Source organism: Poecile atricapillus, chromosome 4, assembly GCF_030490865.1.
Source record: "Poecile atricapillus isolate bPoeAtr1 chromosome 4, bPoeAtr1.hap1, whole genome shotgun sequence".
NCBI classification, from domain to species: domain Eukaryota; kingdom Metazoa; phylum Chordata; class Aves; order Passeriformes; family Paridae; genus Poecile; species Poecile atricapillus.
In genome coordinates this window covers 39,414,821-39,486,909 of record NC_081252.1, presented here as the reverse complement: position 1 = coordinate 39,486,909, position 72,089 = coordinate 39,414,821, and the positions used below count along the sequence as shown (strand labels likewise).

At 36.0% G+C, this 72,089-nt stretch overlaps 1 long non-coding RNA gene across 1 annotated transcript; it reads right to left on the bottom strand.

Annotated features, from left to right (window-relative positions):
- Window positions 1-20,488: 20,488 nt before the first annotated feature.
- On the bottom strand, window positions 20,489-52,005 carry LOC131578875 (uncharacterized). Its single transcript, XR_009277575.1, has 3 exons — window positions 51,875-52,005; window positions 40,341-40,431; window positions 20,489-23,894 (listed from the first exon to the last, which is right to left on the bottom strand). It is a non-coding gene; the product is annotated as an uncharacterized LOC131578875 (long non-coding RNA).
- Between the last annotated feature and the right edge of the window lie 20,084 nt (window positions 52,006-72,089).

The window sequence follows — 72,089 nt, the reverse complement described above, 5'->3', positions numbered from 1 at the left end:
AGAGAATAAGGAGATGCTTTTATAAGCTGAAATATCTTTCTGTTAAAGCTATGGAGATGGACAATAAAGTCCTGAAAGAACTCCTTTAATTCATGATAGACCATGTAGGGAGGAATGGAGTGTTCAAAGTGTAGATTTTGAGTAAAAAGTAGAATAATTGTGATACAGTGAAGTGCTGGAAGATTTGAAGCCTTGAGAGGCAATGAGAAAACAGTTTTCTAGTAGAGACAGATGAAGAAGACTTTTTGCCTTTGAATAACTCATTCTTAAAATGACATCCCTAGACCCATGACCCATACACACCTCAGAGTGATGTGAAATGGGAGGAGTGAACTGATGACAGATTTCAGGGCAGCTGACATCAGGGCAATAGGAAACTATAGCAGAAATAGTTTTCTTGTGAGAAACTCCATAAATTAGCAGAAAGAGACTTCTGTTTCTCTACAAAAACTGATGAAAAGACTCTAGCAAGAATTGGGACTGTTTTAAACACCAAAGTTCCAGAGTTTTTGTCTCTGTTGTCATGTGAACAAGGGAATGGTGGGTAGTAGGGGATAAAAAGAGTTTTTCTGGAAGTTTATTCTGGTGTTCTTATTATTATAGTTTGTTAATAAACTTTCTTTATTCCTTTTAAGTTTTAAGCCTGTTTTGCTCTTGTTCTAATCCATATCTCACAGCAAAAAATAAGTAATTTTTTAGTTACTGGTTTAAAACCATGACAGTTTCTCAAGTTGCCTAGGATACATTTGGCCTTCTAGGATGACTTGTTTTTCCTCTTTTAATTGCAACTTTTGTTGCAGTAGGGAGAAGATCCCTGATTATCAGTCTTGGGCTGTAACTTGAAGTGAGAATTATCAGGATTTTTTTCTGTCTTCTCTGAGGATTTTGGAAGTAAATATGCTCTTGTATTGAAGTTCATATTCAAAGCTGGGGGCCAGTTTCCAGTGTTGGCCATTCACGTGTGTCAGATGCTAGTGCTGGCCAAATACTGGAGATAAAATCACTTAAAAGCCGATGAGAATTTCCACATTTAGAATCTTTGCCAGCAATTGTGATCCATATTTTTTCTGTCTAATATCATTAGGACAGGTTTTCCTTTCTTGGCTATGGTTCTTTACTTCAAGGGAAATTTATTAGCATACATTAATCTCTTACATCTCTTCTGCATAGTTTAGCTGCAGCCTTATCTCCTCACTTATATTTATTACCTTCTTTATTTATATAAGGTGAAGTATTGTGTTCATGCTGTCCTCTCCTAGAATACTAATTGCTTCCTATATTTTAGGCACTAATGCTTTTGAGTATGTAATTTAAAATAACTAAGAAAAGTGTTTTGTTGCTTCACTGGCAGAAGGATGCTCTGTGTGGATGCTCTGTGTTGAGCTGAAGGAAAACTGTAAGGTCATTCAAATTCCAAGGTGACTCTTCCTTCTGTGGAGGCAGAAAACAAGCCAAAAGAGGAAAAGATCTGGAAAACCTTCTCCTGGGATCTGTGTACACTTATTAACCTAATGTCAGAGAGTAATAATTTATGATACTCTGCTTGCAAACAGAAGGTGATCTATGAATTTCATGCTATTATCCTTATTATTCTTCATTATTGATGAGAATTGTTTCAACCTCTCCCACGGGCAGGGTTAAATCTTGTATACCTATACCACTAGAAGTTGTAATAACTTTTCTCTTATTCCCACTTCAGATAAGCATTTCTCATTAAACTTTAAATTCTGTTTCATTCTACCAGTGAAATTAACATTTTATATAGCTGACCCTCACTTCTGATACATTTCAAAACTCTGCAGTCAATTAATAACAAATCTAGAAACCATATTTTATGCCACTGTAAAATTTAACTAACCAAATGTAAGTCTGCTGCAAATGAGCATTCCTGTCTTTACTCTGCTTAAAGAAACACTGCACTACTTTCCTTTCTTTCCACCTTCATTGGTGAAAGTTAGTTAATCTGTAAGTGTATCATCCAAGAGAGGCTATTGTAGCTAGGAGATCTTCTTCAATGACTAATTACTCCACCTGGAAACTTGTCTTTAACAGATTCCTACCACACAGAATAAAGGGCCCTTGATTAAGTTCATCCAGACTGGTTACTTGCATAAAGCATACAAACAGTAGAACTGACTTCAAAGGAGACCCTTTCTCAACTTCCCTAAGGAAAAGTGATGGCATACAACTACCACATTATAAAGAAAGATAAAATGGATGCTAGTCTAATGACTTCGTAGTAATATATGCTGATTTGCTGTGAGAATTTTAATTGTATTGTCTCCCTGAAAATTAAGCCTTCTGATCTTGTTTTCATAGTTTTAGTTACTTTCCCAGGGAAGTAACTGTAAACATAAGTGTTTACACATTCCTTCTAAGAAACATCTTTTGATGGATGTTTCACATCACCAGTGTGATTGGGAAGGTGGTAACTTAGTTATCCAATCCCTGGTCATTGTCAAGAATCTATAAATACTGGAGTCAGAAAATAAAGTTACTTCTTTTCCTGTCATACCACTGAGACGTGTCCATGGGAATCATTCCGTGTCCTTTAGCGACATTGTATGAGAAAATAAAATTTGAAATTGTCATGTGTAATAGCAGAAGCTTCTTTTCAAAATGTATCTGCAGCTCTTGTTGCAACTTATTTCACAGGTTTTCCTTTTCTAGTCTTTCCTACAGACCCTTCCCATGTTGGTCATAGCAAGTTGCTCAGCATTCATACCCAGCAAATTTCAGCATTGAAGGCAGTTTTTAATTAATAATCTCAGGTATACCCACTGTACAAAGTGTAACTGGTTCCATGATCTCCTGCATGAGAGGAATGAGAAGAGGAATTCTGTCCCACAAGGAACATCTTGAGGTACGTGAGGAAATAAGGAGCATCCATGAAATTTTCCTCACACTAGAACTTCCTGGTGTTTTCCATGAAGAGGCTCCATCTCCATGGAAAGGAAAACAGTATCTTCTTTTCACTCTTTCTTTATATCAGATGAGTGTCTTTTTTTCCAAGATATCAACTTCACTGGGCAAATTTCCATTCCTCCTTTGGGAGAAGCATGGGATAAAGTAGCTTTGTGGTTACTGGTTCTGCAATGAGAATGGACTCAGAGGTGATGGGATGGATGTGGAACAGATGTGTCCAAAGGCAGCAGCTGCCATGAGACAGCAGCCAGAGATGCCTTTCTTGCCATGTTGATGGTAGGCTGACAATGAATGAATGATACGGACACAAGTTGTCAAGAGGGGTGCAAATAGACAGAGTATTGATTAAATAATGGTGGTACTTATAGCACCCTGCAGTGAGTCGTCATACAGACAAATGACCAGATATGGGGGTTGACAGATGGTGAATGACTCTTATATAATTGGAAAGTACATTTGAAACCTGCTGAGGATGTTCCAGCAGCAATTTTATGATTTCATTCATAAATGAATGAATGAATGTTTTGAGAAACAATGAATGACTGGGGGTTTTCATAAATTTCACATTTGCTTGTGCATATTTCACATAAATATTATAGATGTCACTGTGTATAATTCACAGTTGCTTCTTGCTAAAATAATTTTCATATTTTTTAAAGGGAACTATTAAATCTGTTTTTTGGAAATCTCATCACTATATTTTGTGAGAGCATAAATCTTTGCAATGATCACACTTCTAAACATAGCATGAAAATAAAATTTAAAAAAAACCCTAATATTGCAGTTTTCAAAAGATACTTCAGTTTCCCCCAAACATTCTGCCAACCATTTGAAAAATAAAGCCAGAAAAAAACAGAGCATTTACTAATCAACAAGAGAAATTGTACTATCCAATTTTTTAGGGCAGTTAAACAAATCAATATCAGTTTATCAAGATACTTGGATCTAAATGCCTTTAGATTAAATGTATTATAAATATTAAAATATCCACTTAAATAAGCTCTGAAAATTATACACTAGCTTTTTCCCAAAGAAATTATTTATGTAATTGCAGTATGCAAGTAAAAATGTGTACTACAGAATCAGAGGGCATTTGATGTTAACAAAAGATCAGAAAAGGGTTCATAATATTCAAGGATGATGGAGGAGTTTTTTTTATAAGCATTAATATTTTTCAGTATATGAGTAGAGAAAGAGAACCTAGCAGTCACCCTGTAATGAAGGGATTACACAAGGCTAATGCAATAACCAGGGGCAGAGCAACTTACTAAGAATTGGTTTTACTTGGGTAGTTACCATTCTGTTGTAATGACCCTGTTTTGTTTAATCTTGGATCTTCAGTCTGTGCAGACCTGATCTATCTGCCAAAAGTCTTTCTATTGCTTTACACGAGGTTTGGAACTACTGTTCTTACACCACTTCTCATTCAGCAAGAAAAATGTCCCTGACATTGCTCAGAACAGCACTCCTCCTCTCCCCCATTCATGCATTGAATTTACAGTTGTATTTTTCATTAACAGCTTCTCATGTACTAAACATGTGAGCAGATTTTCTAAGAAGCCTTTGGAAAACATCTTAAATATGTAAATAAAAAAATAACTTTCATACACTTATACTACAGTTGAGTCTATCTGTCCATCTTTATCTAATGAGAAATATATTTTCCAGTCTCCAGGACTTACTTAGTTACTGTGCCTGTCTGTGAATTTCTAGGCATTACTGAATAAATCTTTCAGGCCAGACTTCGCTAAGAATGTGCTAAATATACTATCCAAAAGACCACTTTTAATTGTATATTTTCCCAAAATGATGGGGTTGGGCATAAAGTCAACTAAGGGCCAGGTCCTGGCAACAGAAGTCAGGACCTTCCTCTTTGTGAGAAAAGATGATGGAATAAAATAAATAAATAAACAAACCAGCAGAACTTAAAGAGTATAATACTGTAGGAAACCACATTTAAGATCATCAGTGATTTTTATGATGGTGTTTTGATCAAATTGAGTAGAACGTAGTGATAAACAAGAATAGAAACCCATACAAAAAATGTTTTATATAGAGCAGATTGTGCTTCCAGCAGATATCTGAAGGGGGTATCTGATTTATAATCAGAGTTCTATACCTTGCCAAGTAGTAAAATATGATTCAATTGAATTATATAGTTGGAAACTGAATAAAAAAATTAATGATAATGATATTAGCAGGCAAGAAATCAATGTCCATCTGTGTAGCTATTCATAGAGTATTTACACATTTTTGCACATGCATCTGAGAAGGACAGTATATACAGTTGTGCTAATGAAAGAAAACCATTCACCCTCAGATAAGCAAGTACACTGAAGGTATGTGAAATAGGATTATTGATATTTGAGGTATATGCTTACTTGTCTCAACACATCATGCCAATTTCTTCTTTGCCATGGGATGACAATCACTTTAGAAATTTTAAAAAAACTTAAAGAACAGAAAATATTAGACAGGACAATGTGAGAAATTATTTATAGTTGATAATTCATGAATGTAGAGTAATTGATGAAGATTTTGTAATTTACTTGTCCAAGTTGTAGACAACTGTATAAATGGTACAGAACCAACCTCAGTGTTTCTTTATATCAAATCAGTAAAAAGAAATACAGTGATTTGGTGTGTTGTGGATTAGTTCCTAATACTCTATCAATTGTGCTTAGAAAGAATGACAAATGAAGAAAAGCAATGCAACATGTAATGATATAAAAAATAAATGCACCTCGCTCATGGATGACAAAGGCAGATAAATGCATATTAATGAATTTGGATCAAAAAAAAGAGACAGTGTATAGCTGCTAAATGGAAAATGAATATCGGGGCATTGACCTAAATAGAGATTTGGGAACTATTACAGACAAATTCTTAAATTCTGTAGCCCATTAAGTGACTAAACCAAGAAATATAAATGACATACTGGGATGCAGCTAAAAACGTACAATATAAATGAATATAAATCAAAGTCTAAATTTATTTTAGTTAATGAAGCAACAATCACAATGCAGTATACACTAATTATCACTAACAGACAGGATTTCATATCAATTCCCAGACAGGATAACCTTTAAAGATGGGGGACAAGATTAGGTATCTGTATTTAGATCAAAGGACAAGAGACTTAAGATCCAGTCATGACCACTTGACAGCATCCATTCAAGTAAGTTTAGATGCCTAATCCCATGCCCTGTACAGACAATGCACACAAATAAATTAAATTCCCCGGTATTTCCAGGTAGAGATTAAGGCTTCATGAGGAGAAGTAGTTGAAGGGCAGATTTGGAGTAATTAACATGACTTTGTATGAAACAGTAGCAGATTTCTTGAGGTGACTGTGAGCAAGGAAAGCTGCTCAGGTATTACTGTAGTGCAATCACCATAAAGCTACACCTCAAATTGGTCTTCAACATAACTGCCCATTACATGTTCCATGGCAGTTGTTTTAGATGTGTATTTGTATACATAAGCATGCATAGACACAGCATATGCTACACTATATAAAAATATATCTGTATACTAAGTTCTATCAAGATTTATGAGTTTAGAATAATGGTTTTGAGGAAACTATTACTTTTTACAATGTATATATTCCCCAAATATTCTGAAAAAACTACTTTCATAAGAACATTAGTGAGCATAAACTAATTGCTTGTGTTATGTAACTGGCCTTTGATATATTTCTAATCTAATGTTTTAATATCTTAACCATTTTTAACAAAATATGTAAGTGAGGAAAACAGGATTTTGTTATTAACAACTAAAATGTGAATGTTATTTCTTTCAAGATCAAGAAGTGTTTGGACAATGCTGTCAGGCAAATGGTGTGATTCCTGGGGTGTCCTGCACCAGGAGTTGGAACTCAGTGATCTTGATGTATTCCTTCCAATTCAGCACATTTTGTGATTTTTATGATTTGTTCAACTAAACCAATCTCTTCTCCCAAAATAATTTTTTTCGCAAAGCAGCTCAGTCCTAAATTAGCAAGTCCAGCATGTATCTTACGTTCTCCTCTCCACAGGAATCTCTTTAAGGATAGAGGGACGTATTCATGGTGTTGCCTTTTATGTCTGACTTTTGAACTTTCCATTCTACTTTTCTCAGCCACCTCACCCATTTGTTTCTTTTATCTGAGAAGGCATGTTTTTCAGTTAACCACCTTACTTTCTACCGTGATGCTGGGTATGTGATATGATCTGCTTGGAGATCTGCAGCTTTCCCACTCAAACAATACTTCTGATCACATTACACTTCTGTGTTGTTGATATATTTGACCAAGATTTTGCTTAATCTCCCAAAATAACGCACTTATTTAAGTAGCCAGGGTTCACATCTCTCATTTTCCATAGCCATGACAAAAATGTTAATTTCTTGTGACATGGGAAAAAATACTTTCCTTCAAACCTGTAAGTCCTCATTAATGGATTGGAGGCTTCCAGCAGCTTTCCATTTCAGTGAAATGTAGGATGAAATGTAGGAGTATAGATGGTATTCAGAAGGCTAGCAAGTGAAAGCAGGATAATGTCTAGAGGAAAATTACTATGTGTATAAACAAGACAGGTTTAAAATATTTCTAATTATAATTAAATTTTTGCCAAATTGATAGAAGTCCATTTACCTCTGCTAGAATTTTATTTACATCTGCATATGTAAAAGGTACATGTGCATGTATATGGAGAGATAGATGCATATCCTAAATTACCAGATAGTATTCTGTAACATAGAATCAGCTTCAATTCCCATCCATCTATAGATGTCACAGTATATTAATCACTGAGATTGAAAAGAGCTATCATATCTCTAATGGGACACCTGGCATACTAGACAGGCAGGCGTATTTTCATTCAGCCACTGAGGCCTCAGCAAATTATATCTGAAGCTTTGGATTTTGAAAGTACTTTTGTCTAAATGGAGCCCGTTTTGGTAATGATTATATGTTAAAGCATAATAAAAGAGTGTCTTTATAGTTCCAATAGGGAAGCAAAGTACACTATGTGGAAACATTAGAAGTATTCATCTCTAAATGTCACTCAGCTACAAAGTTCGACAATTGCACAGACTCTAGCCCAAATGGGAACTTGGGGAGCAATATGAAATCCTGATATTGGACAGATTTTGAAAGGCATGTGGGGACAACAAAACCACATAGTAAGTACTGGCTGACTCTCATCACACAGTAATCGTTGAGATCTCTGGAACAGTAAAAGAAAATTAAAATATGATGCATTTGTTCAAACAAATATGAGTTCAGAAAAGCACAAATGGTAGGCTGTTTCTCCAAAACATACATTTTTACAGATCCCCAGTCACATGGAGAAAAAAATAAAGCTTTCAAAGGACATTTGCATTAAATATTTGGATAGTTACATATTTTGTATATTTCAACTGATCAAGCAAAAAGTTTTTTTACACATCCTTAGGTTTATACTTGAATGAATGATCATTTGACTTCTACTGACTTTACTTCTACAACTGAAGTCAAGGATACACAGAGATGCTTTCCTGGATTCTTTATTCAAATCCTGATCCTTATAATAGACCTGTATGTCAACTGATATTTTTCAATTGGATTTAAACCAGGCAACTAATGTAGCAAAGCAAAAGCCTCATCATTATAGCTGCCATTGTTACCAGTTTTTTCTCCCATTTTTCATGCAAATGTGTCTTATTGATGCTTAGTATCAATATTCCATGATCATGCATTATTGAGATTTAATGAGTTCTGCTATTGATTTCAGCAAGGGAAGACCCCTGGTGAGAAAGGAAAATAAAAAAGAGTAGAGTGTTCTGTAGGTGCCAGACCAAATTTCATGCTGAAATCAATAAGTTTATAGGTAGTGTAATGCCAATACAGAATTTAGACTGAATAATCTTGAGCAATTAGATGTACCCAGACTTGTATGACTTCAGTCTTCTATTGATTTTGTCATTGCCTTGCAATGTGTGTTTTAGTAGCAATTATATTTTCTGGCAAACTTTTTTTTCTCTCTCAGCATCTAAATTGTTGCTTCTTGATTAATCAACAGGAAAAATCAATGCTCTATCCATTGCACTTCCAAGCTTTAATTTAATTACCATCTGTGAACTAATCAAACATTGATCTAGCTATGTCAATAGGCAGAAGGCAAATTTTTTTATACCACTATATTTCCTTGTCATTAAAGGCTACGTTTTAGTTCATGCATCACAAATCTAAATATTTAGTGTAGGTCAGAAAAAAAATCTCCTCTCAACTTTAATTTCATTTAATTAAAAAGTCATAAGACCTTTTATGTCTTTTTCCCTATTTTCTGCCATTCATTCTGTACTAGTGAAGGGTTATTTTGCAAACAAAAGTCCAAAGTACTTTTTCCAGGGTGATTTTAATAGACTGAAACAAGAAAGAACAATTCCTTTTTCCTTGTTGGCAGAAATTACTGTCCATCATTTCAATTCTATTGCCACTGACTTCCTCCTCCCTAAACAGCTGTTCTGTCTATTCACGTAAGGAAAGCTCTAGGTTTTTTTTAATGAGTAAATTTAATGAGTAGTTTTTCCTGTCACTGCTTATACAATTTTGCTTACTATATGTCTCTAGCTAAATGTCAAACAATTTTGTCTGAAAAACAGCTACCAGCAGTTTTGAGAAAAGGTGGGGCTAATCTTTTATTTACTGTCTCTGTGGAAGTAATTACCAAATGGTAGCTCAGCTGTTTTTATTGCCCAGCCCTAGGGTTATCATGGTTGAAAGAAGTAAAATAATCATTATGATCAACATTAACACTAGCTATATTACATTAAAAAGTAAAAATTTATATCAAAATGAAAAAGAGAAAAACAAAAACAAAAACCCACAAAACAAACTAAGATTTCCAGGGCCCTTTCATACCTTGAATTAAGACTTTTAAAAAACACAGAAGTGTCTGCCCTAAGGCGAGAGGGACCTGACAGTCTTGCCTGCCATATAAACAATCGCTAAAAATAGCTAGAGCAAGAAGCAAATAGCTAAATCTCCTTTATGTCAGTGAGCTTTGCTTTAGGGAGACCAGATACCCTGAATATCTTTTAACAGGTCTAGGGGTCGCAGTCTAAAAATAATTCCTAAAAACCCAAAGATAATAGTCAAGTAAATTACCTAGAAAAGGCACATAAGGCACATAAGAAGATAAGGCAAGTCTTTGAAGAGCAGGAGTCCTGAATTATCTTGTCCCTTTCTTTCCACCACAGCCTCTGCTCTGAGCACACGTGATCACTGAACAACCTGGTGTTTCACAGGAATTGCTGTCACTGCTGAGCTACAACTTCAGTAATCAATGCCACCTTTACCTAGGTTTTTAAAAGTAATCTTTAAGGAGTGATTAAAACTTTATTCCTGCAAAATTCCAGATGTCTTTTAAATATTAGCCATATTTTTTTTTCTTTTACTCATTTAATATTCTGTGTAAGCTGTCTCATCTTGCTATCTCATCTAATTTGGGTTTAACAAGTGCTTATTTTTCTTGTATTTCAAGAAAAAACCTATTATATTGTGATATAAATCCTCTCAAATTCTGAAACAGTAATAACATCCTCTGGAAAGAGTTCTCTGGCCTTGCTGTGCTTGGACAGAATTTGCTTAAGTGTTGCCAGGTAATTACTTTCCCCAGTTGGTATCAATATTCTTATATTAATAACTAGTTGTGTTATCAAATGACCTCAATATATTTTTCATAAATTGTGTAATTATTCATCTACAAGAGTATTAAGAAATTATTACATGAAGGTTATATAAAGATACAGAGCATTTACAATGTGTCTTAAAAGGCACTTGTCGTCCTAGCCATAAAGAAGAGCCAAAATTTATTACGCTGAGAGGAAATATGAGTCAAATAAAAGCTAACCAATGCTTTTTCTATGCTCTTTTATTGAAAATACTTTTCTATGAATCATAGGTCTTCACATGTAAAAGGAATGGAAGCAAGTTCATTTCGTAGCAACATTTGCAACTATAATGAGAATCTCAATACCATTATGTTCACATGTTCCTCAGTAGAATACCCTTACACTCTTCTACACTAAGGACATTTCAAAATCAATCTCAACCTGAGTTTTCCAGCTAAAAATAATTCCAATATTCCAATTCAATTCTCCTAAATGGTCCAGTTTCTGAGAAAACATTTCTTACTAAATGGCTTCTAAGTTTTTGAGTATTTATGACTTGCAATTACAGAAAACTCACAATAATCAATACTTATTATTCAATGGAATATAAAATAATATTGAGAATTAAAGGGGCATGTAAATGATGAAAATCTACAGTTTGAGGTCTGTAAAAAGTATGGTGTTTTATGATCTTGAATTATACCTTCTGGACATTGCTTTAGCTATGTACTGGGACTCCAGAAAACTACTGGTGTGTTCTAAACCAGTAAAGTGATAACATTGCCAGCTGAAACAAAACTCAACACTAGTATATCTGAGTATAATTTCCAGATAATAGGAATATACAGATCTATCTCTCTTAAACATTAAAAATACTCAGAGAAGATTGAAATTACCTAATTACACAATTAATACTAGTAATTATATTAAAAATCCAGGCTCATACTTCAAGATAGCTCCATGCTATTTTCATACTTCAAAATAGCTCTGTGCTGTGAAATTTAGAATATCTTCAGAAAATTAAAAGAAGGTACTGAAACTCCAGCACCTTTCTGTGCCACTTTCTTCAGTACCTCACCAATCTCATAAAGAAAAATATTTTTCATATGTAAAAGTACAAACTTGCCATATTGCTTCTGTTGTGACTGTGATTATTTATTTCACTGTACTTGTCTGAAAAGCCTGGTCACAGCTCTTCCTTAGCTCCTAAGTACTGGAGGAAAACAATTAGCTGTTACTACAGACATTTTTTTCTAGGCTAAACAAATCCCTGTCTAGAATCAAGCAGCCCAAAACTGAACAAGGTACGTTGGGTGTAGCATAAAGAAACCCAAGCAAAAAGCAATATTCATGGCATTTAACCTCTGTCTACTGCCTTTCTAAAACAGCTCAACTGCTGTTTGCATTCCCCCACCCCAAAGGAGCATGGCTGACTCATTTGTGAGATGCTATTCTACATTTTACACCTTCATCCACAAAAAGCCCCACCTGCATCAGGCTGTGGGATAAAGTGAGCAGAAGAGAGCATTTACATAGGTGGAGTTACTAAGCTCAAATGTTGGTACATGCTTAAATGCCTCTTGGAATGGGACTATGGTTAAATATTGCTGTATGTGTCTTCCTGAGCCAGCATCCCCAGGCATTAATAGTCGAGGCAGGTTCAATTAAATATTAACCTACCTGACCCTTCGTTCAAAAGAATTGAGCATATTTCTACATGTTACACTGGGAAAAAATTCGGAGAGTACTCTGTTATTCTCTGGTTTATCTATGTAACTATGTAACTGAGCATAAGTAACTGTGGGACAGAGCCGAGTGGCCACCAACCAGAGCTCTATCCTGCATTTGCTGCTCAATCCTGATTGCTTACCCAAATGCAATCCCATTAAAACCGCTGTGCAGAAAGACGCCCAGCATGATCATGTCCCTACATGACACTTAATACATTTCAAAGCAATTCCTACAGAATTTGCAGTCATAGGATATAAGTCTCTCTTTTAGATTTTTCAGTTAGGACTCAACTGAAATTTTAATTTGTTTTATAATTCTGTTGAATCAGCAAAAATTACTCAAATCAACATTGTGTTATTCATTTTATGACCTTTTCAGAGCATACAATGTTCCACCTTTATTCTATTTGTTGATAATTGACTAATATGATCAATTACTCCAGTCCTTGAGTCACAGGATAATGCTGTTTTTAGTTCTTGAGCTTTAAATTTTTATATGCAATGCTGACCTTTTTGCTTAGTTGCTCTTTCTTAAAGCACATTTTTTGGGAAAAATTTACAGACTTCTTTTTATGCCAACTACAAATAATGAGAATTTTCCTGTTATAATTTTTGTAATAGTGCAGCACACTCACCTCCCACCAGGCAGCTTATACAAATTACTACAAACATAACGGTAAATGTTATTTTAACACTCGTTTTGGACTCCAACATAGAAGTATATTACATATTTTATTAGCTCATTTACCACCTACTAAGTTATATTATTAGCTAATTCATTGAATGTGATATGTGTTGGGTAGATTTGGTTACCACTTTAAAGTGACTCTTCTCTGAGTCTGGTCTGTGCTTTCCTGAATCCACAGAATTTACTATGCCTGTGTGTTTATAAGTGAAAAATAAACCTGAGAGGTGTAGGAAGGCATGAAATGAAAGGGTGGGATCTGCCTCCATCTCATACACAATACTTTATTATAATAAGTAATTGATTTCTCATTGCCATTGTTCAATAGCTCTGATTCACAGTCCATTAAGGTTAATGAAAGAAAAAGACTCGTGAGTGAAACCTGAACTTCATTTAAGTACTTCTTAACACTCACTGTGGCTCTATAGGATTGGGAATTTGGTAAATGTCAAAGTGGCAGAATCTCAGACAAATCCCTTTGGTCCTAAATTTTGGTGGGACACATAATCCAAAATCCCCAAGTTCTATTGAAAATCCTCATCATAAAAGAGATATTAACTAGGGCTTTTAATAGCCTAGTCCTACTGAGCATTATTAAAGCCTTGTGTTTGTATAAGCTGGCAACAGTTCAGGTTGTCAGCAATAAATGAGTCATGCATGGTACAGTTAATGCATAGAGATTTTAGGGATTGTCACCTTTGAAAGCAGGTTCTGTCTTAATATAAGACCTCATTCTATTAATGTACTACATATGTTATATGTCATGTGAAAGAATTTGGGGTGAGTTTTTTTGCTGTATTTTAGATAAAGATTTTTTCTTATAATTTGACATAGCTTTTCTCATGATATATAGCAAATATGTTTTTAATAGCATTGTAGTCCACAAACACATGAGACACTTCATGGCTCTAATCAGACTGTAGAAACCTCCTGAGGATCTTAATGCTATTAAAAATGTGCAGCAAAAAGCCATAGTGACTGGAGCGAGAATAGAAAATGAGGAGCATTAGTTAGGGTAGGAAAGAACAAAAAACATATCAGAGAGAAATGTTGCAATCGTCATCATCCAGCAGAAGGATTCTGCAGTTTTTCAGCAAAAGGTAAAGACAATCCCATGCCATAAAGGGGAATCAGATTAATGAATGACAGCAGCTCAAAAATAATAGAAAAAAAACCACATAAGTAAAAGAAAAAGAAATAATTTGAAAGCAGAAGGCTGAGGAACCAAACTGTGACAAGTCCCATAGCATCTAGAAAGAAGGTAATTTGTTGTTAAAGTGGAAAGAGAGGTTGAAGATATGGTAAGTAAAAAGCATTGATGACCTAATATAAAAAAAAGGGATCATGCCTCTGAATGCATGAAGTGTCTCTTACAGTAGGCAAAACTAAGGAATGAAGAAATAAAAGAATGGTAATCACACTTCAATCAGAGACAGAAGGGGAGAAATTTGCAAACAGAAAAATAAAAATAGGAAATACAAGAATGGACTGAGGAGCAATAGGAAAAATATTGTGACTGCCCCCCACCCCTCACCACCACCTTGCCCCAACCCTGTGGTAATGAGACATAAAAAAAAAAACTGAGAAAAGCAAAGAATTCCTATCTATGATTCTGTTTCTCATGTCTGAACTTTGTCTCATATGGAGGACTGAAATTAGGCTTAAGAACTCCGGATAAACTCCTGTGTGACACAGCAGCATCCTTTTCTTTTTCAAAGCACAGAGAATTAATTATTTTTTTAGCATTTTCAACTCTCCTATGAATTTAGCAAAGAGTTGGAGGAAAGTAGAGGTCCTGTGGAGATTATTTTTTCTAATAACAATGCTAATCAATACTTAAGGAAAATAAGGAAAACAGAGAAACAATATTTGAGAAGATAACTCAGCCCTAGAGTTCATCCATCTACACTTGAAGGCTGGCCAGTTGTAGTCCATGGAATAAAGTCTGCTTCCAAAACTGTCTTGTAGTATGGTTGACAGCCTCCAGCTTCCCTGAATAATTCATATATCATGACTATCCTGCATATTAAAATCTAAAAAATCAACATGACAGAGGGAGACACTCAGGAGTTTTTTCTGCAAGCTGGACTCTTGTATTTCCAATACTGCCCTAAGAGGCTGAAGGTTTGCCAGATACTTTCCTCAAAATTTCTCATTAGAAAGTTTTTGAGCCTTCAGTATAGGTTGTGGCTACAGAGAAACCCAAATTCTTCATGGTGGATGTTCAACAAACATGCTTGGAACTAACTAAAGAGGGCTGGACTAACTTTTCCTTAATTAGCAGCTTATATTTAATATCAGTTGTAGTAATAGTATGTAATAATAGCCATTATACAGGAGCAACCTGATTGCTCAGCTGATTTTTGTTCATCTAACAACATTCCAGACCTAGCATTGACTTGGGTTTTTTTGACAGAACTGGGTCAGGGATAGGTACTAAGACAGCCAATGGGTATACTTCAAAGCTTTCTTCACGCAAAAGAATTAATTCCTGCATTTGCTTGAATTTACCCATTTGTCTTGTGGAACACAGCAGAGTGTATTAGTGTGACCCGTTATGCTATCAGTGCCAAGAAAGCTTTACTTTTCTGTTTGGCCTCTCTTGGCATGCAATCAAGGCCAATTGCATTTTTGCCTCATAGCTTTTTCTGCAGAGATGAAAGCGAAGCCTTACTGACACACACAGGATGGCAGTGTGATCACTGAAACAGCTTCAGTCTATTGGTACAGGCATGATTAAGCTTCTCTCTTGTCATTTCCCTTAATGCATGCCAATTTGGCCTTGTCAGTCATTTTATTGAGTTTGACAGGAGCTTTCATCCAAAGAACATCTCCAGGAGCAATCAAAAAGCACTATGAGTAGGGCTGGACGGGAAGAACTTTTTCTGTACTGAGCACTCCCTTTGTTCAATTAAAAAAAATTAAGCATTCTCTATTACTGAACTGTAAAATCAGTCTGAAATTTTAGAAGTGATCAGTATGTCCAGAGTAGAGTAAAAATAATAAAAAAATATAATAAAAGCAGCAGTACCAGAGTTAGTCTCTTAGTCTTAAAAAGAAACATAGATTTCCTTTAACTTACAGGTGAAAAAAGAAAATTATTGGATTTTTTTGGCCAACAAGTTGATCAGAAGTGTTCACATTGCTTCTGCAACAGCCAGTCCCTGATCATTCTCTGCAGTGCAGCACTATATGTCTGTGAAGTATTTTTGCTATATTGTTAACTGATCTTCAGTGCATTCTGCTGGATGCCACTTTGACAAAGATATAACTTGATTGCTGTACCATCAGGCAAATCTGTCTTTAGGTCTGTCCCTTCATTCCTCTTCATCAAAGCTTTATGTATAGAGGGGAAAGTAAAAGTAGGAAAAAACACCAAAAAGGCAGTTAAGAATGAGTTCTTTTTGGGTCAGTTTTTCTGATGTTTAATATTGCATAGCCAATCTGCAAAGACTGTCCTTTTTGCTGTTCTTTTTCAAGGGGCTTAAGTTGGAAGACTCTACAGTTTTTATCCATTCATCCAAATGTTTTCCATCCATGAAGGAAACTTTTGGGAGTCCAGGTTATGGAGCATCCGGGAATCCTGGCTTACATCCCTTCTACATGGAAAATGCCTTTAATGCTTTTTTAAAATTAATTTTTAGTTTAATTCCAATAGGATTAACAAAGGTCATGAAAAAAATTAGGACTTTTTAATATTGGGAACATCATGCTGCCATACATTTTCGCTTTCCTTTTTTCTGTATTTAAAAAAAATGAGAAGTTATTGAAAGAATAAATATCATGGCTGAATCTTTCAATTGAAGCTGATCTTTGTCTCCTAATGCTTTCATGGGACATAGGCTGAAGACTTAAAGAGACATTCAGTTGCCTGGACCTGTTGCACTGCACAAGGCAACTGAAGATATATTTCAGGGTTAATGACTTCCTCTGCTTGAAAGAGAAAGAAAAACAACTCATGGATCAGAAAGCGGCCCCTCCAGGGAATAAAACAGGTTGGATAGTAGATACGTTTTCTGTTTCTTTTTACATTTTCCAGGGTGAATCTTAAGCAAGACACCCCTGGGATTCTGAGTGAAATACAGAGGGCAATGAACAGATAGCTGAGATGAAGAATTAGTCATAACTGAGTCTACTGTGGAACAAGAAAAGAAAGGAGTTGAAGAAAAATGAATGTTTTTCTTACAGGATCTGAAACGTTTACTCATAATAGCATAGATTTACTTAGTTTGCTAATCCCTGTGACATTCTTGGTAATAAATAAGGCTGAAAATGCTGATGACATGTCCTTGCTTTTGTGTTTATGGATATGCAGGCATATCATGTTTACTATGCTTGCAAATCAACTAAAATGCTGAAAAGCACAGGAGGGATTCTTCCTGTTTTTAACTTATAGAGGAAGATAATATAACCAGCTCAATTTGGAAAGGAGTCTGAAGTTTTGAATCTTTTGCTCAGTGTCACACATATTGCTCTTGCTAAGAAGATAACTTAGAACATCTGAAACTTTTCATTATCTTTAATTAAGACTATAGTAATACATAGGACAATTTCTTGGCTGTTTTTTTAATTAACTGACAAGCTAGTCCAACATCCCAGAGCATATACTGATGTGCCTTCCAAAACTGAATGGCAGATGCTGTACTTGACTTTATTTCTTGTTCTAAAAAGTAGGCTTTGCCAGTTAAGCTTTCTAATAGGAAAACCTGAACAACATTATTTTGGCTGATACTATCTGTCAGTAATAGATCAACTGTGCTCTTTTCTCCTTCCTGAATTAAGCATTTTTGCAATTCTCCTACACCTTTAACAAGATCCAGCTAGGTGAAAACATATTTAAATAGATTCAAGTATTTGTGAGTCTTCTTTTCTAAAGCTCACGTGGTTGATGTAAAACAAAATATTATTTACACTTCAATGGAAACAGAATACTAAAGAGAAAAAAAGCATTAAAAAACAAGTAATGTACACATTGCTTTACCATTCCCAGTAGTTACCTAAGCAAGAATAGATAACATTTTTCTTGTCAATGTTACAAGGCATCTACAGACTAGATTATTTAAGCACAATACTACTGCTGGAAAGTAAGATAAGAAAGCATCTGCACTGGTTTAACAAAGAGCCAGCTGGGGTCCAAAGGATTACAACTGTACACAAACAGAAAAGCAGAATATAGAATCTTGTAGAATCCTCCCAGCAGAGTTCATAAACATGTGGCTACTTCACACAGCCATGATTAAACCATACTGTCCCTAAGCCATCACGTCTGTGAGGTATCACACAGTTCTGTGCACTACACCTTGAAAATACCTGCACCACTGGCTCACTTCTTTGGAGGCTGTCCTCCCTTTGACATTCACAAGAGTTCCTTTGATGCTCCATGGGGCTGCTTTCTATCTATTTATTTAACTTGTCTCTTGCCAAATCTCCAGCACCCACTGATGGATTTTCTGTAAACTAAATCCATTCTTTCAGGTAACAGGCATTCCATGGATAGCACCCACTACATCACTACAAGGTGGCTCCAGGTCCCCTCACCACCTACTGCTGCAGCTCTCTATCTCAGCTGCAATAGATAACTTCAGGTGACTCACAACATTTTCCATAACTCAGAAACAGAGCTGGGTGCCCATAGATGTAAATGGACCATGGAAGAGCCTTTTCTGAAGCTTTCTGGCATCTGCCAATGTTCCACACACAGCAAAGTCTTCTTTTTTTCGCCTGAGACACCATTATGAATGAAGAAAACTGTAAATCCTGTTTCTGCCTTCACAGGAATATCAAGAGTTGAGTCTACAAATTAAAAGACTCTTCCACTAAAGTAACAGTTTAAATTAGGCTATGTCTGGTAGAGAAGGAAATGTGCATATCTATTTATTCTGTCATCTAGAAACTCTTACAGTACCTGGTAGCTAATTCACTGAAAATACTAAAGGGATTATAACAAAATAGTTACATTAAATTTCCAGGCAAACATGGGGTCTTGAGAGGACGAGAGGAAAGATAGTCTATTTTGTTTTGAACAAATGTGCAAAGCTTTGGTTCTGTAATGGGTACGCAATAAAGCAGATATTGTGTGTAGCATACATTCAAGAGAGATTAATGATCACATTAACCTTTTTAAAAATGATGGAACAGATATATCCCTTTGTGACTGGTGTGACAAAGCAATAAAAGCATAGTAAAACAGAACAGGATTCATGTCTTCTGACCATCAAATAAACAAGTAAAATAATCAAAGATTTACACCATGAACACATACGTATAGTATTTGACATCTCATCTAAGCAATGGAGAAGCACAATTAGAGAGATGATAATAAAATGTTCTTGAAAATTGTTCCAAAACTAATTTCAGCATCAGAAACATTGGTGCCATTACCTTTAATAAAATGCATAGACACATCCAAATCAATTTCATGAAAGGTACTAAATTAAGAAACATTTTTCGCCATGTTAGGAATAGCCTTTTACGCTTGGCACTGTTTACATTAAGTCAAAGTAAGCTATAATGTAAAAGAAACTGACCAGAAAAAAAAAATAATAACTGCCATGTTCATGAATATTTTTACAATTATCATAGAAGTCAATGCTTACCTGTAGTGTTGATTTCATGATCTCTAAAACTGAGAAAGAATTCTTTATCTTTTTAAAGATAAATAAAGGTTATTTATCTTTTTCAGGTAAATAATATTATGGCCAGCTTGATGATAATTTTTTTTTTTTTTTTTTTTTTTATGTAAGGAACCTTGGAAAAACAGAAAATTCATCAAATACCATTCATAAATCAATTTCTTTGAAAAAATCATGCCAGCCCAATATATATAACTCATAAAAAATCAGCTTATGAATATCACTGTCAAACCAAATGCTTAGAAAAGATGAAATCAGAAATGGCACTTCAGCTGTGTGTACACATTGCTACCTGCCATGAATAATGTTTCTGTCAGACAGACTCTAAAACAATCTGGTCAGGAGAGCAGCTGCGTGGTCTGTGCACCTTCACCTGTTTCACCTATGTTCTTACTTGGCCTCATTTCCACTCGACTGGACTTCCAGTCAGGGGAACTCAAACTTGTAAAGAAATCTCTTCATAGCTGAATTCTTGTGGACTGCATAGAATGAACCAACCTTGAAACCAAAGGTCTGAAAGGCCACAAGAATATGAGTTATGTGCTGTGCCTGGGAGATGTTTCAATGAAATTTTGATGACTGAAAGTCAAATGTCTGATTGAGGGTGGTTGTCTTGGATCTTCCATAAAAAATAAAAGACACAAGCACCTAGAAAATGTGATTCCTGCTTCGTGAGTGTTGACTCAGCCTTTTACACCAAGTCCCATTCTAAATGTCAATAAACAGGAATACATGTGAAGGACAGGCGTCGATTTGGGGAATTAAAGAAACATAAATTATTGTTTATTTATAATAGAAGCTGTAGTGGCTTGACCCTGGCTGAAGGCCAAGCACCCAACAAAGCCTCTCTATGACTCCCTTTTGCAAATGAACAGGGGTGAGAAAATTTAACAAAAGGCTCACGAGTTAAGGACCATGAGACATCACTCACCTAATGCTATCACTGGAAAACAGACTCAGCTTGGGGATATAAATGGAATTTATTACTAACAAAATCAGAGCAGGATAATGAGAAGCAACATAAGACCTCAAAAACACCTCTCACTCAGCCCCCTCTCCTTCCCAGCTCTTAAAGGAAAAATGAAAACCAAAACACCAAAACCAATGTTTACATACCAATGTATGTGGATTGGAACAAAACTGATTTTTCTTTGTAATTTTATAACAGTGTTGTTATCTGGAAAGTTAAAACAATGAGTAAAATATTTTTACTACTGTTTCTTGCAGAATTACACACTGAGTAGCAGTCTATGTGTAAAAGACCAGCACTGCATTTCAGTACCTCTCCATTGCAATTAAATCTCACATAAAGGACCTCGCAGGAGGTGATGAAAATAAGAAGAAACAGACTAAGTACTTGTACAGAATTCCATTAACTACTCCCAATAAAAGGGCTATTTTCCACATTGCTTGATCCTGTTTTGTGTTCCACAAAACCTCCTCGAAAATTTCCAAAAGCTTCAACATAATTGTTATGTGTTTTAAAAAATAGTGTAAAGTGTCTTCTTTCTTATGTCCCTTTTGGGCTAAAACCAAACAGTACTGTAAAAAGCAATATGCTATTAAAACATAAAAAACTTTAGAAACTCCATCATAAACTTGCAGTTTCACTTAAGTGTACCCAAGCCAACATTTTATATCATAAGGGACTATCTATGATTCCTTTTTGCTGATGGTGTTGTCACAAAAATGTGCATTAGTATTGATCAGTTATTCTACCATGATCTTGCAGCTAAGTCAGCAGGTAGACCAGAGTGAAATGTATTTTTTCTGAGAACATCACAGATAAAAAGGAAATAATTGCTCATGTGAAATATCATATCACTGTAAATATTTCCTAGCTCTTGGAAATAATTAATAGATATATTTGTATATGTATATTCCTTAAACAGTTAGTAAACAGCAATTTGCAAACTGTCAAAACTATTATGTACATCATATGTTGGGAAAAAATTAAGGATGTACCATATTTTGTGCATTCATTTTATGTTAGCTGATTACTTTCAAATTCTTTAATTACAATTTCTCTAAATTAAATAACTTCACAAATTTTAGATCTTTTCCATCGGACAATATCTGTTCCTGACTCATTTCATCTGGATGTTTAACATGCAATAACTTCTCATTCTCTTAGCAATTATTCAGATGGTTTTAAAGCTAAAACATTTCCTTAGAAGTATGGAAAGTAAGGAAGAAAATAAGAACTTAACATGATAAGAGTAGGGTCAACAAAAATTGTAAGAAATGTGGGAAAGGCTTGCTGGAGGAAGAGATGAAAAACCCGAATGCAGGATTGTTTTGCCTCAAGCAGAATCCTTGGCAGGTATGTCATGCATGCAGGAAATGAGGAATCTCACAAAACCAGCGCTGTCCTGAAAACAACACAGGGTGTTACAGTATAATTTCAGTACACGTGTCACTAGTGGACATGAAATAGAAGTGTGGATTCAAATCACAGCAGCAGAGGTTTCATCCCAAGAAGGCAGAAGCCTTTATTTCAGGGTTTTCAGCCCCTTTTATAAGGTGTTCCTGTACAGGTTTAACATGATTGGTAAAGGGAACACCTCTCTGGTCCCATTGGTGGAACAAAAGAAAACACTCAGGACATCTGTACAACATTGTTTTGAGAACCAAAAACCTATTTACAAAAAACCAGTCCTTGAGAGAAACATGTCTCAGGAAACTTTCCTTTGGGAACAGATCAGCCACTGACAGGCTGAAAACTCTCTCAGGCTCAGAGAATCATGTCCACACACATGGGCTTCAGAAGAGGATGCATGTTTCTTGGAACATCCGGTTGAATATCTTCTGTCACAGATGAGTGATAACCTGATATCATTCTTTGAACAAAGGCACTGAATTGAAAATTTCCATTAAATCTCCACAGGAGCATACTTACCACTAAGACTTTTTAACTGATATTGGTATTTCAAAGCCTTTTAAAAGAGTTTATGACTACCTGAAGCAAACACCTGCTGTCTAATCCCATAGTTTACATTTTAGACAGCACTTAATTATCTGAAACACATCAGGGAAAGAATATAGCTACTGCATAAAATAATAACTAACGATTTCTTCTCACATCATAAAAGGAAAGTCTTACTGTTCCTCTGCCCCAAGCCCTGGGAGTTTGTACATTTCACTTTGCACATGGAGGAGTCACAGGAGGATGGGACTTGTAATATGGAAGAGGAACATTTTGTCTCATAAAGAACACAGAAGAGGCAACAACAATAGACACACTCACATAACCCCCTATACCCCCTATCAAACGTATATTTTTAAGTAGTGGGTTGACCCTGGCTGGACACCAGACACCCACCAAAACCTCTCTATCACTTACCTTCGCAACTGGACAGGGTAGAGAAAAAATAACAGAGGGTTCATGAGTTGAGATAAGAACAGAGAGTTCATTGTCCAAATACCCTCACAGGCAGAACAGACTCAAATGGGGGATATTCATGGAACTTACTATTAACTAAATGAGAGCAGGATAATGAAAAGTAAAATATATCTTAAAAACACCTTCCCCCACCCCCCCGTCTTCCCTCCTTCCCGGGCTCTAGTTCCTTCCCCCAGCAGAGCAAGGAGACAGAGAATGGAGGTTGTGGTCAGTTCATTCCACATAGGTTCCCCTTCTCCAGTGCAGTGTGCCTCCTACAGGAGACAGTTCTTCAAGAATTTCTCCAGTGTGAGTCCATCCCATGGGCAACAGTTCTGCACAAACTGCTCCAGTGTGGGTCACTCTTCCATGGGGTGCAGTCCTTCAGGCACAGCCTGCTCCAGTGTGGGTTCCCACAGGGTCACAAATCCTACCAGGAAACCTGCTCCAGCATGGGCCCCTCTCTCCATGGGTCTGCAGGTCCCTGCCAGCAACCACAGGATCACAGCCTCCTCTCAGTCATCCCCCTGCTCTGGCAAGGGGCTTCTCTATGTGCTGCAGGTGGATATCTGGATCCCTTTCTCCTTCCATGGGCTGCAGAGGCACAGCTGCTTCACCATGGTCTTCACCACAGGCTACAGAGGAATCCTCTGGTCCTGGAGCACCTCCTGCCTCTCCTTCTCTACACTGTTGCTCCTCTCATACATTTTCACTCACTTGTCTTTGGCCACAATTACTGTACAATAACTTTTTTGTTCTTTATCCTTGTTAAATATGTTATCACAGAGGGGTTCTCATCGTTTCTAATTGGCCCAGCCTTGACCAGTGGCACATCAGTCCTGGAACTGGCTGGCATTGGCTCTGTTGGACATGGAAGAAGCTTCTGGCAGCTTCTGACAGGAAGCCTGGGATCAAGAGACAAAACATTTCCAAACAATATTGAGAGTGATAAGATAAAAAGCAACTCTTAAATGAAAGCTCTCCAGTGTGCACAAATATGGCTGTAGGCACACAAAGCTAGACTGTGAGAGGGGACAGGAAAAGTACCTGAAGCAATGCAACTGTATATTAAAAATCTACAAAGCTAAAAATATGAAAAAGGCTAAAAATATTTAGGCAAAATATTTAAAATATCAAAACTGCCTCTGTAACCCCCCTGCTACCAAAACCTGGCCATGCAAGCTCAATACAACTTCCTTCAGCAATTATTATATTTGATAGTTACATGATTAATACTGTACATTATATGGTTACTGATCAATAAGATTACTTGGCTTTCTCAAGTAAGATCACTAAAGTGTAAAAGAAAAAAGTGCTGGAAACATTCACCCTGCTTTAACCCCTCTGGGCACTGTCCAAATTCATACTGTTTAAATGATGTTACATAATGGTTTGGCTTGGAAGTGACCTTCAAGATCATCAAGTTCCAACCCCCCTGCCATGAGCAAGGGCACCTTCCATTACACCAGGCTGTTCAGAACCCCATGCAGCTTGGCCTTGAGCACTTCTAGAGATGGGTTAATCACAGTTTATCTCAACAATCTGTTCCATCCTCACAGTAAAGAATTTCTTTGTATTATCTAATCTAAACTTATTGTCTTTCAGTTTGAAGTCATTCCCCTTTGTCCTGTCATTCCCTTTTGTCTATGTCACTATATGCTCTTCTAAATAGTGTCTCCATCTTTCTCACAGGCTCCTTTCAGGTACTGGAAGGCTGAAATTAGGTCATCCCACAGCCATCTCTTCTCCAGGTTGAACAATCCAAATTCTTTCAGCCTTTTCCCATGGGAGAGGTGCTCCAGCTCTCTGACCATCTTGGTGGCCTCCTGTGGATTTGCTCCAACAGGTCAATGTCCTGTGTTTGGGCCCCAGACCTGGATACAGTTTTCCAGGCGCAGTCTCACCAGAGTGGGGCAGAGTGGCAGAATCCCTTCCCTCACCCTGCCTGCCATGCTACTTTGGATGCAGCCTAGGATACAACTGTGTTTCTGGAATACAAGTGCACGCTGCCAGCTCATGTACCCAAGTCCTTCTCATCACGGCTATTCTTCATCTGTATCAAGCCCTCTCAATTGCCAATGTGAGAATTTCAATGGGTATCACAGATTTTTGTGCACAACTTACAGTTCATGGAGAGATAAAAAGTCCTGGTGAATGAACAGAGCTTTATTGATCCACACTATCACTCTTACTTAAAAATACATAAAACCAGCTGTTTGATCTGTCTTCTGTCTTGAGACAATTTGTGAGCAATCTGTAGTACAAATGAATGGAACTTCATGAGACTAAAAGAACTACAGGAAAAAAATACAGAATGTGAAAAGTGCAAATAATGAACTTGAAGCCAAAGGAAAAGTGTCACTTGAAGAGAGAGATTTTCAGAGTGCAAACTTCATGTATACAAATACCTAAGTTAAAGGAATATTTTGAGACATAGCACAAGATTTGTGATGAATTGTTGAGAATTAATATTTCTGCAAATCTCCAAGAAAGAAGAAAAGTGCTAGAAAAGCCAGTGAGCTTAAAGATCTATGAGGCTATTGGACATTTCTGGCACATCTTCAGGTGTATTCGTATCACAGACAGAATTTGTTCCCTGATGTCTGCACAAATCTTATCTCCCTGCTCTCTCCATGGTTTCTCAATCCTCTAGTCTCATCCATAAGCTGGAACAAAAGGCATAGAGCAGAAGATAATGCTCTTATGAACATTTTAATCTGCCTCTCTTTTTTCCCACTGGGTATCCACAAAAAAACCTGCCCTCTTTTCCTCAGCTCATTGCCATTTTATAGCTTCACTTTCCACTGCCAGGCATTTGGGCATGCTCATGTCTTTGCTCTCCCTGGAGTGTTCAGTAAGCATGTGAACAGTTCGTCAACTATTTTGATAAATATTTAGAAATATGATGAATGGACAGACTATATCACCAAAAAAAGTTTAGAGAAGGAGTTAGGAGTTGTGGGGACAGAATTTGCTAAGAACTTAGAGAAGCTGGGAAGGTGATGGATAGGGTCTTTGAAGCAAGTAGGGAAGGAGGACAAAGAGAGAACTCAACTGTGAAGTAGTTGCTGGGTCAGGTATATTTTTATGAGCCAGTTGTACATAAATAGTCCAAATAATACTGAATAATATGCAGAGTCCTCAGTTTCAACAAAGACCTTAAATAATTATTGAGGGTTTTCTTCACAGAAAGCCAAAAAATACAATATAAGAGAAATGGAGCTGACATTTAACACTGACATATTTAGTTGGTTCTTTATGAATAATTTTTTAAAAAACTGTTACGCGCATGAATGCACCTTTATATTTTTGAATAATGTTTCCTTTAAATAATTACCATATATTTTATGAATTTTCCCATTCATTTCTTCTCTTTTTTTTTTTTTCAGTATTAAGCCAGGTGTTTCTAGATTAGCTGGGTTTTTTTACTAAGTGTACTGCTCCCTCCCTGTCTGTAAAGTGAGATGAGAGCTTGATGTTTATGTGGTTAAACACGATTTGTGCTTCCTGCCTTTGAGGCACAGCCATAGATCAGGCTGTGTTATTTATCTTGCTTACTCTAGCTTTTTGTGATGAATTATTAAAATACGCCTGGAAGCATGGAGCCATTTGGAAGAAGGGTCTTACTGGAGAGTAGAGCAGATAAAAGCACTGAGATAAAACAAGCAACTCTCTCACCAGCAGACACAAGCAATATTGCAGAGAAGAAAGAGACCGTTTTATCGGTCAAATTCTGCTTACAGCCACACTAGTGAAACCCCATCTAGTTCAGTGAATACAGCTGGCTGCTTGAATTCGTCAGCTGCTTAGAAAAGAGTATAGTGACTATCCAAAGGCAAAACTGACACATGAAGCATGGAAATGTAGTTTACATTGTTAGTATACCTGCAGCAAGATGGCAAGATGACTGTAACAAGAAACTAGTCCAGGAAAAAAAAGTCTTTCTGCGTCTGAAGTCTTCATACTTTCTTTTTCATCTCAAGAGAGGTAAAGCAGTACAGGATATGTCTCCCAGCAGAAGCACATGAATGGTCCTGTTATTGTGTTGAGTGAAAATATTCCCAGCTTTTGAAGTAATCAGCAAAGAATTTCTGTGTCAAATACTGTTACCTCTAAGTTTGTAATTCTCCTTTATTTTATTTTACTAACTACAACTAATTTTGAAAAACTTAAAAGTAATACAGGAAACCTTTGCAAACAATATGTCTCAGATTTTTAGACAAATTTCAGGTAAAAATGCTCAATTATTTTTAAGAAAAAGAAATTAAAAAGAAACATGTTTTTTTGCCCTTTTAAACCCAATTCACACAGAAGCCCTAAAGCCTGCAGCAGAACAAGAAACTTTGAAAGACGACTGACAAGAGATAAGTATCTGCCTTTCCATATTTCCTAAACATCTTCCTCTATTATACAGCTATTGAAATGAAGTTTGCATATGCTGAAGTAACATAGGTCAGAATTTAGCAGTAAATTTGCCTTCCCTGACTGTATTCCTGTACTGTTCAGGGCATGCACAGCCAGCACATTCACTACATTCATGGTACCCCAAGAGGAATTTACGTACTGTGTTCTCTTAAGGGAAGGGAGATGCTTTTTCTCCCCCAGATTCTCCAGGTCACTTCTGGACTCCAGCTTCCAGGAGATAACTTGATGCCTATCCATAATTAAAACATGCCTGGAGAGAAGGAACAGAGGCAGGGGCTAGAGCATGAAGAAGCAATGACAACTGCAGATCATCAGACTAGGACAAGCTAGTGTAGAATCAAGAAGTAGAAGACAGCTTGGGGAAAAAAACTACAGGAAGAAAATAGAATGAATAAAGGTAGGGGAAAGAACTGAGGAAATTACTTGGAGTAGTTTATTGGCCTGGTTTTTTTCCCCCTGGTGATAGTTGACCATCACTATATTTTACATGAAAGTGAGCTCTGAATAGGTCTGAGAAGGATGTGGGTATTTTTCCTGATTGAGCAATCAGGTGAGCTGGACAGGAAGATATCACTGTCAAGATGCAAGAAGATTTTCCATGAAGCTGAAATTAAAGTCCATTTACAGTTCAGATCCCCTTGGGATTAGGCAATAGCTCAGCAGGATTTCCAGGATCACACATTTAACTGTGTAAGTGCTGTTCAAATGGCCATTTCAATATCTGCAAACTTCAGCCTAGCCCAACAAACCTTTTCCATTCAACTCCTCCATAGATCTGATAAAATTAAGAAAGCCATGAAATTGTGAGTGGGAGTCATAATATGTCAAGTAGAATTGCAGGAAGAGTAATAACAGGGCAGAATTCTCTCAAGAGAAAATTTTATAAAGCTTTCAAAACCCATCAGTGCCAACAAAAATATAGCTCCTTTTCAATAACAATGTGAATAAGAAAATAATTTTTTGTGGTAGTACCTTAACACTCATGTGAACTGCATCTTGATATGCTGTAACACATGCAGTGTGTAACACTGATTTCCAGCTTAGTGAATCATACATATTTCTCTTCTGTTAAAGGTGGCAGTGAAACTGGACAGCTAATTCTGTACAAACAGTGTTAATGCCTTACTACACAAGCTTACATACTACAGATTTTAGATACAATGAGGTACCACATTAAAATATTTAACCACCTTGTGAACTTTTTAAAAGTTTTTTAAGCATCTCTTTATAACACCAGGTTATGAGGTGTGCAGCTGGAGCCTCTTTGGAATGCAGAAACAAAGGGAAAACTGACAGGTAAATGAAACACATGCAGGTGTTAAACAGAAAGACAATAACACCTTGGTCACAGTGTGGCTTTCAGAATCTACATGGCAACTTAGAGATGCTCTTACTAAACTAATATGCTTTAAGTTACATTCCCTGGAACCCAGTAAGTGCATTGCAAATTTTTACAGTAAATTAGAGGCAAGTCAGTTAGCATAGGCATTTAGTTTAATTAGCTAAATTCTACAATCTGAAAATACTGACAAAAAACCTAGGCATAATTTCTCTGTGAGGTTTACTGCAAAAATATGAATAATGAAAGCTAAGCAATTAGATTCCCAATTTAACATGTAAATCTTCAGGTGTATACAGATATGTAAGTAATGCTGCTTCTATGCAGTTAGGCTTCAAACATATGCTTTGCTAGGATGTGTTTGCTGCCATTATATTCCTCAAAAATGTGCCTTGAATTTCAGTCCAAAACCTGTTAAGATTCTAAAGAGGCTGCAAACAGATCATATCTCAGAACAAGTGTTAGTAGTAGTGCCCAACACCCTGAATTCACTGCAGGTTTTTTTAGCAATAGTATTTTTCAGTCAGCTTATGTAAAATTGTGCAAATGTAGAACTTCATTTGATGATGGAGTTCCAAGGGGTTACCTTTACTAAGCTGGAAAAGCACCAGTAAGATGAAGAAATCAGTCTGTCAGCAGAATATTCAGAACTTATTCAAAAAAGGGGCATCCATAGTTGATTTATTCAAGTTTGATACTGCTCTTTTGCCTGACTGAAATAGAGACAAGAAATTGAGTGAAGCAGAAGAAATGGAGTGTAGATAAAAGGAGCAGGGATAAAAAAAAAAGGATCCATGTGGATTGGATAGAAAATTTAACATAAACTTTGCTGATAGGCGTTCTCCCCAAGGAGGACAACCTGAGATACTAGATATGATACATGTCAGCAGGATCTCATGAGGAAATCAGGCCAGGGCTCCCAGCTGATGAGAGAAACTATTACAATTCTGTCTCGAAAATCTAAGTTAAATTTGGTTTCTTTTCCTTTCACAGTGATGTTTGTACAGACATTTGTATCCTTGCCTATGCTGGGAAATATAAATGGACATTTTCTTGTTGCATCTTTCCTTAGCTCAAACCCTACAGAAAATTTCAAGATGATGACTTTCCCCTTCCAAACATATTGAGAGACTAAAAATAGCAGTCCCAGAGCCCAGTGCCACAGCTTTCTGACATAAAGGTCCAGCATATCGAAGAAGACTAAGATTTTTTTTTAATATCAGGTCTATTGGATTATATCTTTTATCAAAGGAAGCAGGAAAGAAATGGGGCTAGTCACTGTCACAAAACTTTTCCCACATACAGTTAAATGTTTGAACCCTAAAGGTTCAAAGAAAGTTTTGTAACATGACTTGTTTAAAACAAACTTCTTCTGAATATTTTATGTGTTTATATTTACTGTGAGATAACCTGGAGCTCTTGATTTATGTTGTGTTTATCAAGGTAAGGAGAGATTTAAACTTTTCAGGATTTTTCTTTTCTATCCCATTTTGTGACAGGTAGAAGTGCATTCAAACAAGCAACATTTAATTCACTCACTTTCTGCAAAATATTGGTTTGACGGCACATACACGACTGAGTGAATAGTTGTTTATATTTTTCTGTTAAACATTATAGGGCATGAATAGAACAAGGCTGCAGTTAGTCTCTCTTGCCTGCCAAATGTTTTGTTTGAAAGAATAACTTATCTCTATCTATATTCTTCTATATAACTTGGATGAGAAAGAAAATAGAAAATAATTCTTTTGAATTAATAAATGCATAATTTTATACTTTATCGGCCACCCTTTTACACTCTATTATTTGTACAAAAAGATGCAATTTGAAGAGGGTTTGGGGTTTTTTTTTGAGGTTTTTGTCTTCTGCATTGTTAAAGATAAAATCCAAATTATGGATATTTTCATCACCTAATAAGATCCTGACTTTGCTGGAAGCAGAAATCTTTATTCTGAAAATCCATAACCATTGCTTTATTATTATTCCCTCTGGATGTTTTTCCTCTCAGTATACTTGCAGTTAGAGTTATAAAACAAAATAATACCCAAAAAAGTCACCAGACATCTTTTCTCCTTCTTTTCCTTCAAAGGATAGATTGCATCTAAGAAATTATCTTCACATTTCTAAGTTGCATGTGCATGTCTGTATTTTCATATTCTAACTTGTGAAAAATTACAATAACTCTTCTGACTACAGAGAAGATGAGAACATTTTGGGCAAATATTCCCAGACACATTGGGGATATATATTTCACAGAAAGGCCTTTTCAAAAGGAAATAAAAAAGTAATAAGCAGGATGAGCCAAACACTTTAATGAAGGAGTATTGAAGTTGTTACAGCTGTCCTACAAACCAGTAAGCTTTAGTTACTATACAAGTCGTGTGTAATTATATTTCTTGCAGACAACTATATCAGAAAAAATAGGATTTCCTCTGTGAGTAATCAAACTGTTTTACATAAGACCAGTTATGTTGAAAGACCAATATTTTTTATTTTTTTTTAAATGAGGAGTAGTATTTGGTTCTATGGAGTCTTCATTTGACGGCTTCTGCAACCTTACTGGAATGATATGGTTTCTACCAAAGCAGAACAAGGATTGGTTGCATTTCCATTGGTTTTTCCAGGAAACCGATCAACCTTTAAAGAAAATGCAGGCCCCAGTAATTAATTTCCTGACAGGACCACTGGAAACTTCATGCTGGAGTTTTGCTTACTCCTGATGGGATATTTCATTGCTGAGTTTGCTAATGCAGCAATGCAGTTAACAGTAAAGCGTTATTAAAAACTTCATTGATGTCAATAGATACGAGCTCAGAGTAAGGACTTGACCAGAAAGAAGGGTCTCCAGCCTACCTACCTTCTCCAAAACTACCACTTTTTCCTGTATTCAATTCCAACTGCATTAATCCTCTCCAGAGCCCAGATAACGGTTCAGGGCTTTGATGCTCCTAACCAGTTAATTCTACTATTCCTCTAAAGATGCAGTTCGCAAGTCTATTTTTCATTCAGTTTCATATTCAATGGGAAGCAATCAGCTTTAAAAATAGGGGGATTGAACATTCTTTTTCAAAGAAACAGACACACTAAATTATCTTTGCTTTAGACTCCAAGGTATAGGGCAGAGCATGTTATAACTAAGTTTGTGTAGGACAGAGTATGTTATATCTAAGTTTGTACTGTAATCCAGCAGTGTTGCTCAAACTGCTAATTTTTATTGGACAAGAACAGAAACAAGCAATCTGACAGTGGGCTGAGCAAAAACCTCATATTTCTTGAATGACAGGACCAAATATTATGTGGTGTTTGAATATTGTTACTGTTACTTTCTAAATAAATTCCCTACCTACTGATAGCACTCAATACTCATTTCCTTGAGTAAATCAACCTGAATAAGCATCTAAAAATGTTTTGCCAGGAAAATAGGGAAAAAATTTTCAGTGTGCAAATATGTACATGGATTTAAATTTCTCCAAACAAGTAGCTGAGCAGAAGAGTGGAGCCAAGCTTTATACAGTGGCACTTAAAACTTTTTTTCTAAATAAATCCTTGTCCAATGGAGATTTTTGACTGAAGATTTACTGGTGCTGAGCCATGTGCTGAAGTTTACAACCATATAAATGGCCCACATTCATTTTGGTAGGGAACCCTTGTTTTTCACAGGAAACTGTCCAAAGACAAAGAGCAAGAGGCACAGCATATCTGTAACATATGGCTGAGCTTCCAAACAGTTTCATATGCTGGCTGATAGTTTGTAACTCCTGCCTTGCTCAGCTTAAAAAATACATGGTCAGAGAACTGCTGACATGGCACATTAAAAGGAATAGAAGTATAATATGTCACTACCAATATGCCGGGTACTTTTCTGAGGGTGTGATCCAGTACATAGCCCAATATGTATTAAAATATTCAAATGGCCTGTGGAAACTGTAATAAATAATTTTTAAAACAATTCACTAAAGTTATAAATGAAATCTACATCTCAGAGATGAATGATGTGTGGTTCAGATTCCCAACTTTTAATGCAATCCATCTATCAAAGCTTAAGAAATGGTTTCCCTGCTTGATCACAGCAGAAATTCTTTGTTTCTTTTTCATCTCTGCTGGGGATTTTTTCCCATTCCATTAAGAAAGCTTAATTCCAGCTTGGGCCATTTGATTTTTTTTTTTTTTTAGTATCTTTAAACCTCTGTTGTAATGGAATCAACAGAAGTACTATCTAATCATATTGTTCTGCTATTTATGAAGGTTTATAAATCTCTCTGCAAGTAAATTAGTGTCATATCAAACTGCTGAGCCTGAATTTTGCTGGCAGAGACAGATATAGGGCACTTTCCTTTAGCGGGGAACAGCAAATCCTGTTTTAAAAATAATTCCTCTCTCTTCCTTCCTAATCTAGTGTATTCAGGAGTAGGACTCTTATGTGGGTCAGCTACAGCTAAGATGAAGCCCTCTAAGCTGCTGTTTCACAAAGTATATATCAACTATTCATTTTAACATAATGATTACTGCTAATTTAAAAGCTGTAGAATTTAAACTCCTGCTAATATAATTATATTAAATCTTACTGCTTTTCACAAACAGAAAAAAAACCCAAAACTCTTCAATTACTTTCAACAGAAATCAGCTTCAGTGCAAGAACATTCAGTGATACCATAACAATAGCAAATCAAAATCTTTCCTTACACAGTGAAGCCCATAATGGAATGTGCAATCCCAGATACAAAGAAAAATTTGCAGAAGTGCTCACTGAGCCAGTTTCCCTCATTTTTCAGCAGTGCTGGCAAATCGGAGAGGTCCCTGTCAACTACAACTTCACAAATGTGATGCTCTTCTACAGGAAATGTTGCAAGAGGAAGGTGAGAAAGTATAGTCCCATCAACCTGATCTCAGTGCAGGGGAAGCAGATGATCTTGATGCCATCTGTCAGTATGCCCAGGATAACCAGGAGATCAGGCCCAGACAGCAGGGGTTTGTGGAAGGCAGGTCCTGCTTGATCCACCTGATCTTCCTGTGACAAGGTCACCCACTTAGTGGGTGTGGAAAGGTTGTGGATGTTGTCTGCCTGAGCTTTGGTAAAACCTTTGATGCTGTTTCCTACAGCATTCTCCTAGAAGCAGTTGAGTCACCATCAGGTTTAGTGATGCACTTGGCAGTGCTAGGCTAATGGTGGGAATCAATGGTCCTTAAGGTCTTTTCCAACCTTAACAGTCCCGTGACCTAGGATTCTATAAGCTACTCTTAAATGAATATTTAAACTTGCTATTTACATGTAAGTATTTGCTGTCTAAACTCTTCCAAACTAAATCCTAAAACTTTTTTTTAATGTGTTATGCAGATAACTAATTCTAAAATAATATATTCTCAGATGTACAATACACACAGTCACTCCCCAGCTACTTTCACAAAGGCTAAAAATTCACTTGGCTGTTGTACGAAAATAATAAGCTTCAGTGGACTGGTTTTGCAAAGAAGTAGAATGTTTAGGTTGGGTTTTAGTTCTGAGTCTTTATGTTTGCTTTGTTTTTTAAATGTCTGCTAATGTTCTGGTATGTTTTGGGTTGTTTGGCTTTATATCAAGTTATGAAAATTCTACAGTCACTTCTGAAAATACTTTGCCAGCCTTCACATGGTTTGTATTTCTAATGTTTTGCCACTGTGCTGTTGTAATAGCCAGTCCTACTTTACGTGGCTTTATAAATACCTTGAAATGATTGCTTTTTTACAGGATACTTCAGAATTTTTTGAGTTCTCAGGTCCCCTGACATTAAAGTTTCTAAGGAAACTACAGCATTCCCCCAACATATGATAAAGACTGAGTAGTCAGAACAAGAATATTTATGACTTTTTCAAAATAGGAGTTAGAGAAGAAATATTTCCAATTTTTCAGCTGCTTATTCCACATACTAACACTGAGGGACATCTATCATATGGAGAGAATTAAATTGCATTAATCTTAAATAGTTTATATAGCTGATCTCGGGTTTTTTACCTCAGTTAAAGACACTTCTTTAAATAAAGCACCCTGGTAATCATTTCCTCCATTCTGAGTTTAACTAGGATATCACAGGAGAGAGTTAATGAATATAATTCCATTGACTTAAGCAGAAGTAGGGCCAGGCATTGTATATTTAAAATAAAGCAAAAAAATATCTCACAACATTACTAATTATACCCTGGGGAAGACTGCGTCTGAAATCTATAGGCAGTGAATTCTGCTTTATATTCCAGCCATTAAAGTTATGCTGATTAATAAAACAATAAAATAAAAACATTTGAATCCTTCTGCAAAAACTTCAGCATTTCAATTACTTCTTCCCAACGCATGTTTATATGAAAGATGCACAATACTTTTGTTATTGTTCTGTTTGATGTTGGTGTGTTACTCCTCTCCTAGATCCCTGAGGGAGATTTCAAGTTTTGAGATAGCAAACTTCACCACGCTGTGCATGCCACCCACCTCAGCTGGTGGGAAGTAATTTTATATGCTACATTTGCTTTAATGATTATGAATTCTTAATAATATGAAAATCTATTCTATTTGGGAGATAAGGTGATTATATGCAAACCCAATGCATTAAATGTTTATAATTCTATAAAGCAAAACCATTCCTTCAGTGTACAGGTCCTAAAACATTTTTTTTAAAAAACAAAAAAAGAAAAGAAAAATTATAAATAGGTCTTCGTCTTCAGGACAAACAAAACTGAAGGGATTAAGCAGGGCCATTCCCTGACATTAGAGACAGAAAAAAACAGATTCTGTTTTCTTTTTTAAAAAAATTGTTCTAGGACCTGTACACTGAAGGAATGGTTTTGCTTTATAGAATTACAAATACATATTTTCAAAAATATGATCAAAGAATTTTTATCACAAGTTTTCTCTTGAAAACTATTGGATCTGTAATAACTTGAGTACTTTTGAAGCATCACACCCAAGGGCTACCTTTTACAATAACGCCACCAAATCCAAAGAAAAAGATAATACTAAACTATACTAAAGAAACTACAAATTTTCATATAGCTGAGGAAAATAGACACAGTAGAACCAGCCCTCTCATTCAGGTATTCAAAATGGCTCAACTGATAACCAGGAAAGTTAAAAGTTTCTATGTTGCCTGACCATCCAAAGCACCACAGTTTCTGATACTGAAAAATGGATTAAGTGCAGTTGCAGAAGAGCTGATGATCCAAAACTACAAAATATTATAAATGAAGAAGGAAAAACAAGGAGTACAGCTAATATGAGAGATTATTGATAAAGACAACAAAACAGGGCACATAGAAACAGAGGTGCAGTTGACTCAAGGTACATGAAATTATGTGTTTCAAGCATGATTAATATAAGCCAGGAGAGGGCCGGCAATTGAAAGAATAGTACTTAAGTTCAGTAATCACCCTCATGAAGTCTTTTCCTTCAGGACCAGAATAGCAACTATAACACAGTGATACAAAAGTATGGAAAATTAAAGCCTTGGAAATTAAATAATCTCTTCATAGCAACCTGCCCACTAGCTGGGCTCTTCTCAGATTGCGGGGTGAACAACAGAATGCGGAGATGAAGGTGAGCAGTCATTGCCTTTTCCTACCAGACCTGTAAGCCTAAGGAGCAGGACAGTCAGGCCACTCACTAGAGTTCTATTCAGGCTATTGGGGAAGGAGACTGGTGGGAAATAAGCTGACCTTTCATCTTCCGAGAACTGTTTGATTGATTAATTATTCAGTGAATTCCATAATTGTACTAGAATGTTCAGATATTTTAGAAAATGCACACAGAATAGCTGTTTGTGTCTACTTGCTCAACCTGTGTGAGAGTGGAAAAGTGTTACTCTTTGATTCTATATTGTGAGTCCCTGTCTCAAGTTTTTGGATGGGTTGTATGCTATCAGTTACTCAGGTATCAGTGCTGCCAGTCAGTGTCTGGAGTTGTCACAGACCGAAGTGCCTTTTGCTAGAATGTGTCATTTATCTCAGGTAAGATGGTTGTGGAAGCCAGGAGACCGTGCAGTGCAGGCTCACCTGATGTGCTAGGACAGCTATGCTGCTTCTGTCTGCTACACAATCCAGCTTTTCCTCAAAGGTTTTACCCAGAAGAAGGGTCACAGGTGCAAACGAAATAAAAACTGACAATTTCCTTCAGAAAATAAACAACAGCAACAAGAAAATAAAAAAAAAAAACACAAAAAAATCCCCAAACACTGACCAAGAAATTACTGTCTGTTGTTTGCCAGTTTCAAAAGATTTTGTTTCATAGGGTAGTGTATATTCCATTTTCCTCACTTATGGGGACATGCCACAAAAAGCACAGCTGCTAATTTGCAATATATACTGACATCATGGAAAATGGCAAATATTCCCCATCTTTCCAAATTCATGTTTTGTCACTTAACAGTTTTGAAACTGAGATATAACAAACAAATAAGAGATTATGGGAATAAAATTTTATAACCTGGCTTCAATGAGAAAAAAGAAATAAATAAAAGACTGAGCATAAGGGACTAGGCTATTTTACATTTTAGATTGCTGTTTACAATAATGAAGAAGAAACAATGGAGCAACATTTTAATTGATTTCATTTCAGAAGCTTTTAGCTTCACAGAACATTAAAAGCAGTACTTTATCTTGAACTTTACTCACATTGACACAAATCTGAGTTCACATGCTACCTTATTCTTCACTTTCCCTTTTACTCCTCTGTTACAAAAATTGTATTCAATAAGTGTAAACAAATTACTGTATTTTCAGCTTAGTTTTATTATATCTTATCAAACATTTATTATTTATTTGCTTGTGGAAGTTTGATTTCACAATATTTTTTTCAGCTGCAGCTATAGAAATAATTTCTGAAATTTGCCTTTTCTCTGACTTCCTTTGAAAAAGTAAACATTCCTTTTTTATATTTTTCATTTTGTTCCCCTAATTTTCAAACTTTTGTGAACTTGAACTTCTTTTCTTAAAAACAGTCCCAGCACATACAATATGCAATTTATTCAGTAGAAAAGGATGTTCTGCCTTTTTCAATCTGATGAATGAATTGAAAGTAAAGCAATAATCCTATATCAGTTCTGTGTATAACCTCTTAAGTACATACAGTCACACCTTTCCGAAAACAGATACTGTGTGCAAAACTAGGGACACACTAAATCATAATAAATTCTTCTCTTTATGAAAAAATTAGTTACATTAAACTGTTCTACATTAAAGGCCTACATTAAACTGTTCAAGAAATGTAGTTTAAATGTCTTTCCCATGCAGATGAAACAGACTTTAAATCATCTTTGCATAAGGTTATAGGGAGTTCAGCAGTTGCAAGGGGCCGTGGATGTTAGACTGTCACAGTTCTTCAAAGCCATGCTGATCAGAGCCTCTCAAGTAATTTATCCATGCCCTGCTGATTTCAGGAGCAGCCAGCTCAATATGCATCTCTTTTCCATGTTCATATGTCAAGATCTACAAGAGAGTCTCTGAATCAGAGTAATCCACCCTTGTCTGTACTCAGGGCACCTGACAACAATTTAGATAGTATCTTTTATCTTAAACTCATTTTCTTGTCTTGATGCATAGAAAAGGCTATGGTCACTCTCCTACTCACTGATGAAAGGTACTTTTGGGAGCTGGGGATTTTGTCTTCCACAGGTATGTAAATGTTGCTCTGTTATACCAAAAGTTCCTGTTCTCACATAACAAGGTTTTTCAGTAAGGTATAGAATTCTTTTCTCTCCCACTGAAAACTCCTTACTCCTCCTAAAAGTTCTTTCTCTGAAGTTTCTGTTCCTGTACAGCTTACTATTGCAGCCCAAACACAGCAGTAATCTATTAGGTGAAAAAGTGCATGCTAATTTTTCCCTGCAAAATTTTTCTTTAGGCAAATCACAAGGGATTAAAAAAAAAAGAGGGAACAGATACATGGTAGGGAAGATACATGCAAATTCAAATGTTACAGACTTAATTTAAGATTTATAGGTAATTGTAATTAAATTAATAACCCTGCAGTGACAATGACAACATACACCCGTCAATCAGGTTTTACTCAAAAACAACACACATACATTATTGCACAGATGACAAATGGATCAGGTTGGATTGCCACTTCATTTTACTTTACTTAGCTCTGGAGCAAAATACCATTATCTCAGGAACATCTAACAACTTCAGTGGCAACAGTCCAAATGTAAAGTTTGACCTACACTGATCAAGTCTGTGTACCTCAACCTTCAGCATCTGCTCAGAATTCCAGTAATGTCTTTGAGACTCACAGTGCACATGCGACCTGGAAATGTACTGCAGGTTTGTCACTCATACTTTGAATAAAATGGAAAAATACCAAGTTTTTATTAGACTTTTTTAATGTCGAGGTAAAAATTATTTTAATGCTTCCCAATTCTGTCAAAATGTTTCAGGAAGAAACTACTTCTGAGAGTGACAAATGCATTGATGCTGTCATACACACTGGAAAAGAAATTTGTAAAAGTTTCCTGTCCTTCACTAGTTTGTAGGTGAAGACTGTTAATCTTGAAAATTTAAAGTACTGCATTTGATGGAGTGAACAGAATAGATATAGAACTGTCTCCTGAGAGTTTCCTATCTTCGCAGCTTAAAGCACAGTTATGTTCTCGCAGAGCACTCCATTTTGGCTCAAATCGTCTCTTATCTTACAGCATTTCAAAGTTTAACTGACTAACAATACTCTGACAGAGTTTAAGGAAATGAACACGCTCATTGCTTCTTTCAACAGTAAAATGCCAAGCCAAAAATCAGCTGTCAGTGCAATTTCACTAACTTCCAGGCATGCATTTGATATGCTGTAAAATGCCAGAATGGAGCTAAGTTGTCTCACGGCTTTTAAAGGTTTAGCTTTTAATGTTGTTACTAAAATTTTCTTACCTTTTTCCTCATTAGTCACATAATGTGCTAAAGATCTCAAAGCAGGGTTATTTTATGAAAACCTTTATAGAGGAGGCAAGCTACACCAAACTACATCGATATCTTAAAGCAAAAGTTGCCCTAAGGCTCAAGATCTCCCTTGCTGCAGTTTGGAAGATGCTCCTGATTCATACCTTTTGCACTTCCAGGAGGTGGGATAAAGCAATGCAGAGAGACTAGACCTGCCCTGCCAAGATGGCCAGATGTTGTCACAGCTATGGGATATCACGGATTGTTGTATCCGCTGTTAAACCTGGCAGTCAAGCAAAAAGTAAAAGCCAGTTCAATCACTCATCTGGTCCCAATTGCATGATCCAGCAATCCATGCAAGACTGGCACAAAACAAAGGAAAAAGAGCTCATAAATCAGATGGGCAGGTTAATTTGCACTTTGCACTTAGACTGATCACTGTAAGCATTTCCATACACAACAAAACTTGGTTTTAACTCAGTCCACTTCTAATACTCCTCTGCATCTTTATACCTATTTAATCTGAAATATCCCCTTAATAGTACTTTATAGCATGGTTTTAGCATTGCTTGTGATGCTCCAAAATTTTCCTTGACAATGACTGCTGTTGCTCCCCTGGCATAACAAATTATTGTTTTATTTGTGTGCTCAACGTACATTTGTATTATTTAAGTACAAAGCAGTAGCAAATAGCAGAACATACCTGAGAGCAAACATTGGCTAGGAAGGATGGACTTGCAAGCTGCTAGCAGAATCACAAACAAAACTGAAGAGAAGCAAGACCAGCAGAATACCTGTGAAGGACAGACAGAGCTGTTGTCAAACAAGTTGCAGTACTTGCTTGAAAAGATGCAGAAACCAAGTTCATGTAATACTTTGAATTCAGTCACCCGTGTTTCTCACATCACTCTAATGACAATACACCTAAATGCTTATTAACCAGTTATCACAGAAAAAAAAAAAAACATTGGAAAAGGTTGTTCTTAAGAAAAAAGGTGGAGAAAAGTTTAATTTTTATGGGAGACCATGAGTCCCAGTGTACCACAGCCAGTAAATTAATGCATAACCATAAATTCATACAATGCCTTATAAAAAAAATTAAGAAATTACCACATTTGAAATACAATAAACAAGTAATTTTCAGTACTTTAATACATATAATGAAATACTATAGTAAAAGTAATTTATAGATACTTCTCTTCAGGTTTTGACTTGCTCCTTTTCTGATGGATCTGGATCTAAAGCCCATAGTTACTAGACCTGACAGTGTTGTGGCCATAACTGCAAGAGAAGAATCTAGGGATATTTCACCAAAACCTTAAAAGAAAGGCCAAAAAGATTGTAAAAAAATTTAACTGAAAAAAAGATCAGACTCTTACCTAAGGAATTTAACTGATATCTTCATTACAGTAAAATGCCATTGATTCTAACAGTAAGGCACTGTCCTTGATTTCCAGATTAATTACTTCTCTTCCTGTAGCTGGAGTTTTGTATTTGCATGCCCAGACTTTTTTGGAAGTGAGAGTACTGAAAAATGACCTGTGTGACATTTGCAGTAGGAAACTAATTTATTACATCAGGGTCCTGGAGATAAAACCTCATATTCTGAGTTGATGAATAATGTATTTTATTTAATTTAATCATCTTAAGGAAACAAATAACAAAAAACCCAAAAACATTAACTCCAGACATGAGAGACTGAAGGTAGTGGGGTGAAAAATACACAGCGTAGGCTGAAGAGGATTATGAATACAATGAGAGATAAAAGGAAAGTATAAAGTCGAATACGTGTCATTAGGAACATCGTTTACAGAGCTTGAATTTTGACAAAATGTACTGTAGAATATGCACATGGCTTTCTTTATTTTTATTAAATTAATTTTTAGACAGTGATATCACTATAAAAGAACTGTCTTGAGAACATTTAAATATGATTTTGAAAGTTGCAAGACCTCAAGATGATGCTAAAAGTTTGAACTCCAACACAATTTTTCTCCCTGATTATATTATTAGTCTTTTAAAGGAAGAGAAAAGCTTCTTCTCTTGTAAAACAATCAATTATAGTACTCCAGACTATCTTGTTCTGCATCATGGCCCACTGGGATGAACAGGGAATGTTCTAGTCAATCACGTCACTTGAACCCTAGAGGAAATTTCTGTCTTTATGAATCAAAGTATTAGCGAAGCCAGTAAGGACACCAAGAAACAGAGATGTGAGGGGAGAAATGCCATTCTCAGTAGACATAATCTACTCTTGACTCAGAACTTGATTTTGAGCTTGCAGTCCTTTCAATGAATAACATGTATTTGATAATGTCCAATAGATTGAAACTTTCTTTCATGGACATTTTTTCTTGAAGAATCTATATGGATAGATTATGATGAATAGGACAAGATACCATGAATAAGGGCTCCAGTTAGATGTTCTAATTTGATTAATACTTGCATCACTCAATGAAAGACCAAGGAATTTTAAAGCTATTAAAGAAGACAAATGAGTTTCTTAGGAGTCTGAGATTCTAAAACCAAAATTTAAAAGTGTAAAAGTTTCTGCCTATTTTTCTGATGCTAAAATCCCACTGAGCTCTTAAACTTCCAGCTGCCTTCTTTCTTAAAAAATATTTTTATTTAGATCAGCTAGAATATAGATGTGTATTTTTTCAGTCTTCCCTCCCTTATTCATTTTGTAAATTTTTTCACATCCCAATTTGCAATGAATATTTCATATACCTTCCCATTCAGAAGTTATCACATCTTGCTTTCTCTTAACTAGCTTTAAATGTAAATCAACATTGATTAGAGTAGCTAAGACTCCCTGGACAGAAATGCAGACAAGGTTCCACTTCAGACCCCCGTGTGACATTGGAGGGCCAGCTGTGTCCTGGGGTGCATCAGGCACAGCATGGACAGCTGGGCAAGGGAGGGGATTGTCCTGCTCTGCTCTGCACTGGGGCAGCTTCGCCTCGAGTGCTGGGGGCAGTTTTGGGTGCCACAATATAAGACAGTAAACTACTACAGAGTGTCCAAAGGAAAGGAACAAAGATGGTGATGGTGAAGGGCCTCAAGGGGAAGCCATGTGAGGAGTGGCTGAGGTCATTTTGTCTGTTCAGCATGGAGAAGAGGAGACTGAGGAGAAATGTCATTGCATCTACAACTGAGAATCTACAAAAGGCAGAGGGACAGGCATGGATCTCCTCTCTGTGGTGACCAATGACCGGACGAGAGGGAATGGCCTGAAGCTGCATCAGGGGAGGTTTAAGTTGGATATTAGAACAAGATTCTTCACCCAGAGGGTGGCTGGGCACTTGAACAGGCTCCCCAAAGAAGTGGTCACAGCACCAAGGCTGATGGAGCTCAAGGAGTGTTCGGACAATGCACATGTAATTGTGCAAGAGTCGCATGGTGTGACTCTTGGGGATGGTGCTGTGCAGGGCTGGGAGCTGGACATGAGGATCCTTGTGGGTGCCTTGAAACTCAGCTTATTCTGTGATTCTGTGATTAATAGTGTCAGTAAAACCTATAAGCCACATCCTCTTAAGTAAGATTTAATAATGATAAAGATCTGTTGATCTAATATTTGCATTTAACTCAAATAAATACCAAGTTTGGCTAAAAAATAACCAAAATATCCTCTTTTTCCATGTAATTTAGCTTGTAGAACAGGATAAATATTAGAACAGGCTATTTATTAACCTCTCTGATTTTACTAGAAGTCCTCCTCGTTATCATCTTTCCATCATCTGGCTTTCATTCTTTATCCAACCTAATTATAACCAATTATTCATACCTTGTTATTTGAAAAAGAGTTTCTACTTTATTCCCACCATTAATTCTCACACATACTCTCACATCACACACAGCTGTGTATATAAAGATGTGAATAGGATGTGAAGAAGGTTAGAGCTATGAGATGCATCCCATACATTTTTAGGCTCCCTCATAGACAACTCCTATGGAACAGAGATAAGCTCCAGCAGAATTTATAGCCTTCCTTTGAAATCTATAAGAAACAAAAAGCTACTCATTAGAGCTTTCCAAAATAAAAGTACCATCAAAGTACACAGTGATTCAGAAACTAAAGAACAGGAAATGAACAAAACCTCCACAATCAACTACTGCCCCAAAAAGACCACAAAGTTTCTCACTCACTAGAAAACCATGCATCAAATTTTAGAAACAAAACAATTTACTTCAGTAAAGGAGTGGGAGAGACAGAGCACCACAAGCATCCCAGGTTTCTCAAACTCATATTTTAAAGGATTTCCCTCAAGGCATCTTGTTTTTATTAGTAGTATTTCATGGTATTCCCAAGCACATAAGAATTTAAGTTGGCTTCACAACATGTTTCTCAAAGTTTCTTCTTTCTTTCTTGAGCATTTGAAATATGAGTACAGCTAAAATTGTAAATCCCTTTCTCTACCATACTCTGGCAGTGCCTCAGCAAGAAAAATGGAGGAAAGTTGTCTGTGTATCAAGAGAGAAAGGAACTACATACTCCAGCTGGATATGAGGGCAGTGGTAAGGTGTGATGGTGTTGGCAAAGGTGTGCAGGGTGTCAAACGTGACAGCTTTTCAGTCAGAGCTACAGAACAGGAAAGGACACTATTGGAAATATGGTAATTGGATAGGACATCTGTAGTGCAGAAAAATAAATACACAGTAAAAGAAGGAAAGAAAGTTAATTACATAGGAAAATCAAATCTATCAAAGGAAGCAGAAAAAATTGGAAGGAGAAGCATCACAGCATAAAATGAGTCAATAAAAGCAAGGAAGCTGTACATCACAAAAAAATTTCCATCAGTTGAATTTTTCTCCTAAAGAGACCCTTAGATGCTTTGATCCAGACAGATCAGAAATCATACCTTTTGGATCAGATCCTTGTAGTGTGTCATTATTTGCTAGAAATGCAAATTGAGGAATCAAATTATATTATTTACAAATTCATCCTTCTGTTGCTTATCTTAATATTTGTTTTGATAGTACATTTGAAGTATGTCAAAGGAATGAAAACCTGACATTTCTTAGAGCTACCAGCTTTATTCACATGCAAATTAAATACTGAAAAAAAAGCTTCTATCTGAAAAACAAAATACCATGACTGATAAAGTGGTAGTGTTAATTCAGTACCCTCTGGAATTCATCAGGAAAATTAGTCTTTCTTAATGTGAAGTATTCCTTCTGTCACACCTTGGATAGAAAGAAAAAATTAGAGTTACAGACAGAAGAAATTATCCATCCATGACAACAGCGATATGTTAGGTTGATTTTAACATTTGTCAAAAGAATGAAAGTAGGATGGCACCATTCTCCGAAGCTGATGATCTGAAAACTACTACTGGATCTCCCTGGCTGATCACCCAAGACATAAATACACTCTACAAAATAATTTATCAAATATAAGTGGACCTTAAAGAACAGACTGCAATGACTTACACCAGAGACTGTAAAAAGAAATACATGTTCATGTTGCTGTGCTTTATGCATCATTAGAAGGATGAATGTACTACAGGATTTACACTAAACAATACCTTATAACAAGAACAAAACAGAGCAGAATATTCCCCATGTTTCTGTTGTTCACGAAGTAATTTTTGTGGCAAATTGATAATTATGTACTAGTGATTTTTCTCCTTATCTCTATCCACTTTTAAAAAGTTACATGTTGCTTTATTTATATTAGTGCCCAATTATAATTGCATATGTAGTAATGTCAGCTGGTACCTGAGATGATCTATCTACTAAGAAGGAATCTACATTAGAAAAGATTTTAAACCACTTTTGCTAATAGCATGTACCATTATTGGAAAATAATAAGACCCCAAAGACTCCTGGCACACCACTCTATCTGTAGGTTTCTGTATCCTGTAAGCACCTACAAGGTGTTCTTTGGTAAACCATATTTTCACAGGGCTGTTGACAAATAAGAGCTTATTTTTGCTTATGCCCTTGTCCGTGGTAATTAGCTGTGAAAACCTGCCACTTTTAAAAGTTCTGCTGACAAAATATGGAGGAGAGAGGCTCTAAACCTCTTCCTAGTCAGTGTTGTCTTTAGATTAAAATACATATTTTCCTGTTTCAATCAGTCAAAGTGACAAGCAGTGAAAATAAAAGCAGACTTAACATTGCTAAGATGCCATTCTATAGTTGCTCATGCTCAGATAATGTATTCCAGAGAGAATGACTAAGATTAGAGAGAGATTTATATTTCTCTCCTGACTGCCCCCCAGGAGTAGGTATAGTAGACAAAAGATGATGAAATTCAATCAATTACAGGAAACTACATAAGCCAACCTTACTCATACAAAAAAGGGTATTTTCAAGGAATTATAACTTTTCTTTCTAACATATGAACTGAGATGAATAGCTATAATAATACTCTGGACTTTGCTGAGATAGATTGTCTAACTTTTCTCATTTGAATTTTATCTAGCACATAAATATTGATCATTTTAATATGTGACTCGATTACAATGCCTCTTAATAATTGTATTTCTGCATCCTAGATTACGCTGCACAATGTCTTATCTGTTGTATATAGCTATGAAATATTGCACAACCTTTCCTTCAGAATACTTCAGGTTGGACAGGCTTCTCAAAGCTTATCTCTGATTCAAGGTTGTCAAGGGGAATTGAGCTATTTTTTAGTGGATTTCTGAAAATTTCTACCAAATACTTTGTTTCACACCAAGTCTTAAGTTACTGGAAGAAACATCAGTCGAAATATGACAGCAGAGCTGAAATGTAAAATTCTTTCATTAAACTGCTTCTTAAGGACCAGCCTGTAGAGAAGTTGAAAATAAAATTTATGAAGCTTTTGTGAAAAACACAGAATTGGCCCTATTGATCATCCTCAGTGATTTAGAGTTGTTGATTTGGATTCACCTTGGTCAAATTCTGATATTATCTTCTTTTTTTTATGCTACATATTTTAATAAATGTTAGTAGAAACACATGAACAAGCTGCCCAGTAAACACAGCAGTGCCTTCACACAGAAAAAAGATAAGCTTTTTAGTCCAAACAGGTTGAGTTAGCTGAGATGAAATAATATAAAAAGTAAATGAAAAGGGTATAGATGGGATTCTATCTTCTATTAAAAGACTCCAGGAAACTGTTTCTGTCCCAGAATAAAATGAATTACTTGAACTGCAGGCTGAGCTGAACCGTCAAAAAGGCCAGTTCACTTGTCCTTATCTAAAGAAACTTGTTTGCAAGCGTTTGAACCTCTGGTGAACAGCCTGATGCAGTACTAATCAAAAGGTGCGTGGTTTCCTTAGATGTGAAAGATGGAGTTTTTGCTGAAACTGTCTGATATTCATTTCAGCCTCAAACTGCCAGTAATAGATTGCCACTAGCCAGTAAAAAGTTCACTTTAAAGAATTATTTGTCCTTTCCGTCCTTGGTCACGAGTTACTGTGTTATCTACAGTAGGCAATTGTCTCATGTGTTCTTCAGAAGGTCATTCAAAACGCTCTTGCTTGGCAAGAGATGGGGATCTAAAAATATTGTGATCTCCAGGCATTTAGCTTTAGTTAAATTTCCCAGTGTTCAAAATAAGATGAAAGTCAACAAGAAAGGTTAAATTCAAACAATTTGAGGCTTGTAATTTACATGATATAAACAGAGCCCAATTTTGTAATTTTGTCAGGAGTTTGAGCAGTCATTGTTAAAAGAAGTACCAAGGATACAATACCTACAGTCCAATAAATTCCAATATATACACTCCCAGAATATACATGCCTTTTAGATATATATAATTCTGACTTAAATGCATATAGTTTGTACTCTCTAGCTTAATTTTTCAGTAACCAAAAAAGCAAATAGCCTGGGAAGCTGAGTATTCATATTTCATCCCTAAAATGATGTCCTCATTATGTACAAATCCTACTGCTTCTGAGGCATACACAATAACCTTGGAAAATTACATACGTAAAAAAAAAAAACAACAAACCTCTAGGAATATTTATAGAAAAATGCCTCAAGCTCTGCAAGGTTTTATGGAATGTTTGGTGAGGTTTTTGGGTTTGCTGTTTGGGTTTTTTAAGACCATGATTACAATATATGTATGGTACAAAAATGTCAATAGCTTTTACATTCATATTCATTCATGATTTCTTTTAAATATATATTTCAAATTATCCCTTGATAAATCAGTTATTGTGTTTCCCTATTTGCACAGAAATGGCTTACATCCAGCTTCTTTTCAAGTAAACATGATTGTTGAGAGCAACAGCTTCATACACAAGTTTCAAACTTACAATTTTACTACTTGTCATAAGGCCAGCATAAAAAATACCATAAATACCATAGAGGAGGGATTCTTACAAAGACTTGCTTCAGCTAATGAGGACTAAAAGAAAATGAGAAGGAAGGATTTACATTTTCCCAGAGTCATCTGCCGTTTTTTTTGGCTATGAATGCTCTACTGAAAGGAAGGTTTTACATATATATATATAATATTTGGTTTATACTTGGTACAAAAAAAAATGAAGAAAGGAGAGAAAATATTAAAAACAGTATTAGAAGTAATTTTTTTTTCAGGTGTAGCATATGTGCATGTAGCTCAGCTATCAACAACTATTATACACTCACCCTCTAATTTGGCCTTTTGGGTTACAATCAGTCTTTAATCTTCAGGAAATAAGTATCTGAAATTTCTCTGACTGAAGATTTCAGGGTGTTATTGGTCTATAATTTTGCTGGTTAGTTGCAGGGCAAGGTTTATTATCTATCTAATGGGCCCTCATAAAGTAGAAAACCTAGTAACCTCCTAAAGCTCATCAGATAAAAGGATTATAGACTGAAGCACTATCCTTAATGAAGCTCAAGAGCACTGAAGCCTTACTTTCTATGATGAAAATTGTGCTTGGGCAGGGAACAAAGCCCTGCACTACCCAGCCTCTGCTGTTTAGTAATGGACAAGTGGAGAGACCAGGCTGTCCAATGTGATCATGAAACAGCTGCTGTAGAAAAAAAAAAAGATGCTTGCAGATTTTGATCAATTTATAATTCTTCTGGCAACATCAGTTGAAGACACAATCCTATTAAATATCACTTCTTTGAAACTGAATGCTGTCATATTTCTCCCAGAATTGTCATAATTTTGACATAAAAACAGCACCATAGTTTAAAATTTTCAGCATCAAGTCATTTAAGGAATACAGTTTTACCGAGGTTTACAAATAAATATTTAAATTGTGCATAGTATAAGATGTGTCTGGAAATACTCTCTTTCCACAGGCCATTCACTCTAAGAAACAAAGGAAGAGTCAAGATACAGGAAAATTCCCAAATGTAGTCAAATTGAGCTGTCTGTGGCTGGACTTCTGAGTTACATAGCTCCACCTTCCCAAGTGAGGGTACAAAGTTGAAAAACACTATTGCTAGATGAAATACACTCATCCATGACTAAAGCAGGTGAAAAATGAGGAGACAGTGGGTAAAGGGAAATAAAAAAATCCCCTGATAACTAATAGAGCATCATCCTTATCCAGGTCTCCCTGTCTTCAGTCTTCACGTCTGTCCTGCTCAAATTGCTAAGGCAAAGCTGACTTTCAAGTATTGATAAAATAAATCTGTTCCAGCAGCTCCCCAATGTCTTTCATGCATTCTATCCCACTAAAATCACCACAGTGAACCATACAATCACCCTATTCAGACAGCATTGCCATAGCTCACTTAATTTAGGGACATATTGTGAAAATAATAGTCAGGATCACCTGTCTGCATTTCATCCAGCTGCCTGCTGTGTCATTGAGCCAAGTGACTGCAAGTGTATCCCTCAAGTGCCAGTCTTTCCATTATTCTCTAAGTGTCTAAGTGTCTTTCCATGGATTCTCAGTACTTTTCTATTCTCAATTCAAAGTATTAATTCTCCAAGTGATCCATGGCTCAGGGTTTTAGCTACTCACTACAGTGAGAGTGATTTCAGCGAAGCTTTTAGCTTTGTGATCAATGATACAATATGAGCTTTAGTCTGAAATTTTGGATTAGGCACAATAATAAAAAGTAACAACAATAAAGTGGACTTCTCCCTTAAAAGGATATGAAGCCTTATGGGATTTCCTAAGGAAATTAAGCTAACTCATATTTTAGAAGAAATAATTTTGGAAAACATTTGTAACCATAAAAATCAAGGGATTTGTATAAATTTTCAAGTATGTATTAGCACAGGAAGATTGTAAAAAATGCCAAAATTCACAGGAAAATAATTTAAATATAATATTCGTGACAAATATATTTAAAAGGGGAAGAGAACAAAAGAAACTCACACTATTTTGAAGAAAAAATATTAGTACTATTGTGTTGGGTTATTGTAGATAAAACAAAAGTCTTTCATGTATTTTGATGTATTTTTTTTTAAAATATCCTAGTCACACACAAGAAAAACTTTATTTAAAGACGTTCAAGCACTTTCTATAGTTTAGCAAAGTGTCAATGAACAAAATATGTATGAGTAAATTAAATGTTTCATTCTTCAAGTCTAGCTTCACAATTCTTAACAGCAAAGTCTATCAGTTATTTGTTGAAACATTTCATAGGACATTAAGGGAAGGAAAAATATATTACATTTTTTCAAATAAACTCACAAAAAATGAAATTAATTAATTCTCACATATTTTCTTTCTACTCCAGCTATGTATACATGAGATAACTGAAAGAATGAGTAAGAGAACTGCTAGTGCGTGCAATGAATGTTTCCCATTAAAATAATGAGGAAAAGGGTATGGCTCAAACCCTGAACCTTGAAGCATAAGAATTCCTGGAGTCACCTAAATGTTTTTTAGGTGGTCCCTCAAATGGCATTAAACACACAAAAGTTCAGATTTGAAAACAGTAACTATGTAAATTCATGCAGTTTGGGAGGCTTACTTATGTCAAGAATTCCACTCACAAGGAGTCAACTGAAAGAAGTCCTACAATATTTTAGAAGCAAAGGATCCTGCTTGGCAGTTTCTAGATGAGTGATATGTGTCTCACTAGGAACATCAGTGATATGGAGTAGAGTAGAAACAACTGGATAGAGTATAATGATCACATAATTATACAGTGAAAGAATAATAATTTTTCCAGCCCATACTCATGAATGCTTTCTATGCATTCCCCTTGATACAAAGGGCTATCGTCTATGACCTTACGTTCAAAGTGTAGATCTCCAGCATTCCATTATTATGGAATCCATAGCTTCTCCTACAGGTGGAAAACATCTTTCATGAGGAGTTTTCAAAGGGCTCCTAGGCTCCTTTTTTATCAGTTAAACACACCATTCCTTTTAATTTTAATTCTCCAAGATAAGACAGTAACTTTTTTATTATATTTGGTTAAAGCTATTAGTATTCAAACATGGATATTAGAACTAGGTGACTCTTCATTATATTCTCCATACCGCTACCCTTCAAACAAAAATTCAGTGTTTTTCAAGCTTTAATAAACTGCATTTCACACCATTTTCTTGAGACACATGAGGAAGAAATAAAGAATTATGAAGCATGATCATAAGGATGATCATAATCACAAATATAATCAAGTTCATGTTATACATGAACTTTTGTTTGAAAAGAAGACACAGTGAATTGAAGCACTGTTTCAGGGAAACAATTGCTTTCAGTTTTGTGTTTAATTTTTTTTTAAAACCTTTGGATTAGTTTCTTTATTTGATGGAAGATACTCAATGAGTGAAAAATTCCTCAATTCAGCATCCCAGAGGTATTCTTAGAAACTCTGATGACCTTAACTCTGATATGATTTAAATCAGTGCGAGTCACAAACATAACACCTAGACCGAATAAAATCATACTAAGGAATAAGGCAATTAGGCTCCAGAGAATTCACTGAAAGTATGCAAAGAAAGAATCTCTAGTGTAAGTTGTTTTTTTTCAATTTGTCGTAATGAGACAGACCAACCTGCTCCAATATTCGGTGTACCTTAATGTGAGAAATGACTGGCTTTATAGAAGGACCCAAAGAAAACAAGGAGCACGAAGCAGAAATGCTTTCACCAGAAATACAATTTATAGAACAATAAAAAGTAGTTCTGCTGCTGTTGATTGGAATAGTTCAAGGAAACCAAAAAGCATCCTATCAAACTCCAGTCACAAAGAGCTTGTCTACTCAAACTGGAAACAAAATAATCAAATGCACTAGATTTCATTATTTTTAATAACTTTAAACTTTTCTGTCTTAAAAAACCCAAAAAAAAAAAAAAACCAAAAAAAAACCCCACAAAACCTCTTCCTTACCTTTAGTAAGAGAAGAAATTGTGTGTTAAGCAGAGACATTACTTGCTAATTAAAACCATCATTAATTGCTTTCCAAAATCTATTTTTGCTGCTGCAAAACCAGGAACACCTTTTCTCAGTTATTAATAGGCAACGTCAACTGGAAATCAAGGAAAGTCACATGTGTCAGTGGTACAGGCTGTACTAACAAAACACTTAAGCCCCAAAAAAACAAATAAGGGAACAGTATAACTCATCTTGCCATGTAATTCCATAGGCTGTAGGAATAAATTTTTTATTGGCTTCTATGATGAGACCTATTCAAATAATTAACCTATGAGTATTTTCAAAGATGATGCCTCCTATCCCAGTCAAAATATATTTAAAATAATTTATTATCAATCAATAGAGCAACAATCTCCTGCTAGCTTTTTTAGTTGTAACTTCACATACTTTGAAAGTGCGAAAAACGGATTTAAATTTATCATTGCTCATTAAACCTGCAAAAGGCTGTGTTAATTGGATGTTGCCCTAATTCACTTACATGTTTCCTGACAATAAAGACCATATGATTTAAGTTCAACTGATTCTAAAGTCATTATTTACTGACTTCACTGAAGTTCATAGCCTGAAGTTGAATCAAGTGGTAAGAACTATCCCTTAGAAAGGAAAAGGATCAAAGAAACACAATTAATCTAAATTAGGAGGGGAGAAAAAAAGTGTAAACACACACTAATGCCTTTAGTATTTAAAGCCTTAATTCAATATAATCAAAAACAAAAATCATGCAATATTTAGCAAATTTCACTGCTACCAAAAAAAAAAAAAATCACTGTGAAAGCTAAAATTCTTTTTAACACATTGAACACACCATTTTGCAGTAGTGAAGCACGTGCAAACTCAAGCCTTCCTAAAGCATCACAGTTTAATCCCACCACACATAAGGGAACTAAAAGATTGATATTTTGATAACCATACTGAAAATGAGGGAGTAGTTGAAAGACTGACTCTATCATATAGCCTAACAATTAGTGACAAAATGAAGATGCATATATAAATATACATATATGACAAAATTTAAAGTAATTAGTAAATTTCTTCTGAGCCATGGATAATGGGAGATATTACCAATAAAGTATTACCAAACAGTGTAGAATTATTTGGGGGACACAGCAGTGCAATATCAGATTTAAAAAAAGAAAAAAAAAGAAGAAACATTAGGTGTGAAAATGATTGCTTAAAGCAAGCTTAAAACATGAAGAAGAAATAATAATAGGGGGAAACATGTGCCATGCTTCTAGCGATTGTACTGCGATGATCTTAAAAACTGAATCTTCCTCTGCTGCACAAAGCTGTCAAAAATCACACCACAAAAATGACTCATGGTTTAAAGCTATGCTAACTTCTCAGTGGCTTAGCACTGCAGTTGACAAGATCCACTCTCTCTTTCTCTGCCTGTGGCAGGAAGCAAAACCTCAGAATTTGCTTGAATATTTGTAGCAAACCATGGACTTCATGTTGGTCATCTCCTGAGCATCAGTAATGATGAAGACTTTGGATTATGTTATTGAAAAGGAATCATTCAATCACTGTTTTGTTTCGCATTCAAAAATGTATTTAATCTGCAATATTAGCTATACCATGTTTGAAATAAACAGTAAAATGGCCAATAATCGTTTGACTACCTGAATTTCTGTACAAGCTTTCCTTTCCATTCACATCCTCTGTCAAGAAGAATTTTTTTGTTGCTTTATAGAGTAAATCCAACACATGACTAATAAATTTGCAATTGCTCTATTTTGTATCTATTTTAACATGAAAAAAAAGACATCAGAGTAAGCACAAAGTAAGTAAGCACAAATTTGCATGACCCAACTCACTCTGGGTTACATGATGAAAGCAGCTGACTTTTGCTGTCTCCAGATCATAGTTCTTTTTCCTATTTCAGCACAGTCCTTTACAGATTTGTTTTTCATACTTAGAAAAATACTAAATGTGTGGACACATTGTGATTAAAACAGACCAGGAAATAACATCACAATTTAAGGCACCCTAAATGAAAATAATGTGTTCTTAGAAAATAAGTGTCATTTAGAAAGCATTCTTTATGATACTTGCCACAGGCCTCTTTGTACTAAAAGAAATAATTGTGCACACTCCCAATATAAACTAGATGTTTGCACTGTTTTGTTCACACTTGCACATCCAGCCCTTCTCCAGAAAAGTGAGCTGGGGGAGGTGGGAGGCAGGGACTGAGCAGGTGGAGTAGAAAGTTGGCTCAGAGCAGCGATGTCCCACCTATGCTGGACCCTCTCTTCCACTCACACCTTTCCTGTCACAACAGTCAGAACATTTGAGACAAAACATGCTTAGAGCTGGTCCTCTACAGTCTAATTATGTTACTGACCAAATATGTTCATTACAAAATAAACTATTGGTCTGAGGTGTTAGAAGTTCTACAAAGGAAACCGAACTATTTCTAATTCACTTTTTAAACAAAATAATTGGAAATACTAGTGAGATGTTCATTTTAGCAGCCCTGTGTTACAGAGATCATGCAAAACTCTTCCTAGATTAAGACACACTGGAATCTTGACCATAACATCATAGAACATGTGAAAAAGAGTGTGACCAATGAGAGAACAGCTTCCAATGTGAGATGGATATTGAGAGATCATGCTGTACATACTGCACTACAAAACAAGTCAATCAGAGGCAGCTGGGATATGATGAAAATGCATTGTAATTGTCTGTGGGTATGTGAGTGACAGATGGCTGAATTGAGTGGAGGGACAGAAATAGTGTATTCTATTCGGGGGAAAAAGGAATACAATAAAAGTAGAAGTGTAATTTTTTGCAGCTGCAAAGGCTTTTTGACAGCAATTTGCTTCCAATCACTTTCAAGTAACACATGACTAGGACAGTAAACATCATTAAAATAATTGACTAGTCATCAGGAACAATAAATTAATAGAATAATTTATTATTCACACCCATCTATTCCTAAAGTAGACACCTAAAATCTGTAGCTAGAGACAGCACTCTGAATGCTAACGTGTCAGATGTGATACTGAAATCCATTCTTTAGTGTGTGGCTTAGACAAGGATTTTCAGACAAGAGATGGTACTGGAAAGAGCAGTAACTGGAATAACTTCAGTGGTATCTCTCAACCATTTGCCAGTGAGTTTCATCAACACACTGTTGCTAAAATGAACTTCAGAATTCCTAAATTAAATCAGATGTTAACGTGAGGTACTACAAGCATATGAAAGAATGTAGACCCTTAAAGACAACCTGTTTATTAAAAGAAAAATACCTGTAGAAAAAGGCTTAAATCTAATATTTGTCCTTCCAAGGACATTTAATACATGGCTGCTGATCTCTCAGAGATCTCCTTAGTCCATTTTAAACAATTTAATAGAGTAATAATTTTATACAGGAACAAATCTGTATTCACAGAGCAGTGGTTGTGACTGAAGTACCACTGCAGCCCAGCAGCAGTACTTCTCCCTCCTGTCACAGCAGCTTCTGCATACAGATGTGCCCAGGATGATCTTTGGTAGCAGTCCATAAACCTGTCTAGCCCAAGGGACCCTTAAATACAGGCTGTTGCCGTTTTCTAGAGTGAAAAAAGTGAATGCCTGCTTGAGAAGAAAATGCTGCAGGATAGTGGCACAACTCTGAGATTGACCACAGACCCCCTCATAGCCTTTTCTTGCTCCTGCAGAGGCTTCTGCAGCACAGTTGCCCACCTCTGGTACTCAACAAAATCAGCACCTACAGGCCAAGCAAATCCACTCCTGTGCTTTTCCCATGCTGGATTTAAAACTTCATCTGATCAGATAATTGAGATTACCATAAAGAGATCAACTTGTCCCCAGCCCAACGAAGAAAATAAATTTGCATAATAATATCCATATGTATTTAAAAGCAAAATCTGACTAGATACAGTACTGACCAGCTATGCTGTAAACCCTCAATAACAACAGTAAGATCAGCATGGCTTTTGGGGCCACTAAAGAATCATTAGCATGCATCACAACGAACTTCAAGCATGCAGGAGTTCAAAACCTACAGTCTTCATTCACACTTTACACAGATCATTGCAAAAACAAGTCATTCAATTCAAAGGATGGATGGCTTAACAAAGGAAATTTAAATGTTTTTAGGGATCTCTGCCTTTAAATTGTCAAAGGGGTTTTTTTGGTGTGTGTGTTTGTTTTTTGTTTTTTGTTTGGTTTCTTTTGTGGAAGAAGAATAAAACATTGTCAGTGTCACTTTCTCATTATCTTTTTTAAGCTTTAATTTTCTTTAATTAATTACCAAAAGTGGAACTAAAATTTAAAAACATATAAGCAAAACCAAAGAACAAGGAGGGCATTATGCCTACTTTGCAAATCTATCTTGATTTCAAAATGCATACTTTGAGTACCTTGCTCTCCAATGCCTGCCCATATCCTGAATATAAAGTGGAAATTTCATCCCACATTTAAGTTATTAAATATACTTTTTATTAATCTAGGATCAGGTGGACATTGTGGAGCTTTACCACAGCAAGAGTTTTGTTTCCACTGTGAAAAAGTGTCTGCAGTTTTCTTTACAAAGGAACATCAGCCTCCAGACATGAAATTCTCCTTATACATACAACTCAGAATAGGTAATGAATTTATTCAAAAAAATGAAACACTATTCTCATTCTGCCTTATTTATGTGTTTCTTCTGCATGGCTCAATGAGTAATATTCCCAATACTGTGACACAAATACAAGAAATTTTTTTGAATATTTGGAATGGATTTTATTTTAAATTATCAAGCAGTGATAATGAGTTAAACAAAAAGTAAAAACACAGCCTGAAATAATTTTATCCAGTTAGTTTCCAAATATACCATAATGCTGGTCTCTGGTTTTTTTCACCTGAAATAAAAAACAACCCCAAAGTAGAAAAATACTTTTTTGCATCAGTTTGTACTTAGGAAGCATGAATAGAGGTCTGAAATAATTGTAAACTTTTTTTTTTATATTATTAACAAGTGATTGAAGAGCAAAACAGACTTTTCTAGCCATTATGGTGGTCACTGTTTCCATAGTAATAAAATTTTTTATATTACTTCTGTATGTATAAATAAATATGCAGAACAGTTTTTTGGGGGTGCTAAAGTGAGTGAATATTAACTAATAATTCTGAAAAGTATACTATGAATTATTTAGTGACTGTTCAAAGTTTCACTGTTACTTTTAATACAAAGGCTAAATCAAATCACTTTAAGCATATTCCTCTGATTAAAAGACAGTATCACCATGAAATTAGTCTTTGTCATGAAAGTAAATCAGGTCAGTTATTTTTACATTCTCATGCCTTATTACTAATTTGAAGTCTTCAGTGTTTTAGAGATTTTTCTAAAGTACTTTTAGTAAATGTCAGTTAATGGGATTAGAAAGAGAATTTGAGAAAATAATAATTCTACTTAAGAAAAAAAAGAATAAGAATCAAAGACTAACTTATTAAGACTTGAAAGCTTTGCCTGTTTGCAAATTCAAAACACAGAAAACTACAAAGCAAAAACATGTTCTGTTTCTTATCTTGTTAAATTCATCTTAGATCACTAAGCATCCAATACCTAAATCGTAATTAAAATATCAATTGGATTGGAAAAAAAGAGTATGGACTATGGGACAGATATTGCTATAATTATCAGCAAAGTTTACTATTTAAGAAATCTGTGGCTGTGGACACAAAATAAATATAGAATTCAATAAAAGACAAATTTTATCTGAGTAACAAATCCAGGTTAGGGGCTGTCCTGGGGTGACTCTAAGAAAGCTTCGGGAGTTGGGGGAAGTTGAAGCTGCGAGAGGCTGGTGGGACTTTTCCTCCTGACCAATTGCTAACCATTTCTGAGAACTGACAGTAATTCTGACCATTGAAAAGTGAGATCAGCTTGTGAATGCCTACCTTAAGACTCAAGACGGGGAATTTCTCTCTCTTTTTGGTTTGTGGCTTCTGATGAGGGAACGGGGCTCTGTCTCGGCTTCCTCCCCCTCCCCTCCAGGCCGGACAAGGCCGCAGAGGGTGGGAGGAGAAAAGCAGAGCCGGCCGGCCTGGCTTGGTGTGCAGTTTCTGCCCCTGAACTGAAACCTGACACCATGAACATCTGCAGCTTTTCCAAGACTTTAACTCTTTTACTACCTAGATAAGACTTACAGATTACTCCTTTTTTCCCAGAGAGAGGGGAAGTGAGAGAGAGAGGGATAATCAACATGAAGAAGATACCATAAAACCAAAGACAGTGAAGAAAAGAATTAAGTTTTAGATGGGGAAGAGAGAATAAGGAGATGCTTTAATAAGCTGAAATATTTTTCTGTTAAAGCTATGGAGATGGACAATAGTGTTCTGAAAAAAACTTTAATTCATGACAGAGTATATAGGGAGGAATGGAGTGTTCAAAGTGTGGATTTTGAGCAAAAGGTGGAGTAATTGTGATACAGTGAGGTGCTGAAACAGAAGGGGAGAAGTAATAGTTGAAAATTTGGGGCCGTAAAGAGGCAAAGAGAAAACTGTTTCCAGGGAGGCTTACAGAGACAGATGTAGAGGACTTTTGCCTTTGAATAACTCATCCTTAAAATGGCATCCCTAGACTCATGGCCCATACACACCTCAAAGTGATGTGAAATGGGAGGAGTGAACTGATGGCAGATTTTTTTCCAGGCAGCTGGCATCAGAAAAATAGCTATAACAGAAATAGTTTTCTTGTGAGAAACTCCATAAATTAGCAGAAGAAGACCTCTGTTTTTTCTACAAAGACTGATGAAAAGACTCTAGGAGGAATTGGGACTGTTTAAAACACCAAAGTTCCAAAGTTTTTTGTCTCTATGTTGTCATGTGAACAAGGGAATGGTTGGGTGGTGGGGGAGAAAAGGGTTTTCTGGAGGTTTTATTCTGGTTTTCCTATTCTTGTAGTTTGGTTAATAAACTTTCTTTATTCCTTTTAAGTTTTAAACCTGTTTTGCTCTTGTTCTAATCCATATCTCATAGCAAGAAATAAGTAAGTTTTCTAGTGATTTTTTAGTTACTGCTTTAAAACCATGGCAGGGGCCAACATCACAGATTGATATTCCTGAGACATACTATCTTTATTTCACAATCAGTATAGACAAAAGAAAGATACATGACTAATTAAGTGGATGTTCTCAAATCCTCTCCTGTATAGAAAATATAATTTAATTAAAGCATTCCTTTGAGCACAAGATACATTCTTTGCAAGATTGTTGTGCTTTTAGATACTTGTTTGATATTATATCTGGGCATCACAGGCATTTTCCTAATCTTCATAAGCCTCAGAATCCTTGTGAAACACAAGACAATTAGGGCTCAAGTCATTTACCAAACACAGGCATGAAATGCCACCTGAAATGCACCCGGATACCTTAGACAGCCTCCCCTACAAATTCCTGAAGTGAACAGCTCTGCTACAGGTCCTATGTCACATTTACCAGCTGCATCTAGACATCCTGGAAGATCTCAGATGACACCTGTGAGCTGACAAGAAAAAAACATATTACTGCATTCAAGAAGCATGAGTCCTTCCTGCACCGTTAATATATCAGGTGTAAATGCTGCCAACACTCTGCTCAGCACATTTGAGGGGATTCACTGCTCCTCAGAAGACCAAGTCTCAGAGAATAAGCATGTATAATAATGCATAAAATTTCTCGTTAAAATTTTAACTCATATTCATACAATAAATATGAGCTTGTCCTCAGCTGCTGTCATGACTTTTTTACAGACATGACAGACAGGGTGTCCAGTGATATGGAAGAATACACTCAAGGAAGGTGAACTTCACAACAGAGACCGAGGAACAGAGGGTGGTCTCCTCAGTCTCCTCTTTTGTCAAAATCATATGAGCCACCTACTAACTGAACAGGCTACCAGGTGATGTATCTGCAATCTTGGGAAGAAATGAGCATGAGTATCCAGGGCCTCAGAGAAAGTCTTGCTGCTCTTTGTCTTCTGCAGACACCAGTTCAAATAAATACCAAAGTTGTGTCCATTAATTCCAGATTTTCCAATACTTCAGGTACCACATTAAATCAGACTTCATGTAATAATGTCAAAGAGTTATTCATAACTTGTTTTCTTAAAAAAACCAGTATCAAAATATGCAATGGGCTACTTCTGTGACAAAAGTTTTTTGTCTTCATTGGCACTTGATGAAACACACTCAGAGTGTAGCAGCTTACGATTGCACATTAAGACTAACAGATGAAAAGGGCTTTGATCTCCTCATTAAATTCTAGTTCTGAGGTAATACAAGATAGCTGAGAGCAAACAGTGAACTTCATATTATATGTGTTTAACATGTAGACATTCTATGTTTTGAATTAGAGTTCTCTCTTGCTGCAGAAAAGAACCATGATGTCTCAGCAGGAGTTCCAGTTGGTCGTCCCAAGGTTATCGATTGTTTGAATGTCCAAAGTGAACCCTAAGCCTAACTAATTATGAAAACTCATTTTTCATTGAATTTACAAGGCAAGACCACAGACAAAATAAATAGGTATTTGGTACATTCAGTGTATGCATCAAAGCCCTGACACTTCAAATGCCTCGTTGTCATTGTTTGTAATTCATTAGCACCACAAGATCCTACAGTGAGCATTACAGTTGGGTCTGCATCATTTTGTAATAGTGACTTTCAAAGTGCCTCTGCCCTGAGGTTTTGTTAATTTAATTCTAAGTTTTGTTGTCTTCTGTGTGAGCCCACACAAGTCAGTTTCTTGTGTGCAATCAGAGACTGGCAGTGCACATACTTTGGAAGATCTAGCAATGTAACCCTAATATATGAGAATGGGTCTTCCAACCAAACAGAAATGGCTTTTGGAGGAGTTTACCACAGACTGTATTCCACCTGAATGGTGGATTTAGCTGCCTTTAAAACCAGTGGAGACAGAAGCTATTGATGAGAACACAGGACAGCAACTGCACAGGAGAGTAACCCCTAAATAAAGCAGAAAGAAGGTCAAATCAAAAAGGAAACAAAGGCAAGACAAGGTCAAAAATCAGACTATTGGAGATCAGCAAGTGGAGCCAAATGGCCTGACTTTTACATATCTAGGTCACACCACTTCTGAGTCAATGAACAAGATAAACCAATTATAGGTTTTTTCAGAATTTTGAATCATTAATTAAGGGATCCAGAATATAAAGCCATTTTCCTCAAGTAGAAATGTCGCATAAGAAGTGCCTTTCTTCACAATTAGGTCACTAAAATATATTGTGGCTCAAGACCCTGATGTTCTTTAACCTAATAAGTTAGAAGGGGAACACCTTTCAGACAAAAGTATTCAGCTTCAGATTTAAAACAAATTAAAATTTATTCTGCAAACGAAACAGTTTTTCACCGTTGCTACCTGAATCCTCCGGTCTCATGATTTATCACCTACTGCCTTTGTTATTAAAACACAAATGAGCATCATCTCTGCATCAGTAAGTCTAAGATCCATAGTTTTTCAGCCCTTAAAAATGACAGTTTTATCAATCACTATTTTGCTCACTAATATATATCCTTTGTTCACAACTTTTTCAAAACAAATACTGTGGGTCTCAATAGTTATTGCAAAGACTTTTTAGTTTATCTTTCATTGGTTGTTTCTAGTATGATTAGTTTTGTGTGGGTAAGGATTAAACAGCAAACACATTTGTCCAAATATCTTTACAGAACCAATCATCTGTCTCAAAGCATACAGCAGTTTACATTATTTATATGTTAGTGGTCAGGGTCACACTGCCAACACATTCTTAAGTTCTCACTCTCTGGAAGGAAAAAAAATGGAGCATTAAATAATTCAGATATTATTGAAGAGAAATTGGAAGACTTGTTGGGTAAATATCAAAGTAATCTAAGGTTGGTATGTGTAGAAGACATACTGTGCAGTGACATGAGCAGAGTTATTATTTTGGGAACACTTCTGCTTGCACTGCAAAGTCTAGTAGACCACTGACTGTGAAATGAGATGTCTTCCACTTACATTTTTCTTCCTTGCAGCTCTTTGTAATTCTGAACCCTCCTCTTTTGAATAAAATTTCTTAATTATTATTTGGTTTTACTAGCCTCCCACGTGCAATTAAACAAAATTAATACAAATTCAAAGATAGATAAGCATTCAAATGATGTGCAAAAACAATGGACAAGTTTGATGAGAACAAATTGCTCGAGAGCTCTGTACTTAAGAGGCAGTGCTTGCTTACTTGTAAAACAGCATGGTATAGTCCAAAAGACACTATTTCAAGTCTGAAAAAAGACCATGAGGGAAGACAATAAGACTGCAATATAAAATCTTTTGTTCTCATAAAAGATTATACTTGATGTTCTTTAATGACATCTTTATTAACTGCATATTTAAATTTTCTTGGGGGAGGTATGGGGGAAACTAAGAAAAGAAAGCAAGTAATTGTTTTATTATTTTACTCTCAGCATTATGCTAAGCCTGACCTCAAGATGAGACACTCTCCTTTCCTCTTCTATGGCATGTCATTTGGAGTGTTCATGTGTTACTTTGTCTTCACCACAACCTTAATTGCAGCATCTTTGATTTCACCAGTGCAAACAAAGGCACAGTTCAGGATATACTTTCCAGTTGAGTATGATAGAATAGACTGTGAAAGAAACAGCCTTAAAGACAATCTAGTTCCAATCCCCCTGCCATGGACAGGGACACCTGCCAGTAGATCAGATTGTTCAAAGCCCCATCCAACATGATCTTGAGCACTTCTAAGGATGCAGCATCCATAACTGATTATTTCAGTGCCTCACCACCCTCAGAGTAAAGAATTTCTTCCTATTATCTAACTTAAACCTACTCTCTTTCAGTTTACAAGCATTTCCCCTTGTCCTGTCACTACAAGCCCTTGTAAGAAGTCACCTCCAGCTCCCTGATAGGCCCTCTTTAGGTACTGGAAGGCTGCTGTAAGATCTCCCTGCAGCCTGCTCTTCTCCAGGCTGAGCAACCCCAACTCTCCCAGCCTGTCGTCATACAGGAGTTGCTCCAGATCCCTCATTATCTTTGTGGACATCTTCCAGAGCCAGTCAAGCAGCCCCATCTCTTTCATGTGCTTTCTTATGTCCTCATGTTCTGCTTCCCTGAATGATCTGATCCCCAGTTTCAAGACCAAAGGCACTTGGGGGCCAATTTAGCTATTGGCTCAGGCCTATACAAGGCCTAATGTTTAGATTCTCCACTATTCAGCAATATTCACAAGCCAATCATGTCATTTTCTCATTGTACAGAAGAGTTTAGTTACTAGTAATAAGAGTCACAAAACAGAATGATGAATGACTTCCTGCTTAAGTATCCACCAGAATAGATGAAATTCAGAGCCCTTAAAAGAAACCAACCAAAAAACAAACAAACAAACAAGCCCTCAAAATCAAAACACATACATTAATTTGCAGAATAACTCTTTCCTCTCCAGATACATCTCAGGAGTGACACCCAAAAACTCTATATTGTGTCTACATTAAGTAAATAACAGTATTTTTGTAAAAAAATGGAGGAACAGTGAAAAATCCTATCCTTGTCATACTTTTATTCTCTATACACACGCACAGAATTTTTTCTGAAGTTAGTGGGATACCAAGATTCAAACTCCTCTTCTATTTTTCTGGATTGAAACCAAAAATTACTCTAAACTTTGGATTAAAGGGGAACCTGGAATCAAACACTTCTTGGTTCTTCTGTTGAAGGTGTTGCCTATGCAAACATACCACAGGTATTCAACAGCCCTGCACAGCAGGCCCAAGAAATAAAAAAATAAAAAAGGCTGGACTGCCTTCCCTTTTGAGGCAGTCCAGCTTTTCAGCTTTCCAGGCTGTAACTCTACACATTAGCACAAGAGAACCTTCTATGTGTAAAGCAGAATAGCAACCTCTCATATCCCCTGAAAGCTTCCTCAAGACACTAGCAGAAAGGCCAGCTGGTGATGTTAAAGGCTGTGAGTTCAATAAACTGTACACTTCAGGAAATTACTTCACTAAAATGGATGGTTTTCTGCTCCTAATGCTGACCATATCAAAAAGGAAAATGTTAGTAGTCCTGTCTCATCAGTTTTGTAATAAAATTGCTTGCTTTGGTAACCTTTAGCCTTACAAAAAGCTTCAAAAATATCTCTCCTATGTTGTCTTCAATAATAAATCTGACAATAATAAATGGGCCCTGTTTGCTGACCAGAGTCTTTTAAATCACAGTCCTAAATAAAACAAAAGGTTGGGCTAAGGAAATAAGATTCACAGAATGAAGAGAGTCTCATTTTAAAATTAAGTAACCATAGTTAGAATTCCTTTTCTTAATGTAGCAGAAGTCTCTAGCACACAATGGGAGACTAAAATAATCATAAATACTTACACCATTTTTCAGAAAGCCTTAATAACTCCGTTGTTTGCAGTAGTTCTTTGAAAATTATTCAGCATAAAAGAGAATAATAATGAACCTTTTACTCCATATTTATTTCTAACCTTCAGGTATAGATGCTTGGTCCTGTATTCAGGTGACAGGTTTATAAAGCCATGCTAATGCATGGTCTCACACTTCTAAGAACATGACCCTGAACTTTTCCACTATATAAAACAAATATAAAACTTTAAAAAACATTCCACCTCCTCTGCTATAGTCCTCTTTTTCCTGTGAGAAAAGGCAAAGGCTTCACATATTTGAGGATTTTATGTGTGAACACAGATGTTCACAAATCAGGTTTCACTTGTACCACCTGTGAATTTCAGCATCCTTACCATCAGTAGGTAGTGTCAGCCAGCCTAACCCTGAGACCTTTACCCTCTTCTCTTTGTCCTCTCTACTCCCATGCTACTGAGTGACTACTTTCCTCTTCAAAAGCATTAATGCGCACATTACTGAGGAGATTTTTGCTACCTTACATTCTGCCCAGAACTTATTCCCAAATAAGCTCTCTGTCAGCTTTAGAACTAGCAATAATTAGAATTCTCACTATTAATTCTCCAAAACTTTCAATCTATTTTATCAGTATAAAACTTATCATCGTTTCAAAGACAATGAAAATCCATTTAAAAATTCCTTAATAATGCACCACAGCATGCAAAGATCCACATGTTCCCTCTGCATGGTAAAGAGGTTTTGGCATTTCCACAAGACAAACCAAATAAACGCTTTTATAAAATTAATCAGTATTTAACATGATGGAAAAACATGTTGATAAATCTGTACTCTAAAACAGTAGAGTTTTTCAAGAGTAAAATTCATAACTCTAATTTTACACCAAGAAGCAAATCAGTTCAGTTTAAACCTAGAGAAAAATAGAAGAAATGTTAAGGCTGCATTCTTATTTAGTACAGCTATCCTTATGCTCTATAGGAATTTCCAATAGTACTGCACATAGTTAAGTTTGTAACAACCACTCATAAATTATGAAGTATTTCATATCAAAACTATATGCATTAGAAGTCTAATATCCTTTCTCTTCCCTGGTTGCAGGGAAGCATAATGATGCTTTCATTGCATCACCATTTCCTAGATTTATTTTTCTTTTTAATAAGGAACATGTCACTTTCTCTGTAGTAGAGATATTGGAACAAAGAGAAAGAACAGTTCTGCTAACCCTTACACAAACGAGGTAATGTAAGAACCCCTGTGACTATGGAAAGACTATTCTGGGAATAAAACAAGGATCACAATTTTGGTAATTTGCTAAAATTAATAAGATCACAGAAAAGTATCCATTTACAGTCTGATAAAGTAGGGGATGAAATGCAGATTGTTTCTGGAATGCTTCTCAGTGTCTGGCTGAAAAAGAAAGTAATAGCTCAGGAAAGTAGCCCACATTTCAGATACAGGGTGAACATAATTGCTAATGAATCAAACATAAATCTGTGAGAAATTGCTACATAGTTTAGGATTTTATCTGAGAAGTAACTGTTATTTTAACATATGTTTTTTGAAAACTGATTTAAAAAAGAAAAATAAAACCAGCTTGCATGTCCTCTAAAATGAAAAGCTATAAATAGCTTCCTTTTGTTTGTGATTACTATTGCTCTGCTGTTTAAAAAGTGAAATGAAGTCTTTCATCAAGTCACTTGTTTCATATACATCCACATATGCAAAGGATCATTAGGCACCCCCAAAGGATGAGGAGGAAGTCTAGATCATGTTAGAAAGATCAAATATGTCACAAGATTGTGACACATTTGTTATTCCCTTGATATTTTTTGCTGCATAATGACTAATCTGAGAGTTTGCACATTAATGTTTTCATTTCACATCTATGAATGCAACCAACCTGTATCATCAATTGCACATCAATTGTTCTGGATAGATGCCAAGAAGAGGCCACAAAAAGATATGAATTACTTTTAGCTCTGATTTGCACTTAAGCCATCTAACAGCGATGCCTTGCACTTCATAGATTATAACATCTTTAATTTACTCATTCAGTTACAGTAACTCATTTAGTAACATTAAGCACTATGCAGGAGAATTAATGTGTTAATATTTCATGAAAACATGTGGCTAATTAGAAATTTATTGCTTTAGGGTTGGGGTTTTTTTTGTTTCATTTCTGTGTGCAGGCTATGAGCAATGGCTCCTGGGAACCATACTCACTGCCACTTAGCATGGGCAGAGCAATACTGGATACTGTGATGGTTTTGTTGTCTGCATAAGGCAGCTAGACCAAGTGGTGATGTGACTGTCTTCTAATCATATGTACCAATATACATGGATTACAACATTTAAGCATGATAAAGCTAATCATTATATCATGATTAAGCATGAGATGAACTAAATAAAGCTGCCACTCTTACATACAGCTGACTATGTTTGCATTCACTAAACTGCTCCCTGGTGCTTACATGTCATAGGATAAGCCTAGAGAGACCCAAACTGTGGCTACGGAAGTCACCTGCCACACCCATCCTAGCAGAAATTACTGGCTGTGCATGTCAGAGATGCTGGGAAGAAACAGAAACCTTTTCCTTAGCTGTGCAAACACAGCTCAATCACATCGTAAAATACTAAGTGAGCAGAGAAACTTCAGCAAAGACCAGCTAAGTGCTGCAGTGAGGTCCATAAACCAGGAACACCCAAGAGTGTTCTAAGAGTCTGTGTTACCATGCAGCATCACAGACTGCTGAAATCACTTAAGGATTTGCTGCCTCTCTAAAACAAATAGTTGACTTAGTAGTCCTCTGATTTTAATTTGCAATTTGCTTTCACTTGCTTATTCAGGCACTGTGAAAATATGAGCTCTCCATTAAAGCCATCATAAACATTTTTAGCCTGGCCCCATTAATGAGCTCTGCATTCATGTAAAGGATTATTAGGTGGTAGTGGTTTATCAGGAAGAATAAAAAAGTGATTGCTTTAATGGTTCTACAATCCAGCACAAAGAAATGCTGGTGAAGTTTTTCTCCAAAGTTAGACACTTTAAAAACCCAAAACTATAACAAAGGGCATTTCTGTGTTTATGTATGTGTGTGTATTTGTATGCAAGGGTAGTAGTAGGAAATACTCTTGAGCACTGAAATATACATATCTAGCGTGCATAAATTAATGTTATAGAACTTTTGTGTACATGCCAGGAATGGTACAAGCAGGAAAAATGACATTAATATGTTTTATTTGATTAGTATTGGCATAAAAACATCACATTACCATTTGTTTCCTTTATGAAACCCAAGGCTTAAGTGGAAATCTAACATAATATATTTGTACTCAAGGAAAGTAAATGTGTAAGTTAGCACTAAAATAACAGTTACAATAAAAATTATAAGAAAATACCTTTTACTTTGAAATATTATCTGCAGTAAGAATATTTTTAGGGAAAATATGCAAAAAAAAAAAAAAGAAAAACATGCTTTCTGTTTAAAATCATGATTTTAATCTCATCTGTTTATGCAAGATGTCAAAAAGTTATTATACTTGAAAGAGGAATATAATTATTATATTATTATTATTCCATTACTTTTTTCCTCCTCTGTGTAACATTATGACATTTAGGTACGCATTAGATGATTTTAAGCACAACTAATATTTCATCCACAATTTTTATTTAATGCAATACAGAACACAAAATGCAACATTTCCTCCAAATATCTTCTGAAAAACGACTGTAATATCACATTAATATTCACAGCTCTGACATTCAGTATTCAATCGTTTATATCCCTTCTTCCTTTTCAAAAGCAAGACACAGGCTCTTGCTATCTTGCTATAACACCTTGGACCCACAATAACCTCCCTTCACTCACATGCCACCACTTCACATGACCACTGCAGTTTGCTCACTGGCACTTCTCTCCTATACACTGGGCATCCTGTTCACCTGGCTACTCACCTTTCCAAAGGCTGCAAAACCTCACCCAGCAGACTAAGAAAAACCTGGCATACACTACATTTACAGTTCTTCAGATAATTCAGTTTGTCTTGCATGCAGCGTTTTTTGCATGCAAGTTAAGCCTTATCAAGAGAGCTCAAGAAGTTCATTGGAAAATTCTTTCTCTTTTTGACATATGAAAGAATAAATAGAAGTGCTTAATGCTTTTAAAAAAGTGCAGTCTCTACACTAAAACCCAGCAGGATTTTAGCCACCTATTTTATACCTTTATATTGTTGTTAATGAGATTTAGCATAGAGAAAAAAAAGAGAAGCTCATATTTTTAGCCAATTAGCATCTGACAGATAACACAGTAGGAATGCAGTTTGTGGCCCTAAATTGTAGCAAAGAAAGTGCTTTTGACATCAACATCCCTGAAATAAGCCTCAAGGCAAAGTTAATTTTTAAGCATAGTTGAATCAGATGCTAATATATAACACAGTGCATGCCAGACATTGTATTTATTATTTTAGTCAAGCTACTGTCCTGACAAAAAGCCTGATTAGTAAACAAGGTTTGTGGTTTAGACATTCTAATTTTAAAAAGTGTACTTCTTGTGAGACAGCGTATTTTAAATTCCTTTCAGTTCTGCTGGCTAACACATACAGGACCCAGTATCAACAAATTCTTTCTACAGGTTAGGCAATTCATTTTTCATGGAAAAACGGAGAAATTACAAGAAACAGAGTACAGACCTATATTATTCATCTATATAAGGCACACTAAACATAATGACATATCAGATGCTTTTATACACAGAATTATTCTAAAATAGTACCCTCAGCTGAGGTGAAGGCAGGGAGGAGGAGGGAAAGAGGAGGAAAAAACCGCAAAACTTCAAGCATTCCCATTTCAGGAGAACAATTCATTTAGAGGATACTATAAACACTCCAAAATTCATTACACACAGGTTATATATACTAACAAAAAAGCACCGTTTAAAACTATACAAAATATCTGGCTCCAATACAAAGTCTGATTTATAATTAGATCTCAGTGATAGTAAAATTATTTTCTCTGGGATCAGAGGCAGTGTTTTCATTAGAAATGCAATACTTTCTCTTTGCTATTTTAAAAATGGTCCCGTGAAATCTGTATAGAGTTTGCATGGCCAAGCCTTGGTAGCAGAGCGGTTACAGGGCTTCCTTCTGTGAGAAGCTGCCAGAAGCTTCCTCCATGCCCAGGAGAGCCAGTCCCTGGCAGCTCCAAAGACAGACGTGTTACTGACCAAGGCTGGGCAATTAGAAATGGTGGTAAGGCCTCTGTGATAACAGACTCGCCTTCTCCTGGGCTGCTTGTGGATTTTTGCCTCCCCACGCTCCTGCAGGGGCTGCAGGGGCCCAGCTGCTTCACCATGATCTTCACCACAGGCTGCAGAGGAATCTCAGCTCTGGTGCCTGAAGCACCTCCCACCCCTCCTTCTCCACCGACTTTCCTATCTGTAGAGTTTTTCCTCTCACATTTTGTCACCCCACTCCTCTCTAGCTGCAATTATATCTGTGCAATGACTTTTCTTTTCCTTCTTAAATCTGTTATCACAGAGGAGTTACTTCAATTCCTGATTGGCTTGGCCTTGGCCAGCAGTCAGTCTGTCCTGGAGCCGGCTGACATCAGCTCTGCTGGACATGGAGGAGGCTTCTGGCAACTTCTCACAGAAGCGACTCCTGCTACCTAAACCCAGCCATAAACGTATAACAGTACAACATATAAGAGCAAAACTAAAACAAGATAAAGGTTTGGATATGCCATTAAAAGGTTTCCAAGAATTATAGGCTTAAGAAACATCTGCTAGCTCAGCTAACCCATTTTCCATTTTTGTCTGTGTTTCTTGTCATTTTAGGATAAATCAATATACTATCTTCAGCTAGACACTATTCCTGCGAAACAGAAATCTTAAAACACTGAACATCCATAATAAAACTAAAATGCTAAGTCTATATCATACCTGAAAATGCAATTTTCAAGAGATCCCAGATTTTCTCAACATGCAGAAACAATTTTTATCCATTCTTATTCATAACCACATTTTCAAGAGATACACAACCAATCCACAGCTCAGTTCTACTATTATGTTAGAATATCACACAGTGTCATTTCATACCAGGAGTTGAGATCATGTGTTTTCACTTAAACACTTAATTAGAAGCCCCATCACTGTCAGGGAAGGGTGTTGGCTTAAGAGAGAGTTATTTACTGAGTAAGTGAAGTCTAGAAACAAGCACTGTTCATTTGAGTAGGACTCTTTGGAGCACTTTTCATTTTCAATAATATAAAGGAGTGTGCTCAATGGGTAATTCATTCTCACAGCTCTAGATTTATAGCTATCTCGGTTTATTATCCTGTTAATAAGACCACTGCAGCAATGGTCAATGTTTTATTTGAATTGGGCAGCCCTTCTCAGTGAGATATAGATCCCAATCCATACTTCATTCAGCTGGTCTCTCAAAGGAGAAGTTATTCTCAGAAAAAGTTCAAGAATATTTCCTTAGCAGCTTATTGTCAAGGTATAGTAATAAGGCTTGATGAAACAAAACACATTTGAAACAAAACTATGGATATTGTGGTTAAAGATATAATCCCCTATACAGTGTGTCTATCAACATTATATGTCACATTCTGACTTAGAAGCTAACAGTGTTTTGTCACATTTCAATGTACTTTATTTGAAAAAATCATATCATCAAATATAGCTTCTAAAGACTTATGGAAAACACAAACAGTTTGGATAGGACAAGCAAGAGAGGCAAAAGCTTAGTCAGGAGTACACATTGCATCTTACAAACACAGCAAACATAAACTGGCTGCTATATTTGGCAAATTCTGTTAAGTTTATGTGGTTTTAATTGCTAAACAAAATAAAAGCATCTATTTTAGATGAAAGAAATGAATATATGCTGGTAAGGTTCATGCAGACTATAGATAAAATATTTTGCCTCAGCCATTGCAGTGCTAACTGGTGGCTATGGGATCTCCTGCTGGCTATCTATTAAAATAATGAGGAGAATGTTAGAGAATATAAGCGGCCTGACAAAAATCTAAACCACTGAAACAATTAAATAATCCCCCTTTCCTTTAAAGCAGGGACAGTTCTGAAAAACTCTGCTGTTTAGATGTATGACATTCACTCTTGACAGCAACGTTCATATACAACAAATGTGTATGAAATACACATTTAGTTTAGCAGAAGACTGACTGAAGCAAATCTCTGCCTCATCTTTGCTGTCTTCAACACTGGGCACTAAAAAAGCTCAAGAATGGATAATGGAATCCAAGAGAAGCAGTTCTTAACAAACAGAAAAGAAATCTACATTTTGATTTTTTTTAATTTTCCCTTGCCATTTTCCAGTATTTGAATATTTTGTGCTCAAAGTTTTCCCTCCAAGACTTTTGAAACAGCAAATTTCACTTCCATTAAGCTCTTTGAAAAAAATGTTACGTTAATAGTTTCATTAAACTACATTAACCATATATACAGTGAATGCAGATATCAAAACACTAACAGAAAATTAAATACGAAAGATTTTTACTCACCTTTTTCAACATTGGAATGTGTTTCCTTAAGGACATATTTTTATTTTACAGACCTTATATATGGTGTGTATATATACATATATATATATATATATACACTATACCACGGATATAGTAGCAAACATCTATATGCTGCTCTGAAGTCTATTCCTTCCTTGCCAATTCCATCAAACAGCTCAAGGAAATATGCGGTGTAAGCAAGTCATAATAAGTTTCATCTTGCCAGGCAAAGCCCTTGTTCACAGGTATAGATGTGTATGATGAAAAGAAAAAAGGTTGTCTTGGAACTATTCCTTATCTCGTGCAG